This window comes from Microtus pennsylvanicus, chromosome 3 (genome assembly GCF_037038515.1).
Source record: "Microtus pennsylvanicus isolate mMicPen1 chromosome 3, mMicPen1.hap1, whole genome shotgun sequence".
Lineage (NCBI taxonomy): Eukaryota > Metazoa > Chordata > Mammalia > Rodentia > Cricetidae > Microtus > Microtus pennsylvanicus.
Genome location: NC_134581.1, coordinates 100,311,987 through 100,384,075, shown reverse-complemented (window position 1 = coordinate 100,384,075; position 72,089 = coordinate 100,311,987). Strand labels below are relative to the sequence as shown.

Genomic DNA, 72,089 nt, shown 5'->3' with positions numbered 1-72,089 from the left:
TAGAGAGAAAAAAATACATGGGAGTATGGAGGTGGTGGTCCAAACTCACAACCATGATGATGAGTAGGTTTCCAAGGACAGTGACCAGATAGATGCAGAGAAAGAAGCTGAATGTGAGTGGTAGCACAGCTGGATCATCTGTTAGTCCCGCAAGAAAGAACTGTAGGGCAACTGTTTGATTTCTACCCTCCATGTTGTTGATGAATCTGTTGAAAATACTGAGTTAATTAAAATACAATATCCACCACCAGACACTTTAGCAGTACTCAGAAACATCTCCAAAGTAAATGTAAGAAATATAACATTCTTAACCATTTTCCACTCTTATTTATTACTATTTTTTGATGTTGGTTGGGGAAAGTCCGTGTTTAAACAACTCATCCAAATGTTGTAGTTAAGTATCAGATCTACAGAAAACAAAAATTTAACATAAAAACATTTATATAATATTGTTAACCCAGGTATTTACTTAAATATTTTCTTCTTCTAGTTTCTCTTTCTACTCCATTTGATAAAACAAATTATTTTACTAAAATTAGTTTTTGAAAAGTTCCTGTTGGGGAACAATGTACAACTACCAATTTCAGTCCCATTACTTTCACCACCACTTAATAACCCTCTTACTGCCTACATATTCTCCCTTTTACTTCCATGTCTTTTTTTTTTGTATGTGTGCAAGTCAACTTCAGCAGCCATGGCTTCAACCATGAGCACAGAAGCGCAAGAATAACCACAAAAACAGACTTTTAAAATTAACATAAACTTTACTCTACACATTGTGCCAAACCTGAGGGTAAAGATCAACCTATTAGTAATAGATTATCAATCTGAATGGATTCCATGCATTATAAAAATGTTGACAATAAAATTATATATCCTTTTTAAATAATGTTTTCCAAAATTTTGTTTAACTTGGTGATACAAGCATGTCCTAGAAAATGTAAAATATTTTACATTGCCTTATAATTTATTTTATCTGACTGAACACTCAGAAAAGGAGAGGTTGAAGAGGTTCATGGGAGCTTGACTTATCCGGAAAGTCAGAACTAGCCCCTTTAAGAAGGGAGGCTTCCTGTTCTAGAGGTCACACCTGCTCCCAAAATATTTTAAATACTGCAAAACCATGCCCACAGACTAGTAATGGAGGAAGGTGTCCAAAAGATGGGCACCTAGATGCCTACATAAAGTGTGACCCAGAGTTTCTAGGTGGACTCCAACCTGCAGAGGTCCTCCATCTTCCAGCTGTTTGCTCTAATAAAATATATCATTCTTTTTTTCTTTTACACCCTTTGGCTAATACTTCTTTCTTCCAAACTAATCAGTTTCTTTGTGTGCAGAATCCTCCCATGTGTACTCAATAATCAAGCAAGTAACAGATACTTTGTTTTTTCTGCCTCTGATCTCTAACCATTATTTGTGTCTGGATCTGATCTCTAACCATTATTTGTGTCTGGATCCTAAATAGTTCCACTTTAAACCTAGCATGGCTGCTTTAGCATTCTGCCTCAAGATCTGTAGCCACTACTCTGTATTTAAGACCTGAAGGATCTATCTCTGTTTTGATTCTCTGGGCAGTGTTGGTCATTGTTTTTTTTTTAATTTTTTTATTGATAAAAGGAGGATAAAGAAAAGAAAAAAAACAAATTTCCACCTCCTCCCACCAGCCTCCCATTTCCCTCCCCCTCCTCCCACTCTTCTCCCCCTCCTCCCACTCTTCTCCCCCTCCTCCCACCCCTCTCCCCTTCCCCCCACTCCTCTCCCCCTCCCTTTCCAGTCCAAAGAGCAGTCAGGGTTCCCTGCCCTGTGGTCATTGTTTTGATCCCTATCTGAGACCTGTATTTTTCACTCTCTGTCAAGACAGTCTGCTGGTGGCTGACTCTTTCATATCCCTGATCCTGATATCTAGCTATCAATCTAGCACCTCACACCTCAATTCTCATCTAATTTTGTCTTTGTTAAAGTACATACAAGTCTTTGTTTGCCACAGAGAATAAACTATGTTACTTCTACATTGCCACCAAATACCTCCATAAAGAGGTTGCATCTTGAAATAGAATGGATAGTTGATGCTCATTTAATACCTTTATCCATGTACTTTAAAAATATCAAACATACCGAAATAATCAAAAGCTTTTAAAATTTATTTTTATTTCTGTAATATTTTCTTTCTAAATAAAAACTCTGAAATTTTACTCATATATTCTGAGTAACTGAAAGCTACAGAAGAAATTTGTTTCAGCAGGCGGGTATCATACACCAAAACAGATTTTAGCAAGCATTATAAAATGCTGCACATATATATATGACTCACATGAAAATAAATTTAATTGTTGGAAAGCTTGTACAATGTTTTAATTCATATTCTCTCTTTCTCTCTCTAAGAATATTATTTTAATAAGACTAGAAAAGACCTATTATTTTTATTGAAAAGGAGATTTAATGGGAAAATAATTAAATGAACACACTTCTAAAGAGACATATAAAAACAAAAAACATATTGTTACTTGGAAAACCTAAATATTTCATCCTACACTTTGATGTAATTGCTAGTTTTGATATGCTTTTAGGAATGTCACTGTAGAACAGTGAGGATGTAACAGAAAACTTACTGAGACAGATATATGGCTCACTATGTACAACTGGTTGTAATGTAAGCTTGACCCTTTAGGTTTGTTCACTTGAAGCTGAAATGGAAGGAAGGAAATAAGTCACTAAAATTGTCATCCAGCCTCCATGTGAGCAATATAGCATGCACACTTTAATTTACTAAATGGTAAATAAAATTATTTAAAATCAATTTTAGCATTATCTTCTGAATATATATATATATGTTATAGAATAAGAAATGTGATGATCTAATCACATTTAAATGTGATATAAACACATTAAAATGTGTTCAACTAATAAGTTTATGTAATCGTGTTAAACTATGTAGACTTACAATTATAAAAGCTTACAAATTGAATCTTTATAATATTTTACTTCAGGGCTATAATTAAATAACATTTTATGTCATAGTAGGACACATATTAGAACAAAAGCATCCTGAACAGTGCTGAACCATGACCTGTCATGGTGCCATCATTTACTATTTGCTTTACCATTGTCTTATTCTGTTCATATGATATTAACCATTACTAAGAAAGAAAATATCAAGAAAAATCAATGCTGAAAAAGTGGAGAAAAAAAGAAAGACAATATTTTCTTCATTATAAATATAATATCAGAAAAACATTTAAGTACTAAAAACTGTTTTTGGAATAGCACTCATTTGGAATATAACAAAAGAAGCACCATTAAAGCTAGACACACAAATATCAATCTTACATGACTACCACTTTTAAATACTTACCCATATTGCTGATTCTAGTAACACTTTCAAACATGAACAAATTAACTTAGAACAAATAATCCAATAGGTTTCATGGGGAGAAGCATTAACTTAAACACTTACCTGTATATTTATTAAGGAAATATGATATGTCCTTGGTAAATAAATGTGTGAGTATATGATTCATGGGTAAGAAAAGATCTCTAGATGAAGGCATTTTCGTTATAGCCTGACAAAAAGAGTGTTTATGAGTAAACTTTGTCTCCTAGAGTGTCTCCATCCCCAGAGACACAATTTCCAACAATCATCATTACCGTGCTATATTATCATGCTATTACTGAAAGTGCATATTCTTAAAGACCAAAAGTAAAGAGTTGAATGCAGTACAAATGTTATTTTGTCTCTTGAGACATGTTTACATCATAAAATTCCCACTACTTTGCCTATTCATATTCATTTCAGTGATCTTGCTTAACATGGTACATATACTAAGTTAAATGGATTCTTTATATTTATAAATAAAATAATTCATCCATTGAATAATGAGCCCAGACAATCAGTTTTTACTATAGCATTGAAAATATGTCTCATCTTAGAAATTCTGAATAATAGAAATATAATAATCAGGTTTTATGTTATAAATTTGCAAATTTTCTTTCTTCTAAAATAGTACCAAGTGTTGTTGCTGAACTCTAATTTTTAGTATATTTTGTAGGAAACAATATAATTTTCTAAGGTCTGACTACTGCATGCAAACTTTAGCCTTACTGACTGGTGTTCATGGTACTAAAAGTACTCTGAATGCTATAGAAGGGAAAAGAAACCAAGAGCTTGTATTCAAACCATACTATTTATTTTAGTGAGCTTTATTACATTGAGGCAAATGTGTCACAAATATTATGAGAGTAACAAACCACTCTATGCTTAGATTCAAGACTCACTTCATCAAATAAGTCTTGTATTGGAAATGGCTTGGCTAGATCATAAGTGGATGCTAACTATGACTATCTAATCTTTAACCCTATCGAAGGCCTGAGCAGGCAGGAAGTATAATCAAGTAGCTTCCAAAGTAAGCAAAATATGACAGAGACAACTAGCTACCTGGGCAGTCACCCAAAGTCTCATTTGCAATGTTGAAGCAGCCAACTTGGGCTAAGGCCTAGAGTAATTGAAAGACCATTTTTAAAGGAGATAAATTTTTTAAAACCATCTTACCCTGTCTTGGCAATAGTTGACAGTCCTGTTTATTCATTTTTGGATACTGTATATCTTGTCAGTGGTTGAGGCATGGGTATTTCTTTGCCCAAATGCCAGTTTTTGTCAAGAAGAAAAGAGGCTCCAATTGGAGTGTCTTTGGTGCTCAACATTCTCTCAGGAATAGATCGGTGCTGCCAGGAGCAATCATGTCTCATGTCAACAAAATCCTAAGTTATTTAAATGCCATGTTCTACAGATCCTTAAAATGGTTGAAGATTTGCTATCTAGATAGAATACAGTCTCTATATATTTAAAGAACATAATTGATCTGACTGTATGTACAACAAACATGAACAACTATTGACCTATAACAATTAATACCTGTATAACTTAAAAACTAACATTTCATGTTAGAATATCATTGAAGGAAGTCAAAATAGTAACTCAAACAGAATAGAAACTTGGATGCAGAAGCTCATACAGAGGTCATAGAGGGCTGCTGCTGCCTGTCTTGCTCCCCATGGTTTCCTCATCCTGATTTCATATGAACCCAGGACAATAGTCTCAGGTATAGCACCAACCACAACGGTCTGGGCTTTTTACAATTAACAGCAATTATGAAAATGCAATGCAACTTTATGGATACATTTTCTTAATTGAGGTCATCCTTCTCAGATGACTTTAGCTTGTAATAAGTTGACATAAAACTATTCTGCACAGCGATATAGCTGGATCCTAAGGTATTTGTATCCCAGTTTCTTGAAGAATTGTTATACTTATTTACAAAATGGTCTACCACTGTATAACCATCTTTTCTCATTTCACTTATCAGAAAATTTGTACCTCATTGTTCCCTCACTGTAGCTCCCCATCCATAACCATGGCAATTTTCTATGTTTACTTTCCTGGTTGTTTCATTAATCACATATACATTCTCACATGTGAAAGTTTATACCTAGGAGTCCATGACAAGATAGAACATTTTTCAATGTTTTTCTTTTCATCTGAGTTGCCCCAATCAATATGATCTTTTATCAATGCATATGTTTACTTACAATATTCTTAATATACTTATTGTTTACAGCTAAATGGTATTCTTTAGTGCATGCATATTATATTTTCATTAGTTATTCATTAGTTAAATTACTTTAAGTTGTTTCAAAATATGGACTGTTAATAATAAGTGTGGCTAAAAACGTAGCTATGGAGTAAGATATCAAGTGTTGGGGCACATCCTAAGGATAGTTATAGATGGATCATATGCAGATATATTTTTAGACTGGTCTTAAATGATTTCTATAATTGCTGCACTGTTTTGCAATTCCAACAACAGTAAATGAGGATTTCATTTTCCTTGAAACTTTTCCAGAACTTTTGTCTTTGACATTCTCACCAGGGTAAAATGAAGTCCAAAAGTTGAACTGATTTGTGTTTCTAAAATTGTTAGATGATAAAATATTTTAAGATATTTATTAATCATTCTTTTTCTTCTTTTGACAACTCTTTGTCTTTTTCTTGGACAATTTTTAAATAGGTTTTGTGTCTGTTTCTTTGTTTGAGGTTTTTTAGTTCTTTATACATTCTAAATATCAGCATTCCATCAGATATATAGTGGACAAAGAATCTTTCCTTGTGCTTCCTCTCTAATCAGGTGACTATTTGTTGTGCAGGAGATTTCTAGATTTATGAAATTTCATGCTTCAAATGTTGGGCTTTATTCTTGCAGATAGAAAATCCTATTAATTAGTAAGTCCTTTATTACACCTCTATCATATGAGGTATAAGACACAGCCTATATTACCTTTTAGAATTTTCTCTCTTTTTTTGGCTTTTTGAGACAGGGTTTCTTTGTTTAGCTTTGGTGCCTGTCCTAGAACTAACTTTCATAGACCTAGCTGGCCTTGAACTCATAGAGATTCACCTGGCTCTGCCTCCTGAGTTCTGGGATTAAAGGCATCTGCCATCACAGTCTGGGTTATTTTAGTATTTCAGGCTTCACATTTAGGTCTTTGTGCAAGGTGATAGGGATAAATTTCACTTGTCTCAATGTGGATATCCAGTTTATACAACACAATTTGTTAAAGATTCTTTCTTTTCTTCAGTTTAAGTTTTTGGCATCTATGTGAAATAGCAAAGAGCTGAGGTTATGTTTACTCACACTTTATTATTCAGTTCCATCTTTCTGCATGTTTGTTTTTCTGTCAATATCCAGTTTTTATTACTGTAACCCTATTATATATCTTAAGATCTTAAATAATAATCTTTCTAGTATTATTTTATAGGTAAAGATTATTTTGACTATCTTGGGTCCTTTGTTGTTCCATATGAATTTTAGAATATTCTTTTCTATTTATTTCATGAATAAAATGGGATTTTCATTGAATCTATAAAAACTTTTTTTTATTTTTTATTGATAAAAGGAGAATAAAAAAAAACAAGTTTCCACCTCCTCCCAGCCTCCCATTTCCCTCCCCCTCCTCCCACTCTTCTCCCCCTCCTTCCACCCTTCTCCCCCTCCCCCCACTCCTCTCCCCCTCCCTCTCCAGTCCAAAGAGCAGTCAGGGTTCCCTGCCCTGTGGTAAGTCCTAGGTCCTCCCCACTCCGTCCATATCTAGGAAGGTGAACATCCAAACTGGCTAGGCTCCCAACAAGCCAGCACATTAAGTAGGATCAAAACCCCGTGCCATTGTCCTTGGCGTCTCATCAGCCCTCATTGTTCGCCATGTTCCGAGAGTCCAGTTTTATCCCATGCTTTTTCGGTAACAGTCCAGCTGGCCTTGGTGAGCTCCCAGTAGATCAGCTCCACTGTCTCAGTGGGTGGGTGCACCCCTCGTGGTCCCGACTTCTTTGCTCATGTTCTCCCTCCTTCTGCTCCTCATTGGGACCTTGGGAGCTCAGTCCAGTGCTCCAGTGTGGGTCTCTGTCTCTATCTCCATCCATCACCAGATGAAGGTTCTATGATGATATGCAAGATATTCGTCAGTATTGCTTTAGGATAGGGTCATTTCAGGTTCCCTATCCTCAGCTGCCCAAGGAACTAACTGGGGACCTCGGCTTGGGCTCCTGGGAGCCACTCTAGGTTCAAGTCTCTTGCCAACCCTAAGGTGGCTCCCTTAACTAAGAATTATGCTTCCGTGCTCCCCTATCCAACCTTCCTTTATCCCAATCCTCCTGTTTCCCCAACTCCCCCCCTTCCCTTCTACCTTTTCTCTCCCCATCTGTCCTTATTCCCATCCCACCCCACCCCCAAGATCCCAATTTTCTCCCTGGCAATTTTGTCTACTTCCCTTAGCCAAGAGGATAACTATATGTTTTTCCTTGGGTTCACCTTCTTACTTAGCTTCTTTAGGTTCACCTATTGTAGACTCCGTGAGCCCTATTTATGGCTAGAAACCAATTATGAGTGAGTACATCCCATGTTCATCTTTTTGGGTCTGGGATACCTCACTCAGGATAGTGTTTTCTATTTCCATCCATTTTCATGCAAAATTCGAGAAGTCATTGTTTTTTACCGCAACATAGTACACTAGCGTGTATATATTCCATACTTTCTTCATCCATTCTTCCATTGAAGGGCATCTAGGTTGTTTCCAGGTTCTGGCTATGACAAATAATACTGCTATGAACATAGTTGAACAAATGCTTTTGTCATATGATAGAGCATCTCTTGGGTATATTCCCAAGAGTGGTATTACTGGGTCCAGGGGTAGGTTGATCCCGAATTTCCTGAGAAACCGAAACACTGACTTCCACAGTGGTTGCATAAGATTGCATTCCCACCAGCAATGGATGAGGGTATCCCTTCCTCCACAGCCTCTCCAGCAAAGGCTATCCTTGGTGTTTTTGACTTTAGCCATTCTGACAGGTCTAAGATGATATCTCAAAGTTCTTTTGATTTGCATTTCCCTGATTGCTAAGGAAGTTGAGCACGACCTTAAGTGTCTTTTGGCCATTTGAACTTCCTCTGCTGAGAATTCTCTGTTCAGTTCAGTGCCCCAATTTTTAATTGGGTTAATTAGCATTTTAAAGTCTAGTTTCTTGAGTTTTCTACATATTTTGGAGATCAGACCTTTGTCTGTTGTGGGGTTGGTGAAGATCTTCTCCCAGTCAGTAGGTTGCCTTTTTGTCTTAGTGACAGTGTCCTTTGCTTTACAGAAGCTTCTCAGTTTAAGTAGGTCCCATTTATTCAATGTTGCCCTTAATGTCTGTGCTTCTGGGGTTATACCTAAGAAGCGATCTCCTGTGCCCATCTATTGTAGGGTACTTCCCACTTTCTCTTCTATTAGGTTCAGTGTGTTCGGGCTGATATTGAGGTCTTTAATCCATTTGGACTTGAGTTTTGTGCACAGTGATAGATATGGGTCTATTTTCATTCTTCTACTGGTTGACATCCAGTTGTGCCAGCACCATTTGTTGAAGATGCTTTCTTTCTTCCATTGTATACTTTTAACTCCTTTATCGAAAATGAGGTGTTCATAGGTTTGTGGGATAAAATCCGGGTCTTCTATATGATTCCATTGGTCGACTTCTCTGTTTTTATGCCAGTACCACCCTGTTTTCATTACTGTAGCTCTGTAATAGAGTTTGAAGTCAGGGATGGTAATGCCTCCAGAAGATCCTTTATTGTATAGGATTGTTTTGGCTATCCTATAAATAAATTTTGTCCTAGCTAGTTTTATATCAACCTGAAAGAATCTACACACATCTGTATGAAGGGTCATCATTTGAGGAATTTCCTCCATAATACCTAGCTCTAAAGCATTTTACTAAATTAATGATCAGTGTGGTAGAGCCTAGACTACTGTGGATAGTCTTACCACTTGCATGCTTGTCTTTGATTCTATTAAAAATCAGGCTAAGCAAACACTGAAGAGCAGATCGGTAAACAATGTTGTAATAGGAGCGGCGGGCTACATTCCTGGCACCCGGCCCTCCGCACAGCTAACTTTATCCTAAATAAATATACGGAAACTGTATTCTTTTAAACACTGCCTGGCCCATTAGTTCCAGCCTCTTATTGGCTAGCTCTTACATATTGATCTAACCCATTTCTAATAATCTGTGTAGCCCACGAGGTGGCTTACCAGAGAGGATCTTAACCTGCATCTGTGTCCGGCAGGAGAATCATGGAGACTCTTTGACTCAGCTTCCTCCTCCCAGAATTCTGTTCTGTCTAATCCGCCTACCTAAATTCTGCCCTATCAGGCCAAGCAGTTTTCTTTATTAGTTAACCAATGAAAGCAACAGATAAGATACAAGACCCACCTCCATCAAAACAGTACACCTCCATAGTCTCTGTATCAGTTCCTGCCTCCAGGTTCCTGTTCTGTTTGTGTTCTTCTCCTGGATTTCTTCAACTATGGATATAATATAGAATTGTAAGCAATATAAACCCTTTCCTACTAAGCTAGATTTTTGTGATGGTATTTTATCATGGCAACAAATAACACTAAAACAATAATACTAAACAATTAACATTTTCACATAGTTAATTATGCCAATCCATGAACATTATGTCTTTCTTTGTCCTAGTTTCTTTCCCTGCCTCTTGCTTTACAGATTTAAAGTTTTCGTTTTAGAGGTCCTTCACTTCCTTATTTAGGTCCATTTCTTCTTATTTTATTTTCTTTGTGATTTGGAGTATGTTCCTGATCTCGTTTGATGCATATTTGTAGTAGGATATATAAAAGCTCTTGATTTGTATGAGTTGTTTCTGTATTTTGCCCCATTGCTGAATTTATTATTTCTAGAAATTTTTCTGGTAGAAGTTTGGGGATCTCTAATACCTTGTCACCTGCAAATAAGGGTAGTTTGATTACTTCTCTATTTTGTATCCTTTAAATTTTATTTGTCCACTTTATTACTCCAGATAATACTTCAAGCACAATATTTAATGGGATTAGTGTATAACTCTGAATTCAGATGGATTTCTTTAAGCCTTTTGCCACTTAGGTTAATGTTGACTCTGTGTTTCTTATATAAAGCTTATATTTTTTTCCAAAGGTAACTATGTACATTTTATTTTAATGTATTTAAAAAGAGAACATATATATTTGAGTAAAAGAAAGCATGTTGACTCAGACTGAGTTTTAAAGAATCATTTACTGTGTTGGCACACGCACAGAATAAATAATAGTGCTTTGGGAAGAGTAGTGATCCTCTGGGTGCTTAAAGAGCCTGGTGGGTGTGATTGCACGGACACTGCCTTTTAGATGTGCAAAGTTGCTAATGTCCATGACCAAAATGGCCCAACCCACCCCAAAAGTCTCTCCATTTTGTTGTCAACTACAAGAATAACTGTGCATAGGGAGCACAGGGCTGGAAGACAGGTGAGACAATACACACTTCATAAAGAGATTGCACTATATAAATGCTGTTACTGCTACTCTTTGGCAGCAGGTCAAGCCATCTCAAATGCCAGAACACAAGAAATCCTCATTGGGATAGTGCGGGGTGAGGGACACAGGTCTCTGGGTTAAAATCAAAGCTACCATAGCTACAGCATTAATTTAAAAAATTGGTAACGATGTTAACTGCTAATTTCAGGTCTACAGGCCAGAATTGTTTCATATCTCTTACTCCAAGGTTGGGCACAATCATTTTCTCATTTTTCAATATTCAATACAGTAGTGAAATAACAAACCCTTGACCATTCTTTAAATAGCATTATTTAAAATTATTTAAAGCTTATATCATGTTGATATTTCTTCCCTATATGCACTTACTGGCTAGCATTTTTTTTTATAAAGGCAAGGGGGATTTTGCCAAGGTTAATTCATTTACTGAGATGCTTGGTGTAATTTTTATCTTCAAGCTTGTTTGTGTTGTTTGTTTTGTTTATTGACTTTTGTATCTTGAATTACATTTACGTTTAAGGGATAATCTAAATTAGCCATGGTGGATGTATTAATTAAAGTTTTTATTTCTTGGAAGAAACACCATAACCACAGCGACTCTTATAAGGAAAACATTGCTTACACTTTCAGAAAATCAGTTCATTATCATGGTGAGGAGCATAGAAGCTTTCAGGCAGATGTTGTACTGGCAGAATGCCAGAGAGTCCTACATCTTTCAGGTAAGAGGGAGTCTACTGACTGACTCAGTGTGGGAGGCTTGAGCATAAGAAACCTCAAAGCCTACACTCACGAAGATATACTTCCTCCAACAAGGCCACATCTCCTAATCTTGCCATTCTCTTTAGAGGTAATTTTCTTTGAAAACACCACATTCCACTCTCTAACCCACAAACCATTATAGCTATATCATAATGCAAAAATGCATTCAGTCCAACTTAAAAGTCCCCATAGTCCATAACAGTCTCAAACTTGTTACAATGTCTCTTCTGAAATGCATAACAATCTCTTAATTGTAATCCCCTGTAAAGCTATTTTTTTAAAAAGATAATCATATACATCCAAATTTTAATTACACGGGATACACACTACCATTCCAAAATATAGGTAAGGAAGCATAGTGAGGAAACTATGAACTAAAGCAGGACTGCAAACCAGTTGGGGAAACGTCAGACTCTGAATCTTCCTGTCTGGTGTTGAAGTGCTCCTCTTTTCCACTCTGCGCAGCTTTGTCAACTGCAAGACGTTTCTTTCTCTTTAGCCGATTTAGATCCCTGCTAGGAACTCACCTTAACAGGTAACTTTTTCATCTCTAACATCTTGTGTTCTCCAAGCAATACAGGCTTCTACTTTACAGTTTCACACAATAGCTTTTCTACCTATGAAGCCTCCATTCAGGAACTTTCTTGAAATATGGCCAGTCTCTGTTGCTTTATTCACAAGTTTCTCTTACATAACTCTAAACCCAGAACCACGTTGCTGAAGTTGTCAAGTTCTGTTCCTTACTGGGATTTGGAACAGAGCTCCCCAATTCTTCATCTCTAGTTTTCTGTCCTTCACTGTCTAAGCTTGACTTTCCTAAAATTTGCTCTGCAAACCAGGCTGCCCTCAAAATCAGAAATCTGCCAGTCTCTGCTTTCCTAGTGCTGGGATTAAAGGTGTGGCCCACCTTACCAAGCTCTAAGCTTTTCTTTAGTTCATTTTCACCAGTTGGGAAGTTAGCTCAATAGGATCTAGATGTGAGGCCACCACTCCCTTTATTCCATATCTTAATCCTTTCATCTCTTGTACACAGAATTTAGAATCTGTACATCTCTTGAACACAGAATCTATTTCACTTACTGGTACATTTTCTCCTTAAAATTTTCATTTTGTAATTCACCTTCCCTAGATTGCCCCATTTCTTATAAATCTTCATTCGAGTTACCATTAATATCCACATGACAGATTCTATACCAGGCTATTTTGAGATTTCTTCTGTTAGTGTAACTACTCTAAAATGCTTTATTTTAGCCTCAGACAGTCTCTTCTGAAAAGGGCAAAAGGCAGTCACTTTTTTCAATAAAATATCACAAGAATGATCTGAAAACATACTAAAATTCTTCTCTTCTAAAAGCGTTGCACTGAGCCACTGACAGTTCGAAGGACTGTTAGCACTTCAGTCTTTCATGCTCCTACTACTATGGCCAAAATAACCAATGATTAAAGCATTCCACTCCCTTCATAAACCAAAGTACTGAGGTCCAAATTCCTCCAAAAACCACAGACCTATCACAGCAATACCTCAGTCCCTGGTAGTAACTTCTGTTTTAGTTAAAGGTTTTATTGGTGTGAAGACACCAAGACACTGTGACCATGCGAACTCTTATATGGAAAATATTTGAGAGGATTCACTTATAGTTTCAGAAGTTCAATTCATTATCATCATGGTAAGATGCTTAATGGCATACTGGCAGAGGCTGTGATCAAGAATATCCAGGAGTATATAGCTTATAGGGTGGTGTAGGAGGGTCATCTGTCTATGTGTTACTTTTATTGGTTAATAAAGAAACTGTTTTAGTTTTTTGATAGGGCAGAATTTAGATAGGTGGAGTAGACTGAACAGAATTTTGGGAGAAATAAAGCAGAGTCATGCAGATGCCATGGCTCTCCTCTTCCAGATGGACGTAAATTACACTCATCCCGATAAGCCACAGTCACGTGGTGATACACAGATTTATTAAAAATAGGTTAATTAAGATGTGAGAGTTAGCCAAGAAGAGGCTAGATATAATGGACCAGGTAGTGTTTAAATAAATACAGTTTCTGTGTAATTATTTCAGGGGTAAGCTAGCCGGGATCTGGGTGGGAAAGCAGCCCACCGTTCATTCTTACTATAGTAGGAAACAGGAATTGGACCAACTCAGTGAGGGAAGCTTGAGCAAAAGAGATCCCAAAGTCTGCCCCCAAAGAGACCCACTTTCTCTAAAAAGGTCCCAACTCCTAATAGTGTCACTACTTTGGGGGGGGGACATTTTCTTTTGAACCATGACAGTGGATAAATCTTATGAATGATGTCTGTATTCTATGTGCAAGCATTTTACTAAATTTCTGAGTATGTTCACCATGGATATTGACTTGTAGTTTTCTTTATTTGTGTGTCTTTTCCTGATTTTGCTACTAAAAGGATACCTTGTTAGTAGATGGAATTTATGATTGTTTTTTCTATTTCTATTTTATTTCATATGTTAAAAACTATTGTCTGTAGATATTTGATGATCTAGCATAATTCTGCTGTTAACCTATCTGACCTTGACTTCTTTATTTTTGGATGACTTTTATTACTGTTTTATATGTCTTCACTTGTTTGGAGGGTCTGTATAGGTTGACTTCTTCACGGTTTAATGTTAGAGTCAATCCCAATGATCTCTTCTAAATTCCAGGGCAACCTTTCAAGAGATGGCATAACCTTTAACCACCCCACATCAATCATTAATCAAGAAAATATTCACAGACATGCCCACAGTCAATCATTGAGAAAATTTTTGATTGAGTCTCAGTTTTTCCAACTGATGCTAATTTATCTCCACTTCATAGAAACAGTGCATGCCTCTCCATTTAAAGTATATACATATACCTAAAATAGGAGTCCATTTCTGTACCTGGTTCAATCATCTTCAGAGAGGCTTCTTCTGGTAGTTGATAGGAGCAGATGTAGAAACTCTCATAGACAAAAAGTAGAAAATAATAGAGCCCAAATTGGAAATATGTTCACTGTGTCCTTTCCCTGGAAGCTCAATAAACTCTGTGGAAGAAGGGTAGGAGACAGAAGGGTTGAAGACAACAGAAGAACACAGGCAACAGAATCAAGTAAGCAGGACATTTAAGAGCTCATAGAGGAGACTGAAGTGGCAATCAAGGAGGCTACATGGATCTGTACTAGGTCCTCTGCATATATGTTATGGTTTGTTAACTTGGTGATTTTGTGGGAGTCCTTACAGTGGGTGTGGGTATATCTCCGACTCGTTTGCCTTCTATTGCCAGTCTTTTCTTCCTATTATATTGCCTCTCTCAATCCTGTTATGAAGGTTTATGCCTGGTATTATTGTGTCATGTTCAGTTGTGTTCCATTGATACTCCTTGGTAACTTTTCTGAAGGTAAATTGAAGAGTGAAGCTTAGAGAAAGTGAGGTGAAGGAAACTGGGAGAAATGGAGGTAGAGAAAGTTGTAGATAGGATGTATTGTAGAAGAAAAGAATAAATAAATATATAACAATAAAAATAGAAATCATACAGGTGGTGGTGGTGCATGCCTTTAATCCCAGAGCTAGGGAGGCAAAGGCAGGCAGATCTCTGTGAGTTTGAAGCCAGCAGGTCTACAGGAGCTAGTTTCAGGACAGGCTCCAAAGCTACAGAGATACACTGTCCTAAAAAAAATTACACACACACACACACACACACACACACACACACACACACACACACACATATATATATACATACATACATACATACATATATACATATATACATATACATATGCATATATTCTTCCAAATCCAATTCTTTTTAAAGTTTTGAATATTTATACTTTATTTTTGTTTATTAATTTTACAAATCAATCTCACTTCTTTTTCTCTCTCCTTATTTCACTACCCCTACCATCCTATCGCACCACTACCCACCCACTCCTTGGAGATATTTTGGCCTTTCTCCCATAGGGAGTCAACAAACTCTTTCATCATTGCATTGAGGCCTGACCAAGTCCTTCCCCTGTTGTGTTTAGTTATCGCTCTATAGGAAATGAGCTCCAAAAAGCTAGTTCTTTCATGTATTAAGTATGGATTCTGGACCTACTTCCAGTATCCTGATCCACCCACCGTCACCTGCATTCAGGGATTCTAGTTCAGTCCTATGCAGATTGCACGGCTGTCAATCTGGAGTCAGTGAGCTGTCACTAGCTTGGGTCAGTTGTTTCTGTGGGTTTCCCCATCATGATCTTGACACCTTTACTAATATTATCACTCCTCTCTCTCTTTGATGGTACTCCAGCAAAAGTAGTAAGATTCATTACAGAAATATTATTCATAATTTTGAATGAAAAGTCAATATTTTGCATAATCAGAAGAAATGATAAGAACAAAATGAAAACACTGCCTTGGGAATTGTTTAAGAAACTGAGAAAGCTGAATTCTTCCCTTCAGCATTTACAGGCATTAAGGATTTGAACACCTGGGATTACAGTGGCATTTCCATAATGAGTACTATTAAAAGCCTTGAATATTGGGCCACAGGGACACAAAGACTGTAGATGTATGTCTGTGATCTCTTTAGTTTTATTATACCAGTCATGAATGAATACCTAAGCTGTTTCCTAAAAATCATCCTTTTAAATGAAGAATCAGCTGACCCTTTGATTTTTTATGACCTTCACAAGTATACATCTATAATCAACATTCAGGTGAGATGTTTATCATATTTCTTCTTTAATCTAATGAGACAGCTGAAGTCCGTATGAGTATGTATGGGATATTAGCTGAACTTTTCATGTGGAAAGACTATAGTAAATTTTCTTACCAATATCTGTTATCCACCTGACACATGCTTATTCAGATATCCACTAATGCAAATCAGCCTCCATTCCAGTGGTCTCATGTTCTATACAAAAGCAGCACCAATTTCCTGTTTAACAAACCCATGTTTCTATTAGCAAACATGATGTCTGTTACTTAATATTGCAAATTTTGCTTTAATTATTGTTTCTACATTAGGGAGGATTTCATTCAAGGATTATTTGCTAGAGATTTTGTAATAAAGTTTCAGAGAATACATGGATTAATGAAAGAAATTTAATTATTAACAGATTTGCAGCCTAGAATTCAAAGAACAAGCTTATGAAGTTGATGGTACCTTTACAACTTCCTTTTCTTCTAGATTACTCAAAAACATGGGATCTGTCAACCAAACAGCTATCTCAGAATTCATTCTTCTGGGACTTAGTGAAGACCCAGCTCTGGAGCCTTTTATCTTCAGCCTCTTCCTGTTCATATATCTAATTACCACCTTAGGAAATCTGCTCATCATCCTGGCTGTTAAGTCTGACTCTCAACTACATACTCCCATGTATTTCTTTCTTTCCAACTTGTCTTTTAATGACATCTGTTTAATCACAACCACAATCCCAAATATGTTGGTCAATATCCAATCTCAGGATAAGACCATCACATACACAGGATGCCTCTCTCAGGTCTGTCTCATCTTGAATTTTGCTGGCATAGAAAACTGTCTTCTTGCAGTGATGGCCTATGACCGCTATGTTGCTATCTGTCACCCTCTGAAGTACACAGTTATCATGGATTCACATTTCTGTGTGATGTCGCTTCTCTGTTCTCTGTTCTTTAGTGTTACACATGCTTTATTCCACACTCTGATGATGCTGATGCTGTCTTTCTGCACAGAAACAGAAATCCCCCACTTCTTCTGTGAGCTGGCTCAGATCATCAAACTTGCCTGTTCTGATAATTTCATCAATTATCTGCTTGTATACACGGTGTCTGTTGTGTTTTTTGGTATTCCTGTTTTGGGGATCCTTTTGTCTTATATTCACATTGTATCCTCTGTTTTAAAAATGTCATCCTTAGGAGGAAAGTATAAAGCCTTTTCAACATGTGGGTCTCATTTGTCAGTTGTGTCCCTGTTCTATGGCACAGGCTTTGGAGTACACATTAGCTCTGCATTTACTGACTCTCCAAGGAAGACTGTAGTGGCTTCAGTTATGTACACTGTGGTCACTCAGATGCTAAATCCCTTTATCTATAGCTTGAGGAACAAAGACATGAAAAAAGCCTTCAGGAAAGTAATTAGTAGGATAACATCTCTCTTATAATATTTCATCATTATATCAAATACTTTAGAGTAAGAAAAACTTACCAAGCACTCTACATCAAGATGCTTGATATCTATCATTTGAAAGTTATATAACAAATGTCACACATAATAATAATGTACATTTTACCTTATTTTGAAACCAGGCATCCCTATATGTCTAACTCAGTGATTTAATATATGCTTTTCTAAAGAAAATATATCTCTTGAGATCTTAACGTACTCACTCATAAGTGGTTTTTAAACATAAAACAAACAAAACCAGCCCACAAATCATAATCCCAGAGAACTTAGACAACAATGAGTACATAAGAGAGACATGCATAGATATAATCTACATGGGAAGAAGAAAAAGACAAGATCTCCTGAGTAAATTGGGAGTATGGGGACTTTGGGGGAGGGTTGGAAGGGATGGGAGAGACAGGGAGGGGAGCAGAGAAAAATATAGAACTCAATAAAGTCAATAAAATGATATGTTTACACTTCTGTTTTAATTTTATCAAAACCATTTTGTGCGATGCCTTAGAAGTAGATATAGGATAGGCATTATCTTCCATCAAAATTTTAGTAATACTTGAGAATAATTTCATCTGATTTCACAGTTAAATCCTTATGTAGTGAACTATGGATTTATCTATATAGCATCAAAGAATTGAATTTCATGCACCAAGAAGCAAAGCTGTTAATTTTTAAATAATTTTTATTAATTTTTAAAATTAAAATATTATTAAATTAGTTTATACGCATTTATATATGAGTATATCAGTAGATAGATAGATGATTAATAGATAGATATACAGATAACCTGTTCAGTCTCTGTAATAGTCCTTGTATTACATAATTTCATGACTGAATCCAAGGCATTAGACAATGAATGGAGTGGTCTCTTCTTTGGAAAAGAAATGATTTCTCTTCCACTCAGTATACTTTAGCTGCCTCTAGTCATTTTTCTATGGTTGAGAACTTCTGAGATTTTACCAATTCCATGTTAACACGTCTGTTGATATCATCCTTCTTCAGGTCATTATTAAGCAAGCAATATTAATGTCATGTTTAAGCAAGTCATCCTGTTTATCATCACATTTCTCATATTTCTAGGGAATACAGTCTCATAGCAATTTCTGTGTTCCACTGTTTCTAAGACTTTTTGTGCCATATCTTCCACAGTGATTCCCTAGCCTTAGGTGTAGGATTTCATCTGTAGATATATGAAGTGGAGGCTGACATTCTCTGCATTTTGATGAATTTTGCTTTTTTATGCCTACATTGTTGCAAAAGCATTTTCTATGATGAAGGGCTGAGGGTTATTTGAACTATTATGTGAATATAAGGATAAATATTGATGACTCAGTAAATATTTGTCTTAAGTGGTGGGTTTAGGCTATCCTTTAAGGTCCTGACCTCAGTAGCTTTGGGTAGTAGGCTAGGTTTTCAGTAAGAAGAATTACTTCCCTCTCATTGGGTAGAAAAATAAGTAACATTTTTGTTCTGAAGCAACCATATATGTCATATTGTGATTTGTTAATGCTAAGATTATTCTAATTAGCAAGAAAAGGCTCACGACAATTTTGAGGCACATTAATTTGTGCCCTGAAACATGCTTTAATTTGTAAAGATAATAAATCTCAAATTAATAAAATCAAATAGGAAAGTTACCTTCTATTTTACATCAAGGAAAAGATTGTTTTGAAGAAATCATTGAGTTTTATTCAATCCTTTATTGAACACACTCAATTCAATTCAACAATTAGCTATTTTCCAGACCATTAAGTAATTGTAGTAAAAAGAGTCACAATGGAACTCGGTGCCATAGATGGATCATTGAGCAGGTTTTCCTGTACCCTTGATAGTTAATGTCTCATTCCATAATACATAAAGACACAGAGAATGAGTACCTGTAGATTCATTCCAGGTTAATATGGTTTGATGGATCGAGATCCCCTGAAAAGTCATTGTGAACATGCCACAATAGATTTTACCCAATAAGTGGCAGAAAGTAGTTGGGAGAGAACAACACCCAAATTTCCAAATATTGTTTATAAAGGGGGATATGCTGTACATTTACATTTAAAGGGGGATATGCTATAGAGATTTGCATTGGTATGGATCTTGATTTATTGATACAAATTTGAAGTCATTTTGTTATATGTATATTTCTGCTCTCAAGGAACTGTGTTTGTACAACTCATTTAAAAAATGTAATGTAGAATTAGGAAATATAGGTTAATAGATATCATCTGTAACAGTCAAGCTTGTAGTCATGCTAGTTTTTCTAGACATGTAGAGATATATTTTAGTTAGATATGTATTCTTCAAATATTTCAGAGAGCTTCAGTATATGACAGTTAAAATGTTTAATGACTTAGGACTTTTTCATGATAATGAGAAACATCTGCTTCAGGCAGCACCAGTCCACTTCAAGAGGAAGCTGGGCATTGAAGAGGTGCCTTATGGATTTTGCTAGTCATTGGTCAAGAAGTACTCTTTCCTGGACTGCTTGATGGTATGCTATGTAAACAGGACATGCAGGACCCACAGAGAAATGACTGCTAAACTTGCCTAAAGGTAAGATGGTCCTTCAGGCTTCCTGTTTCATGAAAGAGTCTGCTAGACATTCTGCAGTACACTGAAGAAATTGACTGAAAAACTGCTAATATAGGCAAGACTCTCTTTGAAATTTCTTGCTTCATAAAACTCTACTAGATACTATAGGCCTATAGGCTGAGGATGGATGGTTCAATGGTACAGAAGAACTTTGGGCAACAGTCCAGACAATAAGATGTCTCTGACGATTCTAGAGATTTGGAAGTTGCTTACAATGCACTTCCTATTTATTTAGGTAATACTATATCCTTCTGGAGTATTTGACGGAGTTGAAGAATATATAGATATAGTTTTTCTTACTTATGATATAATATAAAGTAGATATAAATATTGTAGCTGTAATTCTTGCTTGATGTGTTTTGTTATATGTAATTTTTCTGTGTTAAAGTTAAAACCGTCCTTTTTATTTAAAGAGAAAGGGAGAGGTGATATGTGATTCCACTCGGTATGGTATGAATACCATTGATTAATAAAGAAACTAGGCCTATGATAAGGTAGAATAGAGCTAGGTGGGGAAAACTAAACTGAATGCTGGAAGAAAGGAGGCAGAATCAAGGAGAAATCATGGAGCCACCGCCAGAGATAGACATGCTAAAACCTTACTGGTAGGCCACAAGCATCGTGGTAAAGTATAAAATACTGGAGATTGGTTAATTATCTAGTTAGCAATATGTTTAAGTAATTGCCCAAATAATAATTTCATTAATACAGTTCTGTAAGGTTATTTTGGGAGTCTGGGCAGCTGGGAAAAGAACAAGCAGCCTTCTTGCAACACACATACATGGATGTCGTGAGATATTTGTACACTGTATGAAGTTGTATTGTTATGACTATGTAATAAAAAGCTGAAAGGCAATAGTTATGCAGGAGGTATATTTAGAACTTTTGGGCATAGAGAGGAAGTAGGAAGTAGGCATGGATATGATCATATTTTGTAAGAGGTGTGGAGGTATGTGTACTCATAGATTAAAGGAACTTGGAACACTAAACACACATGTTTCTTCCTTCAAGAAAAGAAAAGCATGACCTGATATAATGCAGAAGGCAAGGAACAGATCTGTTTAATAGCCTGGCAATCTTTGGAGTATTGTTTGCCCCAGCACAATGAACCCTTCTCAAAATCTGTATTATAAGCTTGTTTATCTCATTTAATCTATAGAACTTTATGGAGGAGTCATGTGTAATTTACAAAGAGTTTCAATGTTTCACTTCAGAACCTTATTTAGTTTACTTTTTTCTAGAAAATTTATGTATGCTTTATTGTACACCTGACATTGAGTTACTTACCAATAGGAAAGTTTTTACCAAATTGTGCTGTGTTAAAATATGCGTGAAATAAATTAGTTTGTTTTATTTTAACAAAACTTTGAACCAAGACTGACTACTGAGTTGTATTGAACTTAGATGCCTACTTGCATCCCATGGATTATCACTCTGCTGACCGTAGATGTTGGAGAGACTTCCCATACAATATTTCATTTTTATGCACGTATAAAATTCTCAAAAGTAAAAAAAGAAAAAAGCAAGTATAGTTTGCCATTTGTTTCCACAAACAAAATTGAATATACTTGGCATTAACAATGGCACCATAAAGAAATTGAGATTATAATGTGAATACAATAATCTTGATTTTTTCCTTTTTCTTGTTTATGTACTAAAGTGTTTTATCTTTGAATACAGATTAACAACTATTAAATATGAATCCACAACAAAGGATAAGATTCATGTAGCTAAAGCAACAAAGAAGTATTAGTATTGAATTTATGTAGGAAATATCATAGATTTGAGGAAAACAGATCCTAGAATGAAGTTCAGATTGAAGTGTGTTTATACGTTGTCTTACTTAGGACTTATAGAAGACATTGTTAATAGGAACTTTTAATTCATTTTATAAAGTCTGGCTTCAAACCTACTTTATAATTACAGGAAAGGAATATCCATAATTAGACCGTCAACATTCTTAATATCCTCATTATTCAAGATGTAGATAACTAGATATAGTATTTGAGGAGTCCTGATATACATTGTTTCTTTTTTATTATTTTTTCTTTTTTTTTCATTTTTTTTAATTAAAAATTTCCGCCTCCTCCTCACCTCCCATTTCCCTTCCCCTCCCCCATTCCCCTTCCCCTACCTCTCAAGTCCAAAGAGTAATCAGGGTTTCCTGCCCTGTGGGAAGTCCAAGGTCCTACCCCCTCCATCCAGGTCTAGGAGGGTGAGCATCCAAACAGACTAGGTTCCCACAAAGCCAGTACATGCAGTAGGATCAAAACCCAGTGACATTGTCCTTGGCTTCTCAGCAGCCCTCATTGTCCGCCACGTTCAGAAGGTCCGGTTTTATCTGATGGTTTTTCAGTCCCAGTCAGGCTGGCCTTGGTGAGCTCCCATTAGATCAGCCCCACTGTCTCAGTAGGTGGGTGCACCCCTCACGGTCCTGACTTCCTTTGCTCATGTTCTCCCTCCTTCTGCTCCTCATTTGGACCTTGGGAGTTCAGTCCAGTGCTCCAATGTGGGTCTCTGTCTCTATCTCCATCCATCACCAGATGAAGGTTCTATGGTGATATGCAAGATATTCATCAGCTATAGGATCAGGCCATTTCATCTCCTCAGCTGCCCAAGTACTAGCTGGGGACATCTCATTGGAACCTGGGAACCCCTCTAGGTTCAAGTCTCTTGCCAACCCTAAAATGGCTCCCTTAATTAAGATATATACTTCCCAGCTCCCATATCCACCCTCCCTTCATCCCAACCATCCCATTCCCCCAAGATCTCCCCATCCTCCCCTTCTCACTTTTCTCTCCTCATCTCCCCTTACCCCCATCCCACCCCACCCCCAAGTTCCCAATTTTTGCCCGGCAATCTTGCCTACTTCCAATATCCAGGAGGATAACTATATGTTTTTCTTTGGGTTCACCTTCTTATTTAGCTTCTCTAAAATCACAAATTATAGGCTCAATGTCCTTTATTTATGGCTAGAAACCAATTATGAGTGAGTACATCCCATGTTCATCTTTTGGGGTGTGGGTTACCTCACTCAGGATAGTGTTTTCTATTTCCATCAATTTGCATGCAAAATTCAAGATGTCATTGTTTTTTACCGCTGAGTAGTATGAAGGGCATTTAGGTTGTTTCCAGGTTCTGGCTATGACAAATAATGCTGCTGTGAACATAGTTGAACAAATGCTTTTGTAATATGATAGGGCATCTCTTGGGTATATTCCCAAGAGTAGTATTGCTGGGTCCTGGTGTAGGTTGATCCTGAATTTCCTGAGAAACAGCCACACTGCTTTCCAAAGTGGTTGCACAAGTTTGCATTCCCACCAGCAATGGATGAGGATACCCCTTACTCCACATCCTCTTCAGCAAAAGCTATCATTGGTGTTTTTGATTTTAGCCATTCTGACAGGTGTAAGATGATATCTCAAAGTTGTTTTGATTTGCATTTCCCTGATCCCTAAGGAGGTTGAGCATGACCTTAAGTGTCTTTTTGCCATATACATTGTTTCTAACAGCACATTTTTCAAAAGAAGAGTTAGTAACTGGATAGATAATGTATACAATACAACCTATTTCATTAAACAAGGTTATCACTAAGGGATAAAAACCATAGGTAGAAAGTGCCTTATACATTCCCAGTGATGATGGCATTTTCAAAGCAGAGAAGACAATTTTAATATAAGCTAGAATAATACCTGTCTTAGGTATTAAGATAAAATAAGATACCCACTATACACCAAAATGTTATTGATCCTACATTGGTCCCACAGCAGCCTAGATCCAGGTCCTGAGACAAAGAAGGAGCATTGATGTGAAGAAATGAATTGTTAAACCACCAGATAAGTTTCACACAAGTGAACAGCCCCTAATTGTTCCAGTCATCTTTATTTATACATAAACAAGCAAAGCATGTCTTTCCATTCTAACATATGTTTTATGCATCCTCCAATGTCAACCTAAAGCAAAAACAAATATTTGAAATATGTATTATTTTTCCTCCAAACATCTACACTAAAAACACTTTTATATCAAAAACAACACTTATCCTTTTTTTAGTCTGGCAAATATTTAGGCAGGTACATTCTTTCATTACAAAACTAAAAGATGATTGAGGTAGGCATACCTTTTGAAGAACAACAATCTTATTAACAACTTAATGTAGTAATAAGGAGTGGCGGCAGGGCTGCGTCCCCAACACCCCAGCCACCTGCTCGGCTAGCTTATGCCCTGAAATAATTACACAGACTCTGTATTCATTTAAACACTGCTTTGGCCCATTTCTATCTAGCCTCTTCTAGGCTAATTCTCACATATTAATTTAGCCCATTTCTAATCATCTGTGTAGCGCCCCTAGGTGCACTTACCAGGAAGATTCTAGCCTATGTCCATCCTGGGTCGGAGCTTCATTGCTTGCGTCTGCCTGGGAGCTGGGAGCATGGTGTCTCTCTGAAGCGTCTGCTCCTGAGAGGAGAGCTGTCGAGTCTGAGCTCACTTCCTCTTCCTCCCAGCATTCTGTTCTGTTTACTCCTCCCACCTATCTCCTAACCAATGAGAGCCAAGCAGTTTCTTTTTATTTAACCAATGACCTTCCTCCATCATTTCCCCTTTTTCAGTTTAAACAAAAAAAAAATGGCTTTAACTTTAACATAGCAAAATTACATATAACGAAACAGTTATCAAGTAAAAGTTACAATAATCTTTATCATAATTAAGGAAAGCTATAACTAACTATTCTTAACTCCATCAAAGACTCCAGAAAGATACAATACTACCTAAGCAAACAAGAAAAAAGTAACTTTTAAAACTCTAGAAATGACAGAGACATCAAGCCGCCTGGACAGTCACCCAAAGTTCCTCTGTACTGTTGGGGCATCCATCTTCAGCCTTCAGACCCATAGTATCCAGCACACATTTCCATAAAGCAGGAAAATTCAAAGTCAGTTCAGTCACTATCTGTTGTGTCCTGCAGAATGTCTCGCAGAATCCTTCATGAATCAGGAACCCCAAAAGATCATCTCACCTTAGGCAAGTTCAGCAGTCCTCTCTCTGAGGGTTCTCTTTGTCCAGTTTATGCAATAGTCCAGGCAAGAGCAGTTTCTTGCCCAAATGGCTATCAATCTCCATAAGGATCCTCTTCGATGCCCATCTTCCTCTTGAAGTAGATTGGTGCTGCCAGGAGTAGAGTGTCTCATTGTCATGAAAAGTCCTCAGTTATTAAAACATTAAATGTCCTATTCTGTAATCTTTGAAAGACATGAAGAATGTCTATCTAAAATATATCTCTATATACCTAGAAAATCTAACTAACATGACTACAAGCTTTACTGTTATTAATGATTATCCATTAACAACCTATATTTCTTAATTATACAGTACATATTTAAATGAACTACACAATCACAATACCTTAATCAAAATCAGAAACACTTATACATATAACAAAATTGACCTTAAATCTCTATAAATAAAGCAAAATCTATACTAATGCAAATTATTCATACCTATATCATATCCCCCTTTAAATGTAAAAGAACTTATAAACCATATTTGGGAACATGGGCGCAGTTTTTTCTCTCCAAACTGCTTCCTGCTGAATGGGGGTGTCGTTAATTAGGTCTTTCATGGTATAACCTGTGTGCTAGTTTCATGTCAGTTGGCAGTTGAGCAAAGCAATTTTCTGAAGATGTTCACAGCAAACCTTCAGGAGGACGTGGTCCATCATACCAAATCGGAATAGAAGAAATGAACAGGGTCTCATCCTCTGTGAAAACAAAAGAAGACTCTCTCCAAAGCATCATATCCTTAGACCCAAATTTTGAAATCGTAATACCCTTATCATATCCGTTCTGGTTCCATTTGGCAGTCCATATAATGAAATGTCTGTCTGTACTTAGCTCCTTTACAGTCAAAAATTTTAAAGAAAACACAATGTACATAAGCCAGACTCTCTGTAAATTTTCCATTTTTATGTGGCTTATTTTTCTTTATTTCTTTTAATCTCTTAACTATCTGTACTCTGTCTCTTTAAAGACTTTACCTTTTTTTTTTAACATTAACTTTATTTTTTATATTCTTTTTCTTCTCTCTCCCAAGCCTACATACATTCATCCAACAGTGTGACTCATTTAGTGGTCTGAATCTGTCCTATTGTGAATCTGCAATTTTTTACTATCCAGGAGCATTTTGAATTGCACCTTTAAATCACTAGGCGCTTAAGAATCTAAGCTGTGACATTCCTAGGTTAACTTTTTGCTTTTTGAGCGTATATCTTTGACCTGTAGACCAGGCTGTCTTTGAACTCTCAGAGATCCGCCTGTCTCTGCCTCCCAGGCATTGGGATTAAAGGTGTTTGCTACTACACCTTGAACTCACAGAGATCTGTTTGTCTCTGCCTTCTAGGCACTGGGATTAAAGGCGTGTGCTACCACACCTTGAAGTCACAGAGGTTTACTTTAAGAATTTTAACTTTTAGTCTGCATATATTTTTAACACACTTTAAACCATTCAGAAATTTTCTCTGTCTTTGAATCTCTCTTTACTCTATATCACTCTTTTTCTGACCACATGAGTCTTTAATTTACCAAGCAATCTCAGTAGGACTAAAGGTGTGGCTTTGCGGGCTAGATGTAGCCCATTCCTTAGCTTTTCAGCCTCATGGCTGAGGTACTGGCTGTAGCCATGTTTACTGCCACAACTGTATGGCATTTCAAGGTTCCTGCCAGCAAGCGAGCTTCAGCAGCCTGTGTTTGCAAACCGCCTGAACCGCCTGCGTAAAAGAGTCAGAGTTTGCCCTGGCAGGACAGCCCAGAAAGCTGGCATTTTTAAACGGCACAGCTTTTTTCCTGCTACAGCTGAAAACCGAAAAGCATGTGTTCAGCTTTTCGTCAACACCCTTTAAGTGTTTCGTGGCAGGACTTCTTAATGAGCTGCAGGCTTTGCAGCTAAAGCTGAGTCAGGAAGCCTCTCTTAGATGAGGCGCTTGCTTACCTCTGGCAAGCAGAGTAGACCTGAGAGAGTGCTGCTACCAAGAATCCATGCACAAAGCTGTCATTCTGTTCTAGAATTACTTCCCAAGCTGTCTCAGGCTTTATGTGGAAGCAGTTGTCCACATGGGCACCATTTGTAGTAATAAGGAGCGGCGGCAGGGCTGCGTCCCCAACACCCCAGCCACCTGCTCGGCTAGCTTATGCCCCGAAATAATTACACAGACGCTGTATTCATTTAAACACTGCTTTGGCCCATTTCTATCTAGCCTCTTCTAGGCTAATTCTCACATATTAATTTAGCCCATTTCTAATCATCTGTGTAGCGCCCCTAGGTGCACTTACCAGGAAGATTCTAGCCTATGTCCATCCTGGGTCGGAGCTTCATTGCTTGCGTCTGCCTGGGAGCTGGGAGCATGGTGTCTCTCTGAAGCGTCTGCTCCTGAGAAGAGAGCTGTCGAGTCTGAGCTCACTTCCTCTTCCTCCCAGTATTCTGTTCTGTTTACTCCTCCCACCTATCTCCTAACCAATGAGAGCCAAGCAGTTTCTTTTTATTTAACCAATGACCTTCCTCCATCAACTTAACATAGCATATTTCCAGAAATAGGGGCAATCTCCCTCCAAATCTCTCAGCACTGAGTCAGGACAGTTCCTGAGGTCTGGAGTGGCATCTGGTATCCCCAGACAAGAAAGCTGAGGACCAAAGAATTTTAAAAGAAAATATTAGAAAAAATGGAATTTTTTGAGAATCATCAATTCTGTTCCATGCTCCATGCATGGTTGACAAACTAACACTAAAACTGCCAAGACAATCATAAATATTATTAGAGAAAAGACTTGTGCAAGCAACATGTTCCTTTTTCTGAGACAGGGTTTTTCTGTAGTGTTGGATCCTGTCCTGCAAGCAACATGTTCTTAGCAGTATTCTGTGCTATCCCTTCAAGAATATTGGCATTAACATTTTTTGTAAGTCTGGTACAATTCTGTAAAAGAGCTCTGTGTGAAAACCATCCGTCTTTTCACCTTTTGAATCATGGGAGATGTATTGGTGACTGCTTCTTTCATTAGGAAATATATGATTGTTTAAATTCCTTATGTGATCTTGATCTAACTTTGAAGGTGGTATATATTGAGGAAATTATCCATTACATTTAGATTTTCCAATTTGGTGAAGCACTGATTTTAAAATACAGCCTTTGTATTCTTTGGAATTATTTTTCTCTCTATTGTCTTGCCTACCTTTTTATTTCTAATGTTATTAATATGGATAGTCTACCTCCATGTGTTAGTTAATTTGGATGAGTGATTTTATTGATCAACTCAAAAAAATCGTTATGTGTTCATTAATTCTTTGCATTTTTGTTTCTATTTTATTGATTTTAGATGTGACTTGATTATTTATTACAATCTTTCCATTAATATATGTTTTTCTTTTGTTCTGGTGTTTTCAAGTGTGATTTAAGTTGTTAGTATGACATTTCTTTGATTTACTTTTATGTAGATACAGTGCTATAAACTTGCCTCTAAGAACATCATTCATTTTGTGTCCTGTAAGTGTTGTATATTGATTTTCTATAGTGATATTTTGTTTATGATCTTACAATTTAAGCTTGCCTGTAGATTATAGTCAAGAAGCAAGTCACACTATTCAGTCATAAAGGCCAGGGAGTGATTGCACAGACCTTAACTCTCAGCAGCCACACTGGTTAGTTATAGAGACCAGACAGTGGTGATGCATGACTTTAATACCAGCATTATAAAGGAATATAAGATGAGATGAAACAAGAACTTGCTCTCATTTCAGTCTGAAGATTTCAAAGAGATGAAATCTCTCTATTGGCTTGGCTTCTTTGCTTTTCTAGTCTTTAGGTTGGACCCCAATATCTAGCAGGGTTCAAAAATCATGTTATATCTCCCCTTCTCCTTCTGTTCAGAAAGGGGCAGGCATACCATGAATATTAACACAGCATTTTATATCAAGTTACTGTGGTAAGACTAAACACCTCCCTTTGTATCTGTGCCCTTCATTTGGACATCTTGGAAAACCAGATCCCAGTTACTGGGCTGGTACCTGATTGAGCCTGGAAAGGTGGTACCAGCAATGAAGTTCCGGGAGCTTGGGAGATGGCTTACTAGATCATAAAATGATGTGTTCTTCAGGAATACCAGAGCTATCATATCTGCCGTTTTCCGGAGGTGGTAAATGTCTCTGTCTATCCAGTCAAAGTGTCAAGAAGAATTCGGAAATAGCAGAGCTTTATATGAATGAGTATGTGGGTAAAGTCAACCTGCCAGTTCTTGCCTTGTTTGTGTCCTTGAATCTGGTTCAGAGACTGGTGTCTTTGGAGGGCCCCCTGTGTGTTAGGCTTGACACTCTTACTGGGAACATACCTGTAAAACAGCTACAGTAATTTTTTTCCTTGGTTTTATAGCAAAATGCTTTGACTTTGGGTTAAAAGATATGAGCATTTTTCCTTGGGCCTGTTTTCAGCCATATGAAACACCCTTTTAAATCTAAATTCACTGAACAAAAAAGATTGAGAAAGTGGAGGAGGAGAAGGAGGGAGTTGAACATGCCTGCATGGCTCCATAACTTCTCTAATCCTAACCTGTCTCTAAAAGCTGGAACCAGTAAAAGCAACAAAAATTTAAGGACTCCTGAAAACTGTTTGTAGACAGTGCTCTCTGACAGTTCGTTAAAACTGTGTCTATCAGTGTTAAAACTCTAAACTGTAGCAAGGGGCTGCTTGTTCTTCCCGGTTGCCTAGCTAGCTTACACCTGAAATAATCACACAGAAACTGTATTAATTAAATCACTGCTTGGCCCATTATCTCTAGCATCTTATTGGCTAACTCTTACATCTTAATACAACCCATTTCTTGTAATAAGCATATTGCCACGTGGCAGTGGCTTATCGGGTAACATTCCAAGTGTCTTTCGCTGGTAGCTCCATGGCATTCCTCTGTCTCTGCCTCCTTTCTCCCAGCATGCCATTTAGTTTTCCCCACCTATCTAAATTCTATTCTACCCTATCAGAACAAATCAGTTTCTTTATTCATTAGCCAATGAAAGAAACACATAGACAGAAGGACCTCCTACACCACTAAAAATCTAAAGTTACATCTGAAACCTCTTTACCTGTATTACAAAGCCTGTAAATGAGACACATCTCTCTGCACTTTTAACAGGAAACTTAACTAATAAACCAATGGCCTACTAAGCTGGTGGCAGTCTTCAGGTGTGGGGATCAGAGAAGAGCTATTAAGCTATTTAAGTTCCCTGGTCATCAAACATGATCAGATCTCAAAAGGATAAGCAGAAGTAAGACAGTTTTCTAGCTATCTAGTCAGTCCTAGGTTTCTTTGTCACTAATGCAGGACAGAAATTCCAAAGGCATTGCCAGTCTTCTGTTGTCAAACCCAGAAAAACTGAGAGACTTACCTGTAAGGTAGGAATTTGGGAGAAGTGACCAACCTTGTCTTGGAAAAGTGGGACAATTGATTCCTCACTGTCCTGTTGGTACAGTCTGGGCAGGATCTGGCAATGGTGTATAGTGTGAAACAGTTGTTTGCTACTTGGCTGGCTTTGCCACATTCAAAACAAGCCTCTGGCTAGAAGTTCCTCTGAGACCTTCATTGAAGGAGATAAAGGATGCAGCTCAGAACTGGAATATCTCTATAAGCATTTTTTTTATTAAAAATTTCCGCCTCCTCCCCGCCTCCCTTTTCCATCCCCCTCCCCTCCATTACCAACCCCCCACTCTCCTCCCCCTCCCTCTCCAGTCCAAAGAGCAGTCAGGGTTCCCTGCCCTGTGGGAAGTCCAAGGTCCTACCCCCTCCATCCAGGTCTAGAAAGGTGAGCATCCAAACAAACTAGGCTCCCACAAAGCCAGTACATGCAGTAGGATCAAAACCCAGTGCCATTGTCCTTGGCTTCTCATCAGCCCTCATTTTCTGCCATGTTCAGAGAGTCCGGTTTTATCCCATGCTTTTTCAGTACTAGTCCAGCTGGCCATGGTGAGCTCCCGTTAGATCAGCCCCACCGTCTCGGTGGGTGGGTGCCCCCCTCGCGGTCCTGACTTCCTTGCTCATGTTCTCCCTCCTTCTGATCCTCATTTGGCATCTTGAATTTTGCATGCAAATGAATAGAAATAGAAAACACTATCCTGAGTGAGGTAACCCAGACCCAAAAAGATGAACATGGGATGTACTCACTCATAACTGGTTTTTGACCATAAATAAAGGATATTGAGCCTATAATCTATCAGCCAAAAGTGAGGAAGGGAGCACATGCTTTACAATGGCATTTATACTGTAAGAGGCCATGCCCAAGTGGTTACTTAAGGGCTACTAGCTGAAGGATTTTCCTACAGCATAAGTTAAATCTGGACATACAGTTTGACAAAAGCAAGAAGATTAGACATAAATTTTAAGTTGGTCTTTTTTTTAGATTGGAATAGACCTTAACAAAGGAGACCTTAACAAAGACCTTTGTCAGATTGTTTAGAAATCATAAAATAGCAATAGCAAGTCTCTGATGTTCAATGTGATCTTTAGACATAGAACATAATCATCATGTGTAGAAGCAAAACCAAGTTTTAACATTGTTATAAAATCTGGTGTATGGAGGTGCAGCTCCAATACTTCAGTAAACCAGCATTGTTTTGAACCTTTTCTTTCATCAACCTTGCCTTTAGGACAGGGAAGATATTATCATATAGAAATCTATCCTAATTCAAAATAACTTGGAGATCTAATGGCTCCTGGTCTACCCATTTCCATGTGGTAAAATGGCAGTGAAGGTATATGAACTTCTCTATCCTTACTTATCAGGACGACAAATCATGTAATTATAATTAATGGTGGCTGCTCAAGTATTGTTTCCACACCAATATGTGATGTATTGGATTCCCAGTTATTGGGCTCATCTGATCATGCAATAAGCTGAATCAGACCAAATTAATAAACACAGACTTAATAAATAGAACAGAGTGAAGCAACTCCCAGGTGACTTTCTGGAAGGCAGGAGAGAAAGTATGTGGCAGGTCTGGCGACAAGGTCTTAAACAGACTGTAGGCAGTCAGGAGCAATTTCAGGGACAGAGCTGCCAATAGTGGGCTTTTTGGAGTATGGGGTCTTGAATGGGAGAAGTGGAACTGAAACAGAGCTTCCCAACATAAGGAGCTATAGTTAAGGGATTATATAAATCTGGGAAGAGACTTTGAACTTTGGAGTTTAAAACATTGTTAAGATAGTAATAGACTTTGGGGAATTCGACGGTGTACTAAATGAAGTTTGCATTATGATATTGTTATAAACTTAAGGTAGTAAGGGGGTGAAATGTGGTAGTTTCAAAATAATTGGTCCCCTTAAGTTTATAGGGAGTGGCAATATGAGGAGGTGTGACTTTGTTGGAGTTGTTGCCTTGTTAAAGGAAGAGTGTCATTGTATGGGTGGCCTTTGATGTACCATTTATGCTCAAATCACACCCAGTATTTCAGTAGACTTCCGGTCATCTTTGGATTTAAATGTTGATCCTTGGACATTCTCAGTTCCTTCTCCAGCACTAAGTATATCTGCATGTTGCCATATCTTTACATGATGATAATAGACTAAACATCTGAAACTGTAAGCCATGCAATTAGATGTTTTCCTTTGTAAGATTGCTGTGGTCATAGAACAGTGTAAACCCTAAATAAGACAGAAACATATTGCCCTGACTGTCACTACTTGTTTTTATGCAGGTATCTAGGGGCATGAGACTTGGAAAAATGTAAGTCTAGGTGCTGATATCTGGTCTTGTCTTCACAGGGCTAATGTTTTGTACCTTGTTTTTGTGTCCATATCTAGTTTTTAGGAGATTTGTGGTGGATATGTGTTACCTTTAGGAAAATCTCCTCTTTATAGGTATGGAAACTAAGAGTTCCCAAGAAAAAATATGTTTCTGGTTATTTTGTCCTGAGACTTAGAAATTAGTGTGTGCTGGGGGTATTTGAATGACATCATAAGTATTCTGTTCTAGCAGGATTACTTACTTAGTCCCCTCAAAAATAGGGCAGAGTGAGGAGATATCACATAACAATGAATATCATTGTTACAGCCCTGATCATGATATTTTATGGGTGGGATATGAAATACTTTGGAACTTTGGACTAAGAAGTTGATTGAACACTCTATGCAGTGTTTAAGGTGCCATTCTAGGAAAACACGGAAGAGATAGTGCAGGCAGCTAGGGGGACTATCAGGCCTAATTCAAGATGTTTCAGAGAGAACACTATTAGTATTTCAACTACAGACCTTTCCTAATTTTGAGGCAAGGAATGTAACTGATTTCCGCCTATAGCCTGAGATTCTTCCTGAGGGTAAATCAATGTGTAGTGGATGAATTTTCTTGAAAAAGGACATTTCAAGTCATTGTAATACTACCTTTGCTTTGTGACTATTAACAAATTACTTTTTTCAGGTTTACAATGAAACAGCATGTGGGAAAAAATAAGAAATACAAAATATATAGTTAGGGAAGAAAAAGAGTACCAAGTAATTTAATGTTGGAACTTTTGCTTGTGCTGAGAGAGATAATAAAATTAAGGAAAACCCAAGTAAAAATGGAATAAGTGGAAAGAACCCAATGGAGCAATAACCCTCACATCCAAGGTATCAACTTAAAAATAAAAGGCCTGAGCAATTTTTTTTGTTCTGCAAGAGCAAAAGCAAAAGAAAGCTTCTGCAAACGAGACTCAATAGGTTTGTGCTCCATTTCAATCAGTCACTTAAACTTGGCAGTGTTTATCATGTGGGTCTGGCTTTAGAATCATGAAAGATAAATAAAAAACAGTTTGTGGAATCTCCCTCTCCAGTTAAAGAGAGCTCTGAGGCCAGTCATGTGGCAAGAGTCCCCATCTAAAAATCCTAAGAGACCATTATATACATTGTATAAAGCTCTAAAAATGAAGGATACATTTCATTGTTGACCGAAAGATTTTGAAGTTTGCAATGTCATGAGGCATCTGCCAAGTTTAACAAAGGGAGAAAGAAGAATTATCCAAGAGAAAGAAATTTGGCACAGTCAGAAAAGCCAGGTGGTCAGAGCTATCTAATCACTTTGACTTTAGAGATGGAACAATATAATTTTTTTTTGCCTTGCTGAATTTCATCCATTCATCACTTTAGCATTTCTTAACTATGTTCCTATCCCCCATTTGGAATGGTAACATATAATCTGTGTCATTTTATGCTGGAAATATTTATTTTTTGATTTTACAGAGAGCTAAAATTGAGAGACATTCATGATTGTCAGAAGATACTTTGCAATTTTAAACTGTATTGAGATTGAAAAAATAATTTTGGAGATTGACTCCTTATATATTACCAAATAGCAATAATACTTTGGAGGCCAGGGAATGGAAGGTGATGGTTTGAAAAAGAATGGTACCATAGGGTCATATATTTGGTGGAACTGTTTAGGAAGGATAAGAAATCTTGGACTTGTTTCAGGAAGCAGCAGTTTTATAGATTTCAAAAGACTTGAAATGTGCTCACTGTTCTCTCTCTGTCTCCAATTTGTGGATAAGGATTCAAGCACTGAGCTGTCATTCCAAGGGGAAGGAGGAGAAGAACTTGGAAAAAACAGTATAGTCGAGATGGGGAAAGGACAGAGACAGAGAGCAAAGAAAGGGATGCCTTTTTGAGGGAGTCATTATGGGGCTAACAAAACACCTGGCACTAGAGAAATTCCCAGGAATGTGCAAAGATGACTCCAGCTAAGACACTAAGCAATAGTGGAGAGAGTGCCCAAACAAGCCTTGCCTTGTAGTCAGATTGAGGACTGTTTTTAATTTCACCATAAGACCCCTCATCCAACAACTGATGGAAGCAGAGGCATAGATCCACTGCAGATCCCTGAGCTGAGCTCCCAAATTCCAGCCAAAGAGTGGAAGTAATGAGAATATGAGCTAAGAGGTCAAACCATGATGAAGATACCCACTGAAATAGCTTACTTGAGCTAATGGGAGCCCACCAACTCTGGCCTGATAGGGAAGAAACCAGCATAAGACCAAACTAGGCCCTCTAAATATGGGTGACAGTTGTATGGGAGACAGACTGTGGGGCAACTGGCAGTGAAACCAAGATTTATCCCTACTGCTTGCACTGACCTTTGGAACCCATTCTGTTTGAAGGGATACCTTGATCAGCATAGATATAGTAGGTAGGTCCTTGGTCTTTCCTCAAAGCAGTGTGCTAGAATTTGTTGACTCACCATGGGGAGCCTTACTGCCTTTAGGAGTGGAAGAGGGTGAAAGATGGAGGGAATGGGAGGAGGGGAAGGAATAGAAACTGGGACTGGTAAGTAAAACGAGAAAATATAGTTCTTTTAAAAAATACAATAAAAAGATTAATATTATGTTTAATTATTGTATATGTTTTTGTCTCTATAGAAATATCTATTCACGAGTTCACATGATCATAGAAGTGAAAGGCCTTGGATTCACTAAATTTGTCTTATAGGTAATTGTGAGCTACGTGATATGTATTCTTTAAACTGAATTCAGTTTCTCTGTAAAATCAACACACTCACTTTTAACTGCTTACCCGCTACTCTTAACCAGAAGTATTTTCATTATGTCTGTTTAACTGAATCCAGTGGCTATATAATTTTTCTCCCTGCAATGTTGGTCTAACTCCTACAGGTCAAAAGCAATTCCACTAGTTGTACATGCATACACTAACTTCTTAAACCACAAGCAAATCCTCTTTTCTTCTTTGATGCTATAATCAGTATATAATTTCTGACACATACCTTTGAAATTTCTAAATAGTTTATTGAAAATCAAGAGTCATTTCAAGGCATCATTACCAGTTAGGAAGAAAAAATTATTAGTGAATTTTTACTATAAAAAAGTGACTGAACATCCCGAGTGTGATTACTGAGACCCAGAAACCCAAGCATGTTATATACTCAGGCATAAGTAGATATTAACTGTAGAGGATAACCATTGTACAATGCACAGATCCAGAGATGATAGGTAACAATGAGGATCAAAGTGAGGACAGAGGATCTCCCAGGGTAGGAGAAATAGAGATCTTCTAGTTGGACTGGCGACATATGGGCACGGGAACTTGAAGGGTTGATTTCAGTGGTGGGTGAAGGGGGAGGTTACTGAGAAAGATGACTGAAAAGGGGGAATTTATGGAATTGAGTGGAAGCCTGATGTAAGGAAACTTCAAGTCTGCAAGAATAGCCCCAGCTAAGACTCTGTTATGTATTCCCTGAATCTGCCATGCCCTATACCAGGTGATATCAGATAGTCTTCATATAGTGATGGAGGCATGTTATGAATATCATAGCCAAATATTTGGCCTAGTTGTGGGAGTCCTGCTGAGGGATGAGGGATTGTAGAAAACAGAGGTTTAGAGATATTTGAGGAAAACCCACAGAAATGGCTAGGCTAGCTCTTGGGAACTCAGAATCTAAACCAATAACCAGGGAGCCTGCAAGGGACTCAAGTAGGTTTTCTGTACATATGTGACAACTTGGTCTACTTCTGACAATGGGAGGGAGGATGAACCTGTTGTGTTCAATGGTTCTTGGGAACCTATTCCTCATACTGGATTGTTTTGCCCAAACTGAATACGGGGGCGGGGGTGCTTGGTAATAATGCATTTTGATATGCTATGCTTTGCTGAGGCCTGTCCTTTTTCGGTCAATAAAGGAGGTGTGGGATGGGGGAGAGATGGGAGAGGGAAAGAGAGAGGACTAGAGGCTGTGATCAGGCTGTAAAATAAATTATTGAATTAAGAAAAATACAAATAAGAGCTGTTGGAAAAAGTGATTATGAAGCTCTAAGTTGTCTTGAATCTCTCTCTACATATACACATATATATGTTATATATTTTTATAAACTAGTAGATTTACATAATTTTTTATTTTTATTTTTGTCATATGGATCAGTTATATTCTAAATTTACTATACATAACTGGTAAAAAAATAGTGAATTAAGTGTAGACTGAAGATGGGGCTCAGAAAATATCCAGTTTTCCTCTGTGATATATTTTTATGATTATTTACATAAAAGAGTTTTCCAAATACATTAAAATGCATCTTATTTGTATTTTAAATATAATTTATGTATCACAAATTCAAAAAATGGAGGAAGCCATATATTTAGGGGCAGTTGTTGCACACATTAGAATTTTGAGGGGTAGAAATGATTTAGTTAAATTTCTTATCTATGAAATTCTCAAAATTAAAATACAAAGTTAAATAAAGACAAAGTGAAAATATTCTTATATCTCTAAATCCAAAACTAGGCAAAGGTGATGAAGATAACATTGTTCAAAACCAAGATAAAGGGGGAATTCTGGTTAGTAAAACATAGCACATATATGTGTGACCTGTAAGTAAGGAAAACAGGGTGCTACAAGTGGGTGATTAACCTGCCTTCATCGACAAAGAAAAGTCAGCCGAGGCTGCCATACCTTCTAGATTATTGGCCTTCATGGATTTACACATCTCTATGGTTCTCAACACAATACCAATGTTTGTCTAATGAGATGCTTTGAATATTGGGTCCCTAAAGGCATAGTAGCTGTACATCTTCCAATTTTACAATATGACTCATGAGGCTTGCTCCCGCCATAAAAGTATTTTGTTTACTCTAAGAGATTTTGGTTTGACAAAGAAGTTGGAGTCTCCCAAAGAGATGCTACCATTCCAGACAATAGATATTCTGTGAGCACCCAATACCAGATTATTTGACTATCCTTCATTCTACAATGATGATAGCAAGGTAATGCAGTGCTCTGGTATTTTTTTTATCTCTAGTATGTGAACCTGTGAGAAAAATGCATGCAGCAGAAAGTGAGTACTATGAAGTTCCCCCTGAGAGACCTTACTGTTATCATTATATCATGTTCTTTGGTACTGTTGTAAAATTAGACAATATTGTACTTTTCCAAAACCACAGGAGCATAAAAAGTTCTATTTTTAATTTTTGAGGGTCAAAACTTTTTGTACTTATATGCATACATTGTAAGGTAAGGAGAAGGACGATTTTCAGCTTTGCATTCTATTGTCCTCAAATCAAAATAAATCACCATTCAGAAGAAATTGTTGACAGTTCAACCTGCAAGCTATAAGAGCACTGCAGAAAGTAGGATGTAAGTATACACCAAGAAATCTATGGGCCTGTTCTTACTTCTTCAAGACAAAATAACAAAATACTTTAAATTATTCTATGTTTATGAAATAATTAATATTTATCATCAATCTCAATTTTCCAGAATTAATATTCTGGTGATCAAAAAATCATATACATGCTTTTTTAGAAAAATATGTATATGTCAAAATTCCGATTAAACATTTTGCCCTGATGTTGTTGTTTTCCCAAGTGGGAACATAGTATAATTTTGTTCTTTGTTTTACAATTATATTTTTTCTTTTATATGGTTTCTTGGTCTGTATGTTCTTACATAATGAAGAATGTCCATAGAAGATGAAAAACAGAAACAAAATTGGATAATTTGTAAAATAAATATTTATTTGTAGACTTAATTGTGGTTAAAATTAATAAACAGAACTGAAAGTGTTAGTTTTAATTAATATATACAGTAAATAAGACAGCTAATCCAGGTATGGTGGCTCAGTTGGGAAACAAAGACAGGCAGATCTCTGAGAGTCCAAGGCCAGTCTGGTTTACAGAGCAAGTTCTATGAGAGTCAAGGCTGTTATACAGAGACACACTGTCTTGAGATATGCCCCACTAAAAATAAAATTAAAGAAAGCTAATAACTGTCAGACCTACTAGTCGAAAATAAACATAAAATACTCCTGTGGGCTTGGTATTTAATACCTTTACAGAAAATACCAGAATTTTGGCTTCTTTAGCTATCTTTTTAGTGTTAGCATTCACTCATAAATCTAATTTATTTTATTATTGATTTATTTTACTTCTAGCATACAACACTGATATTGGAACCTCTTTCCTCATGACCAGTGTTCACATGCTGAAAAACAAACCCATGTTGTTCACTACCATAAAATGCACAGCTATTGAAATCTCATATATCTTTATATCTTTCATTGTAGGATAGAAAGATACAAATGATATTATGATTGCAGGAAAACTTCAGTCAAAATGTGAATGAGAACTTTTTATGTTGAATAATGTGCTGGCTATTATTCTTGAACTAGTTTAATTTTTTCTTGATTTAATTCCAGCAACCTTTGATATTTCACTGCACTAAGAATTTTCAAAGCAAGCATGCACAGTGGTTTTGACTCAGAAATCTTAAATCTTAACTGACTTTGGCTGAGTTCTCTCTTTACTCTCCATATAAAGAGATCAAAGTTAGAAGGCTTAATGGTTCTCTTTTATTATGCATTCATCTATGCTGTGTACCAACAAAGCCAAGATACTCTTCTGTACATTTTTCCCTTATTATGTTGAAATTTTCTTCACATTTGAATTTCTTCTATGGCTCAGTAAACAAATCTACTGATTGCAGGAAAAATATTACCAAGGGTGATTTTTATTTGATGATTTTTAAATATATTTCTGTTTTTTGTGTGTTTGGTTATTTTGTCTTTGATAGATTTGGTTTGGTTTAATTTGGATTTCTCTAGGATATTTTTGAGACAGGGTTCCTCTGTATATAGCCTTGGTTGTCCTGGAACTCTGTAGTTAAGGCTGGTTTAGAACTTAGAGATCTATCTGACTCTGCCACTGAGTACTGGGATTGAAGGCATGCATCATCATGCCCAACATGTTTTTGTTTTTATGTTGGTTAAACTTGTTCTTTGACAATGACACATATTACATAACAGTTTACTCTGACCCAGACATTTTCTAATCACACTCCTGTTCCTGTCAATTGCCAAGCACCCTACAATACACTTTCCCACATTAAGGCCCAGTATAATTCCTAATTATTCAAAATTTCTTTGAAATTTCATTATCATAATTTTGTAAATTTAATCAGAGAGTTGATAATAAAACAACCCTTGGCTGAAATCTGATTTCAAGGAAAGAAGTTGGGAAAGAGCGGAAAAGATAGAAGTGAAGGAGTAGAAGAATATGTCACTTTCTCTGGAAAAGTACAAAGTGTAGGCTTCATTATTACCTTGGGATTACAAAAAAACTAAAATAAAGTTTTCTATATCAGTAACTCTACGCATAATATATGAAAAAGCTTGTTGAAATGTAGATTCTTTATCCCCCAAACCTGGAGATTATTGCCTGTAATTCTTTCATTCGTATTTGCTAGTGTATATAAAGTAATATTAGGTGATGAGAACATTGCTGCTACTCTGGATCCATAGATTTAATTGCAATATCATCACATTTCTTTATATTTAACAGTAGTACAGAATACAGAAATCAAACATCTGCTTCAGAATTCTTTCTTCTGGGATTGACAGATGATCCAGAACTGCAGGTCATCCTCTTTGGACTTTTCTTATCCATGTACCTAATCACAGTGCTTGGAAACCTGCTGATTATATTGGCTGTCAGTTTTGACTCCCACCTTCATACCCCCATGTATTTCTTCCTCTCTAACCTATCCTTCACTGATATCTGCCTCATCACCAGTACAGTCCCCAGGATGCTGCTGAACATCCAGAGACAGAACAAAGCCATCAGTTACACAGATTGCCTTACACAGCTGTACTTTGTTATATTTCTTGGAGGAATGGAAAACTTCCTTCTCGCAGCAATGGCTTATGATCGCTATGCAGCCATCTGCCATCCCCTTAGGTACACAGTTATTATGAATCCAAGCATCTGCAGTTTGCTGACTTTGTTCTCCTTGTTTATTAGCATTATAGATGCCCTTATCCACAGTCTGTTGGTATTGAAACTATCCTTCTGCAAAGCCATGGACATTCCCCACTTCTTCTGTGAACTTGATCATGTCATCAAGCTGTCCTGTTCTGACACACTCATCAACAATACAGTGATATACTTGGCAGTTTGCATATTTGGTGGTCTTTCATTTGGGGGCATTATTTTGTCTTATGTTCAAATTGTCTCTTCAATTTTGAGAAAACCTTCAAGGAGAGGTAGTTATAAAGTCTTTTCCACATGTGGGTCTCATTTGTCAGTTGTTTCTCTGTTCTATGGCACATTGTTTGGTGTCTATATCAGCTCTGCAATGACTGACTCTCCCAGGAAGACTGCAGTGGCTTCATTACTGTACACCGTCATCCCTCAGATGCTCAACCCCTTTATCTACAGTCTGAGGAACAAAGACATGAAAGAAGCCTTGAGGAAAATAAGTTGTGGAATTATGTGACTGAATGAAAAAAATCTTAGAAAACTTTATTTTTTATTTTATATACAAAGTTGAGTTCCTCCTCTCTCTCCTTATCCTGCCTTCACCCCCTCTTTCCAAATCCCCATCCACTCCTCAAAAGATGTAAGGCCTTCCTTGCAAAGTCAACCAAGTCTGGAATATCGACTTAAGGTAGGACAAGGCCCCTTCTACTATATCAAGGCTGAGCAAGCTATCTCACCATAGGGAATGGGCTCCAAGAAGCCAGTTCATATACCTGGAAGAAGTCGTGTTACACGACCAGGCCCCCACCAAGAGATCTATCCACCCAGCATTCAGAGGGTCTAGTTCAGTCCCATGCAAGGTTCTCCAGCTCTCAGTCCATAGTCTTTGAGTTCCCACTTGTCTCTGTGGTTTTCCCCCACCATAGTCTTGACACCCCTTGGTCATATGATCCCTCTTCCCTGTCTTCAACTGAACACCAGGATTTAAACCCAGTGTTTGGTTATGGGTTACTGCATCTGCTTCTATCTGTTACTGGATGTAGGATGATCTGTGATGAAAAAAAAAATTGCGTGGTCACTAATCTGAATGAGGGGGAAGGCATTTTCAGACACACTCTCCACTATTGTTAAGGAGTCTCGATTTGGGTCATCTTTGTGGATTCCTGAGAATTTCTCTAATACCAGGTTTCTCCCTAGCCCCATAATGGCTCTCTCTATCAAGATAACTATTTCTTTGCTCTTCCACTCCATGCCTTCTCATACTTGGTCTTCTTTATCCCTCGGGTTCCCATCCAGCAATTCTTCCCGAGTTCTTAGATAGGTAGAATTAACATAGTAAAAATGATTACCAAATGCTTACCAACAGTAATCTACAGATTGAATGCAATCCCCATCAAAATCACAACACAATTCTTCATAGATGTCAAAAAGTACTCAAATTCATACAGAAAAAAACAAAAACCAAGATAGCAAAAATGATCCTGTACAATAAAGGAACTTCCAGAGGCATCACCATCCCTGACTTCAAGATCTACTATAGAGGTACAGTAATAAAAGCAGCTTGGTTATTGGCATGAAAACAGACATGTGGATCAATGGAATTTAATTGAAGTCCCTGGTATTAATCCATACACCTACAAACTCCTTATTTTTGACAAAAAAAGCCAAAATGGTACAAGAAGGAAAAAGAAAGCATGTTCAACAAATAGTGCTAACATAACTGGATGTTGACATGGAGAAGAATGCAAATAGATCCATATCCATCCCCATGAACAAAACTAAAGCCCAAGTGTATCAAAGACCTGAACCTGGATCCAGATACACTGAAGCTGATAGAAGAGAAAGTATGAGGTATTCTTGAATGCATTAGGACAGACACCACTTCCTAAATAAAACACCAGTGGCACAGATTCTGAGAGTAACAATCAATATAAGGGAGCTCCTGAAACTTCAAAGCTTCTATGAGGTAAAGGAAATAGTTTATAAAACAAAACATCAGCCTAAAAACGATCTTTACCAAGCCCACATCTGGAAGAGGACTGGCCTCTGAAATATATAAATAACTCAAAAATACTCTATACAAAAATACTAAATAATCCAATTAAAATGGGACACAGATCTAAATGAAAATTCTCAACAGAAGAAACTAAAATGGCTGAAAGACATTTAAGAAATTTCTCAACATCCTTAGCTATCAGGGACATGCAAATCAAAACATCTCTGAGATACCATCTTGCAGCTATCAGAATGGCTAAGACCAAAAACAGTGATGACAGCTTAAACTGATGAAGATGTGGAATAAGGGGACCACTCATTCATTGTTGGTGAGAGTGCATACTTGTTCAGGCAATTTTGGAGTCAGAAAATTGGGAATCAATCTACCTCAAGACCAAGCAATATCCCTCTTGGGAATATACCCAAAGGATTCACAATCATACCACAAGGACATTTGTTCAACTATGTTCATAGCAGCATTATTTGTAATATCCAGAACCTAGAAATAACCTCAATGTCCATCTACTAAAGAATGAATAAAGAAAATGTGTTACATTTACACAATGGAGTATTATTCACTTGTTAAAAAACAACAACAAAATCTTCTAATTTACAGACAAATGAATGGAACTAGAAAAAAAATAACATCCTGAGTGAGGTAACAAAGACCCAGAAAGACATACATGGTAAGTATTCACTCAAAAGTAGATATTAGATATAAAGCAAAGGAAAACAAGGTTAAATTCACAATGTCATAGAATCTAGGTAAAAAGAGCGACCTTAAGAGGGATTTACATGGAGGGCCCCAGGAAGGAAAATACTTACTGATTAAATTTTATCAGATAATTTTTAAGATATTATCATTAGGGAAGAATGTACCTTTTGGTGAACTAAATGATGTTCCTTAAAATATGGTCAGATATAGCCACAATAACATGAGGTTTTAGTGTATAGTAAATGAAGAACTGTGCATGTGAAATATGGGGATAAGAACAGTAAAACCTTGCTGTGGGTGGCAGGCCTGTCACTGGATATGATGACACTTTTTGATAAGGGAGGCTTGAGTGTAAAATCTTTGAGAAATTCAGACACATACACACAAATATCAAATCTGGATTGCTGAAATTAATGGTTGATTCCCAAACTTTTCTCATGTTGTCTTACAAATCTCATATTTTAAAATTAATACATTATTTTAGTCATAGAATTTTACTGTATAAATATGGTTTTGATGATAAAATTCAAATTCAGTACAGTAGAACAATTCCATACTCTATAGAATTATCCTTGCTCAGAATTCTATTGCATTTTATTGGTTAAGGGTATATACTTACATTTAATGATCTGTAATTTTTTTAGGTTTGTGAAAAAGGTTGTCCTTGTGTATCCTTAGCTTTCCTGAAAATAAATCTATAGTTCAGAAGGCCTTGAACAAATGATTTTATTTAATGGTATGTGTTAATATCAAATATAATTACTATTTATCATCGAAATAAAATTAGATAGCATTTTGTCTGATTTGTAACTGTGCTAGTTAGTCTTATGTCAACTTGATACAAGACTAGATTATCTGAAAAGAGGGGAAATCAGTTAAGAAAATGACTCCATAGGATCCAGCTATAAGGTACTTTCTTATGTAGCAATTGTTAGAGGAGGACCTAGCTCATTGTGTGTGGTGTCATCTCTGGGCAGGTGACCTTGGGTTCTAGAAGAAGCAGAATGAGAAAGTGATGAATAGCCAACCAGTAATGAGGGTCCCTAGATAATTAAATGCATCAATTCCTGCCTTATGCTCCTGCCCTGTTTGAGTTTCTGTCCTGAATTCCCTCAGTGATGAACAGTGCTATGGAAATGCAATGATGAATAAACTCTTTCCAAGTTTCTTTGGTTGTGGTGTCTTATTGCAACAAAAGCAACCCTAATTAAGATGGTGACCACAGGTGTTTCAATAGTTTGTAACTTCTGAATCAAACGAAATATTTTCTGTTTTTGTAGTGGCACCATTGGATTTATCAGATACTCTTATTACAATGTTTTATTTCCAGAGATATTTTCTAAGAGGTAAGATTAACCAGCTTGTCTTTTCCTTGGGTATACATAATGTTACACCATACATTATCCTTTATTCTAATAATAAAATTGTTGCAACTTATCTTCTGACAACACATTTCTATTATGAAATTGAGAGTCATTGTTAAATAACAGAGAACAGTTAATATCTTTTCTTGTGGTATGTGTGTGTGTCAATGCAATAAAATTCAGTACACTGTTTTATCTTACTTGTGTGTGGGTGTTTGTGTGTATCAATGTCTTTGCATTATATATGTACATATATAATATATAAATATATGTATATATTATTATTTACTTTAAACAGGACTTGAAAAAAATCCATAATTGTCTCAGCAAACATTTTTCATCTTTCCTTTTGCACTTAGAACTGAAACTTTCAATTTTATTATTGTCTTTGTTGTGGACTAGAAATCATTTTTTATTCATTACTTATTATTAAGTATTAGTTAATCCATCCAACTAGTGTGATCCCAATTCATATTAAACAATATTTTTCATTATATTCCAGGATTTTTCTGTACTGCTTTTCTGAACAATGGAATTTTTCTGTATTTGCCTGAACTAATCCTTATGTCTTAATTATTTAGTCTAAGACAAAGGCCCATGATTTTGTTTAAATTTCAATTCACACATTTATTTTACCATATTTTATCATCAATTGTAAAAATTTGTGGTTAAATAAGAAATGTGATTTGATTACACATCAAGGGACTGTCTCATCTTCAGAGAAGACTGGTATTTCTCAACTCCCAATATCAAATGATTGACCTATTTTTTCATCGAATATTTAAATGTTGTAAGAATTCCCTCATCTATGCTGTTATGTCAGCTAGTATTTTCGCTGTACAGATCTTGTCTTGGTGGTATGTTCTGTTCTAAACTCATATACAATGATAATCTCTAAATGGATTCAAAAGATTGATGCATACACAGACATACAGATACGTACACTCAGAAAAATTAATTATACGTGATTTGATTTTCTTTTATTGTATATAATGTCAGTCAACAAAATGACTTATACAGTGTCTCACCTACCATTACTGTATCACCTACCATTATATATACATACATATATACACACACACATATGTGTGTATGTGCATACATAAATATGTAAAAGTGAATATATATACATACGTGACAAAAGTCATTAAAATTAGTTTGCGAATTTGAGACAATTTATAACATAGGAATAATTGGAGGAGAAAATAGTAGGGATAAAAATATAGATAGACATAATACAAATATAATTCTTTAAAAATATTTAAAATTTAAGAAATGAGTCGAGGTAATTAGGTTTATAAGAGATTATGTATTAGTATTCTTATAGGGAGAATTAGAAATTTACATATTAGCCAAGGAATCTAAACAAAGTCTGAGTTTTGGCAATTCATGAAAGGGTCCATCATTAGTAGGTTACTTTATAGTACATTGATCTGAACTTAGAACTACATTTTTAAGATTGTGAAAAATAATATCTATCATTTAATCAACACAGTCTATGATTTTGGATTACTTATATAATAGAATTGTATGTATATGGTTGCTTTGCCTCCATATAGTCATTGGTTGTCAGAAGACAGTGGTGGATCCCCTGGTGTCTGTGATCCCTGAATGTGTGGTCAGAGCTGAAACTGTTCTCTGCAATAGTCACATAAATACCCAAATACTGAATCATCTTTTGAATCCCTACCGTACTAAATATTAGAATGTACATCAAGAATAGAAGTAAGGAATCAAGACAGCAAATCTGAAGAGCAATGTAAAGTATGATTGTAGAATTAAAAGTAGGTGAAGCTTCTTTGAAATTATAACACTAAAACCTGGACTTAAAAAACATCCAACAGTAAGTGATATGGCATATAAACATGAAGACCTTTAAATACCTCAAGTAAATGAAACATTATCAACTCCTGAACATGTGGCCTTTTCTGTAGTGTTTTATATACACAGTGTGTCAATCTAGTAAAGAAAATTGATTTTTCCTCTCTCAGCAGGCATATAGGACAGTTTACTTGTTGACTGTTACTCTGGTGACTAAATTTTCATTCATTTTTATTTATTTATTTATTTTTTGAAAAAATTTCTGCCTCCTCCCCGTCTCCTATTTCCCTCCCCCTTCTCCTATTCCTCTCCCCCTCCCCCCACTCCATTCCCCCTCCCTCTCCAGTCTGAAGAGCAGTCTGGGTTCCCTGCCCTGTGGGAAGTCCAAGGTCCTCCCCCCTCCATCCAGGTCCAGGAAGGTAAGCATCCAAACAAGCTAGGCTCCCACAAAGCCAGTTCATGCAGTAAGATCAAAACCCAGTGCCATTGTCCTTGGCATCAGCCCTCATTGTCCGCCATGTTCAGAGAGTCCGGTTTTATCCCATGCTTATTCAGTCCCAGTCCCACTGGCCTTGGTGAGCTCCCAATAGATCAGCCCCGCCATCTCAGTGGGTGGGTGTAGTAATATGGAGCTGCAGCGGGGCTGCGTCCCCAACACCCCAGCCGCCTGCTCGGCTAGCTTATGCCCCAAAATAATTACACAGACACTGTATTCTTTTAATCACTGCTTGGCCCTTAGCTCTAGCCCTTACTGGCTAATTCTGATATCCCAATCAACCCATCTCTAACAATCTGTGAGCACCGGTCTTACCGGGAAGATTCTAGTTCAGAGCTTCATCACGTGTGTCTGCCCAGGAGCCTGGAGCATGGCGTCTCTCTGAGGCGTCTGCTCCGGAGAGGAGAGCTGCGGAGTCTGACCTCACTTCCTCTTCCTCCCAGCGTTTTGTTCTGTTTACTCCACCTACCTATGTCCTAACCAATAAAAAAGGGCCAAGGCAGTTCCTTTATTAGCCAATGACCTTCCCCCATCATTTCCCCTTTTTCGGTTTAAACAAAAAAAAAAAAAGGCTTTAACTTTAACATAGCAAAATTACATATAACAAAACAGTTATCAAGTAAAAGTTACAATAATCTTTATCACAACTAAGGAAAACTATAACTATAACTAACTATTCTTAACTCCATCAAAGACTCCAGAAAGATACAATACTACATAAGCAAACAAGAAAAAAGCAACTTTTAAAACTCTAGAAATGACAGAGACATCTCGCTGCCTGAACAGTCACCCAAAGTTCCTCTGTACCGTTGGGGCATCCATCTTCAGCCTTCAGGCCCATGGTATCCAGCAGACATTTCCATAAAGCAGGAAAATTCAAAGTCAGTCACTATCTGCTTGTCCTGAAGAATGTCTTGCAGACTCTTTCATGAATCAGGAACCCTGAAAGATCATCTCACCTTAGGCAAGTTCAGTAGTCCTCTCTCTGTGGGTTCTCTGTGTCCAGTTTATGCAATAGTCCAGGCAAGAGCAGTTTCTTGCCCAAATAGCTGTCAAACTCCATAACGAGCCTCTTCGATGCCCATCTTCCTCTTGAAGTAGATTGGTGCTGCCAGGAGCAGAGTGTCTCATTGTCATGAAAAGTCCTCAGTTATTAAAACATTAAATGTCCTATTCTGTAATCTTTGAAAGACATGAAGAATGTCTATCTAAAATATATCTCTATATATCTAGAAAATCTAACTAACATGACTACAAGCTTTACTATTATTGATGATTATCCATTAACAACCTATATTTCTTAATTATACAGTACATATTTAAATGAACTACACAATCACAATACCTTAATCAAAATCAGAAACACTTATACATATAACAAAACTGACCTTAAAATCATACCAATGCAAATTATTTATACCTATATCATATCCCCCTTTAAATGTAAAAGAACGTTTATAAACCATATTTGGGAACATGGGCGCAGTTTTTTCTCTCCAAACTGCTTCCTGCTGAATGGGGGCGTCGTTAATTAAGTCTTTCATGGTATAACCTGTGTGCTAGTTTCATCTCAGTTGGCAGTTGAGCAAAGCAATTTTCTGAAGATGTTCACAGCAAACCTTCAGGAGGACGTGGTCCATCATACCAAATCGGAATAGAAGAAATGAACAGGGTCTCATCCTCTGTGAAAACAAAAGAAGACTCTCTCCAAAGCATCATATCCTTAGACCCAAATTTTGAAATCGTAATACCCTTATCATATCCGTTCTGGTTCCATTTGGCAGTCCATATAATGAAATGTCTGTCTGTACTTAGCTCCTTTACAGTCAAAAATTTTAAAGAAAACACAATGTACATAATCCAGACTCTGTGAATTTTCCATTTTTACGTGACTTATTTTTCTTTATTTCTTTTAATCTCTTAACTATCTGTACTCTTTCTCTTTAAAGACTTTACCTCTTTTTTTAAACCATTAACTTTATTCTCCATATTCTTTTTCTTCTTTCTCCCAAGCCTATGTACATTCATCCAACAGTGTGACTCATTTAGTGGTCTGAATCTGTCCTATTGTGAATCTGCAATTTTTTACTACCCAGGAGCACTTTTGATTTGCACCTTTAAATCACTAGGCGCTTAAGAATCTAAGCTGTGACATTCCTAAGTTAACTTTTTGCTTTTTGAGACCAGGCTGTCTTTGAACTCTCAGAGATCCGCCTGTCTCTTCCTCCCAGGCATTGGGATTAAAGGTGTTTGTTACTACTTGAACTCACAGAGATCTGTTTGTCTCTGCCTTTTAGGCACTGGGATTAAAGGCATGTGCTACCACACCTTGAAGTCACAGAGGTTTACTTTAAGAATTTTAACTTTTAGTCTGCATATATTTTTAACACACTTTAAACCATTCAGAAATTTTCTCTGTCTTTGAATCTCTCTTTACTGTATATCTCTCTTTTTCAGACCACATGAGTCTTTAATTTACCAAGCAATCTCAGTAGGACTAAAGGCGTGGCTTTGCCGGCTGGATCCAGCCCATTCCTTAACTTTCCAGCCTCATGGCTGAGGTACTGGCTGTAGCCGTGTTTATAGCCACAACTGGCGTTTCAAGGTCCCTGCCAGCCAGCGAGCTACAACAGACAACACTCAAGTCCTCTCTCGGTAGCCGGCCCTCCTGCCTCAAACAGTCAGAGTTTGCCCTGGCAGGATGGCCCAGAAAGTTGGCATTTTTAAACGGCACAGCTTTTTTCCTGCTACGGCTTATAACCGAAAAGCATGTGTTCAGATTTTCGTCAACACCGTTTAAGTGTTTCGCGGCAGGACCTCTTAATGAGCTGCTGGGTTTTGCAGCTAAAGCTGAGTCAGGAAGCCTCTCTTAGATAAGGCGCTTGCTTGCCTCTAGCAAGCAAAGTAGACCAGAGAAATTGTCACAATCAAGAAAACATGCTTTACTCTTTCCCAAGCTTTCTCAGGCTTTCAGTGGGTTCAGTTAGCCCCACGTTGTGCGCCATTTGTAGTAATATGGAGCGGTGGCGGGGCTGCGTCCCCAACACCCCAGCCGCCTGCTCGGCTAGCTTATGCCCCAAAATAATTACACAGACACTGTATTCTTTTAATCACTGCTTGGCCCTTAGCTCTAGCCCTTACTGGCTAATTCTGATATCCCAATCAACCCATCTCTAACAATCTGTGAGCACCGGTCTTACCGGGAAGATTCTAGTTCAGAGCTTCATCACGTGTGTCTGCCCAGGAGCCTGGAGCATGGCGTCTCTCTGAGGCGTCTGCTCCGGAGAAGAGAGCTGCGGAGTCTGACCTCACTTCCTCTTCCTCCCAGCGTTTTGTTCTGTTTACTCCACCTACCTATGTCCTAACCAATAAAAAAGGGTCAAGGCAGTTCCTTTATTAGCCAATGACCTTCCCCCATCAAGTGGGTGCACCCCTTGCGGTCCTGACTTCCTTGCTCATGTTCTGCCTCCTTGGACCTTGGGAGCTCAGTCTGGTGCTCCAATGTAGGTCTCTGTCTCTATTTCCATCCATCACCAGATGAAGGTTCTATGGGAGAAAGTAAGAAGGGGAGGATGGGGGGGTAGCTTGGGGGAATGGGATGGTTGGGATAAAGGAAGGGTGGATATGGGAGCAGGGAAGTATATATCTTAATTAAGGGAGCCATCTTAGGGTTGGCAAGAGACTTGACTCTAGAGGGGCTCACAGGTGTCCAGGGAGATGTCGCCAGCTAATTCCTTGGGCAACTGAGGAGAGGGAACCTGAAATGACCCTATCCTATAGCCATACTGATGAATATCATTCATTCCTTTTTAAAAAACAAGAAAAGAATGTTATCAGATAAAACAAAAGCTATCACATCAAAGTTAGACAAGACAATCCAATGGAAGGAAAAGAGCCCAAAAGAAGGCACATTCAGAGACACAACATAAGCACACTCAGGACTCCCATTAAAATACTAAACTGAAAGTCTTAATATATATGAGTAGGACTTGATTTACAGCACTGCAGGCACGGTGCACATTCACTGTGTCTCTGTGAGTTTATATCATCTTTAGTAATGCGTATTTACAGGGCCTACTTTGCTTGACACCCTCCATCCCATTGGACTATTACACTCATTCTACCTCCTGTTCCTCAGGGGAGGTTTCAGAAGAAAGGGATTTGATGAAGATATCTCATAAATGCCTGAATGTTTCTATTTTGTCGCATAATTTCAAAAGTATTGGCAACAGCAATTTTTTGTAAATCTAGTACAATTTTAGTTGGAGATGTTATTGTTAAAATTAATTAAATAGAACTGAGGATATCAGTTTTAAATAAAATATACAGTAAATAAAACAGCTAATCCAGGTTTTGTACATAGAGGAAGGCAAATCTCCGAGATTTCAATGCTAGCCTGGTCTACTGAGTAAATTCTAAGACCATCAAGGCTGTTATATAGAGACACCATATATTCAAACACTATCTCTCTAAAAAGAGAAGTAAAAAGAAATCTAATAATTGTTATACATTATATCTTATAATAAATATAACATACTTCTTTAGGCTTGATTTCTATTTACAATTTCAGAAATTAATGGAATTTTAACTTCATTAGGTTTTCAGTGTTGGGACTCACTCATAAATCTAACTCATTTTATTACTAACTTATTTTACTTCTATTGTACAACACTGATATTTGCATCTACTTCCTTGTGACTAGTTTTCCCATGCTAAAAAATGAACCCATGATATTCACTGCACATATAACTCACAGCCAATGAAATCTTACAGCTCTTTACATGTTTCAACCTAGCAGAGAAAGATATCATATGGTATGACAGCAGAAAAATTCCAATAGAAAAGTGTGAGAACTGTTTAATTTGAACAATGTTCTGGGTGTTTTTATTTTTTTAATCACCCAGAAACTTGTAAGATTTCACAGTATTACCAGTTTTCAAAGCAAGCATGCAGAGTGGTTTTGAATCAGACGGAGTGAATAATTTCTCAATCATAAATGTTATTTGATAAGTGATCACATTATTCTCTCAATAATTAAAGGTTCCAAGTGAGAATGTCTAATGCTTCTCTTTTATTATGTGTTCATAGGCTCCGTACCCTAAAATTCTCAATATACTTCTGTGCATTTTCCCTTTTGATATTCAAAATTTCATCCCACTTGAATTTTTTCTGTTGATCAATAAGCAAATCTACTGGTGTTCAAAAGAAAAACCTTACTGAAATATCCTCTTTTAATGATTTCTAATTATACATCTGTCTTTCGTTTTGCTTTTGGTGTTTTTGGTTGGTTGGTTGGTTGGTTGGTTGGTTAGTTCATTATTTTTTGTTTGTTTCTTTTATTTCTTTTTTTTCTAAATAAACTTTTATTAGACATCCATTATAGCCAGTCTTTGTACTTGTTTTTTTATTATTATTATTTTTATTTTTTTTATTTTAAATTTATTTATTTATTAAGGATTTCTGTCTCCTCCCCGCCACCGCCTCCCATTTCCCTTCTCCTCCCCCAATCAACTCCCCCTCCCTCATCAGCTCGAAGAGCAATCAGGGTTCCCTGACCTGTGGGAAGTCCAAGGACCGCCCACCTCCATCCAGGTTTAGTAAGGTGAGCACCCAAACTGCCTGGGCTCCCCCAAAGCCAGTATGTGCAGTAGGATCAAAAACCCATTGCCATTGTTCTTGAGTTCTCAGTAGTCCTCATTTTCCGCTATGTTCAGCAAGTCCGGTTTTATCCCATGCTTTTTCAGACCCAGTCCAAAAGGCCTTGGTGAATTCCCGATAGAACATCCCCATTGTCTCAGTGTGTGGGTGTACCCCCCCGCGGTCCTGAGTTCCTTGCTCGTGCTCCCTCTCCTTCAATTTCTGCCTCCTCCCAGCCTCCCATTTCCCTTCCCCTCCTCCCATTCCTCTCCCTCTCCCCCCCCTCCTCTCCCCCTCCCTCTCCAGTCTGAAGAGCAGTCAGGGTTCCCTGCCCTGTGGAAAGTCCAAAGTCCTCCCCACTCCATCCTGGTCTAGGAAGGTGAACATCCAAACTGGCTAGGCTCCCACAAAGCTAGAACATGAAGTAGGATCAAAACCCAGTGCCATTGTTCTTGGCTTCTCAGCAGCCCTCATCATCCGCCATGTTCAGAGAGTCTGGTTTTATCCCATGCTTATTCAGTCCCAGTCCCGCTGGCTTTGGTGAGCTCCCAATAGATCAGCTCCACTGTCTCCATGGGTGGGTGCACCCCTTGTGGTCCTGACTTCTTTGCTCATGTTCTCCCACCTTCTGCTCCTCATTGGGACATTGGGAGCTCAGTCCGGTGCTCCAGTGTGGGTCTCTGTCTCTATCTCCATCCATCGCCAGATGATCTTGGGGGTGGAGTGGGAGGGGGGTAAGGGGAGATGGGGAAAGTGAGAAGGGGAGGATGGGGGGAACTTGGGGAAACGGGATGATTGGGATACAGGAAGGTTGGATAGGGGAGCAGGGAAGCACATATCTTAATTAAGGGAGCCATCTTAGGGTTGGCAAGAGACTTGGACCTAGAGGGCCTCCCAGGTGTCCAGGGCGATGTCCCCAGTTAGTTCCTGGAGCAGCTGAGGATAGGGAACTGAAATGACCCTATCCTATAGCCATACTGTTGAATATCTTGAATATCACCATAGAACCTTCATCTGTTTCTTTTGTTTCTTGATACAGGGTTACTACGGCTGACATAGAGCTCCATAGATCAGACTGGCCTTAAGCACATAGATTCACCTTCCTATGTCTCCCAAGTACTGGCACAACGACACCCAGCATATTTCTGAATGTCATATATTTACATAGCATAGCAGATTAATCTAACCCCCACACTTTCTTATCCATCTCCTATCCCTACAATTCACTATCTTCCCTACAATACACTTTCCCACTTTAAGGCACAGTATAATTCCTAAATATACAGTGTTTTATTGAAATGATATATTCATAAGATTTCAAAATTAATAGGAGAGGTGATACTAAACAATGTGTTGTTGAAAATCTATGCTAAGGAAAGAAAGTGGTACAGAGTGGAAAATGTATATATGAGTGAGTAGAAGAAAGCATTTCTTCCTCAGACAAAGTAGAAAGAGTAGCCATGGATAAACAGGCATACAGGCTTCACTATTGCCTTAGGTTTACAGTACACTAAGATGAGGTTTACTATACCAGTAACAGTTTGGGAGACTTACTGCTCCCTAACTGTGGGAGACTTACTTCTTCCTGTATCAGTTTCTCCTACCCTGTTGCATTTGGATTCTCCTGCTGTTCTGATCTGTCAAATACTAACTCTGCAAGGAGTTATTGCTCCATTTTTCCTGTGTTCTGAACATTCTGACTTTTCTGCATGATGCAGTTAGGGACATTTTGCCTGACCATTATTAGATCATGGTTAGGTTACCTAGTAAGTTGCCTAGTTACCCCTTTTCATAAGAATTTCCTCCTTTCCCTTATCCTATATTTACTTTGATTTTCCCTTGAACAAATGAGATTTGATCAGAATCCTGTCTTGTCTCCATCTCTTATGTCTCTTGTCCCATCCCATTCTCATTTCCCATCTAGGGTCTCGATTGACTTACCTGCTGGCTGGGGCAAAGTAGCTTCCAACATGGGTCTTGAGCATGGGGGATTCAGTGAAGAATGCTGTTCAGAGAGGCCGGCATGAAGTGAAGTATAATCAAGAGGAAGAGAAACATAGGAGCCTGCTGTGTCGTCTGAATCTCAGTAAGTAGAACAGTGATCATGGGACACGCAATTTACCAGTGTGAAATGTTTATTAGTAGATTAAGGCATGCTTTAAAGGCACAAGAGGTAAAAATTAAAATTAAACAGTTATGTGAATTCTTTGACTATATTAAAGATGTTTGTCCCTGGTTTCTGAGTGATAGGACTTATAGATGAGAAAAAATGGAAGAAAGTTGAAGAGGATCTCAAAGAACATTATCAAGCATTTGGACCAGAAAAGATTTCTGTAACTGCTTTTTCCTTTTGGAATTTAATTAATAAACTTTTGTCTCAGAGGCATCAAGATCCTGTAGTTGCAAAGGCTATTGAGACAGGAGAAAAAAATATCATTAAAAGATAAGTTAAACAAAATAGACAAGAAACTTAATCAAGAGAATGACACACGAGGTGTCAAAAAAGAATAAGGAAAAAGAAGGTGAGGACCTTATGTACTCTGATAGTGATGTTGAAACATCTGACAAAAAAAAGTACAAACTTACAGACTCCCAAAGTTAAGCCTTCCCTGCAGAAAACTAGGGAGTCAAACAAGGACCCTCTCCCCACATCTAAGTCAGAAGCACAAAAATATCCAGGAGTTAGCTCTAAGATTAAGAAATTATATCCAGCTTTAAAAGAATTCCTTCTCAAACAGGATGATCTGAGTGAGGAGGACTGGGATGATTTAGAGGAGAAAGCAGCCAGACATCATAATTCAGACTGGCCATCACTTGCCTGTCTCCCTCTGGCATATAGCTCAGTCCCAACGGCACCTCCCTTGGTTTGACCAGTAGTGGACCCCCAAAAAGAACTTCGTGATAAAAATAAAAATTTTAAAAGAACAGATAAAATTGGAACAGGAACATTAGGATTTAATTTTATATTGGAAGGATTAAAAACAGGAAAAACCAACAATGAAGTCCCAGGGGACAGTCAGCCACCCATGCAAGGGGCTACACCTAGGCTCTCTGAAGGCGTAAGTCACAAACAATACCACACCAATTTGGGATTATGATTAATAGGGTGATATTTATTTAAAGGGGAAAAAACTTACAGATCACTGTCCCAGGCAACAGCCCTCTACGCAACACAACCAGGAGTCTAGTCGCCGGCGGAGCAGGAAGTGAAGAGAGAGAGGAGAGGGAAGTGGCCGCTTTTTTAAAGGGAGAGAGACCACGCCCCAATGGGCTGGTATCTCAGCAGCTATAGGTTGGAGAGGCAGGAGGACCTCCCACAACACCTCCCCCTTTTGTTTAAATAAGAGTTCTAAACCTATCATGAAATCATATATAATAAGTACAAATATCCTATTCTAACTAGCTTAGGTCTTGTATAATAAATAACTTGGCCAAGTCATGAGAGAAAAGTAACTACATCTATATAGTCTTCAACCCCATCGAAGATCTGAGAAGGGAAATAATGTTACCTGGGTAATTAGGAAGTTCAGGAAAACAACTTCCAAAACATGCAACAGATCACAGAGACAACTAGCTACCTGGGCAATCACCCAAAGTCACGTTAGCAGCGTTGAAGCAACCAACTTTGGCTAAGGCCTAACATAACTGACATACCATTTTCAAAGGCAAGCAACTTTTCAAAACTATCTTACCCTGTCTTGGCAGGATATGACAGTCCTGTTTTATCCATTGATGCATGCTCTGTATCTCTGTCAGTGGTTGAGGTATGGGCATTTCTTTGCCCAAAGGCCAGTTCTGCCAAAAAGAAAGGCTCTAGGTGGAGTGTCTTTGGTCCTCAACATTCTCTCGGGAATAGAGCGGTGTTTCCAGGAGCAATTGTGTCTCACTACCACAAAACTCTGAGTTAGATTAAAGGCCATTTTCTACAGCTCTTTGAAGAAGTTGAAGATTATCTATCTATAATGAGTATAATCTCTATATATCTAGAGAACCTGATTAGTCTAATTATAAATGACAAGCTTAGATGACTATTAATCTATATAATTCTCAATATCTATCTGACTTAAAGACTAAGAAAATAAACTACTGTGAAACAAATGAGGACAATGACCTCCAAATATAAACAATGTACAATATACATTGCAGTGGGTAAATATATATCAATACACGAACATTATATAAGTATCTTAATCAGAGGTAGAAATTTACACTGCAATATGGTAAATATATACAATATATATATATATATCAATACAATATATGTCAATACATAAAAAATGTTTTAAATAGAGGTAGAAACATGAATGCATACAATAGTCAATATAATTTAACTTTGTATCAATATACAAGAATCTATATCAATATATTTGTCTAAAAACAGTAACTCACAATTACAAATCTATTATCCCATCATCCCTCTTTTTTTTTTCAAAAAGATCCCTGAGCTTATAAAATTCCTCCCCCAACCCTCAATCGTATACTAATTATAATCAACCCCTAAATGATGTCCCTAAACCCAAGGGCAAACTTTACTGGGAGAGGGGACGTCGTCCTCTAGAATTACTTCCAGCTGTCATAGGGGCGACGTTCTTTCTGGGGGATCCTGTGAAAGTAAAATGATGGTTAAATTTCAAGATCAATGTCTTTTAAAATTGCCAATAGTCTCTGAATATTTTGTGCAGGTCTGGCCAAAATGTTGTATAAGATGTGCACCATTTCAGCTAACCAAGATGGAACTGTCTTGTGCAGCTGGTACCCAAAGCAGGTCTTGTAGTAGCGCTATCAGTATCATGACGTCATATCAACCAGGTGGAGTTGTTGTTATGGGGCCCCATCTTCTTCCTGGAAACTTCAAATGTCACTTCAGGAAAAACTCATTGTTCATTGTGAAAAACTTAAACATTAATCATATAGACATATATAGACATATTCACTGAAAGGCATGATAGATATGTTCAATGAAAAGTATGATAGATATGAAGAAAAGCAAAGATGTTTTCTAAACTCATATTTCTTTCTGTCCCATATCATGGCTCTTGACATGAGACAGAAAACTCCAGAAACTCTGGGTTTTTCTCTTACTAACAGGCTTGGAATTGGAGAGGGACTGAGCCAGAGTCCAACTTCAAAACCAGCTTTATAAATTTAGAAATATGGTTTAATATTACTTACACAACCCTTTCAGTTTTCTTGATATTTCCTATTGGGCAGGTATTTTTCCATCTGTCAGTATCCAAATATCCAGGGTCCCTTGAATTTTTCAAAGATGAGTGTTTTCCTGTGGAGATAAGAACAGAACCCTGCCCCCATTCTATATGTTTTTCTTACCACCTGTATGAATATAGTCATTGTAGATAAGTTGTCATTTCTCCTTTCCAAGAGGTTTCTCCTCTTCAAATCGAAACTTTATTAATTTTGATGGTATCCACAATTTTTCTTCTCCTGTGGAAACAAGAGCAAAACCCCTTCCCCAACGTAGCACATCTCCTGGCTTCCATTGAGAGGTCAGCACATCTTTGAAATAAATCAGTTGATTTAGTTCAGCAGACTTTTCCATTATCCAATGTCTCTCTGCTGCTGTCGTTCCTTTCTCATTAGCGTTAAGAAAATTCAAGGTTAATAAAGCATTATGTAGTCTATTTCTGGGGGTATTTTCAGTCCCTTTCTGTTTGTTCAGCGTATCCTTTATAGTACGATTTGATCTTTCTATAACTGCCTGACTTGTACGATTATTTGGTATACCTGTAATGTGTTTTATATTATAATAATCAAAAAAGCATTTCATTTTCTTAGATACATATGCTGGACCATTATCTGTCTTTATTTGTGCAGGTATACCCATGATGGCCATAACTTCCAATAAATGTGTGATTACTGAATCAGCCTTTTCTGAGCTCAGGGCAGTAGCCCATTGAAAACCTGAATACGTGTCTATGGTGTGGTGTACATATTTTAATTTACCAAATTCCATAAAGTGGAACACATCCATCTGCCAGATTTCATTTCTCTTAGTACCCTTTGGGTTACTCCCTGCAGGCAATGGTGTTTGATTATAGAAAGAACAAGTAGGACATCTCTTTATAATGTCCTTAGCTTGTTGCCAAGTAATGGAAAATTCTTTCTTTAGGCCTTTACTATTGACATGATGCTTCTTATGAAATTCTGAGGCCTGCAACACACTTCCAATCAATAATTGATCAATCTCAGCATTGCCTTGGGCTAGAGGACCAGGCAGACCTATATGGGACCAGATGTGTGTTATGTACATCGGACAAAGCCTGTTCCTGATTATGTCTTGTACCTGGATAAACAATGAAGTCAACTCTGTGTCATCTGGTATAAATTCAGCTGTCTCAATATGCAAGATAACTCTTTCTGCATATTGTGAATCTGTAACTATATTAAGAGGTTCTTTAAAATCCCTTAGCACCATAAGAATGGCATATAATTCTGCCTTCTGGACAGAATTATAAGGGCTTTGTTCCACCTTACTCAATTCATCTGACTTGTAACCTGCTTTCCCTGATTTATTTGCATCAGCATAGAAAGTACGGGCTCCAGTTATTGGAGCATCACGTACAATTCTAGGAAGAATCCAATAAGTTCTTTTTATGAGGTTAAGTCTACCACTTTTGGGATAGTTGCTATTAATTTCTCCCAAAAAATTAGCACAAGCTCTTTGCCACGGTTCATTGTCTTCCCATAACTTACTTTTTTATTTCTTCTGTAGTAAAAGGCACTATAATTTCTGCTGGGTCTATACCTGCTAGTTGACGAAGTCTCAGCTTACCTTTTATAATTAATTCGGAGACTTTTTCCACATAAGTTTTTAATTTTTTACTTGGTTTATTAGGTATAAATATCCACTCTAAAATAATATCTTCCCTCTGCATTAGAATCCCTGTAGGAGAAATTCTGGAAGGCAATATGACTAGGATGCAGCTAAGATTTGGGTTCACCCTATCCACATGTGCCTCCTGTAATTTTTCCTCAATCATTGTCAGTTCCTTTTCTGCTTCAACTGTCAGTTTTCTTGGACTATTCAAGTCTTTATCACCATCTAAGGTTTTGTTTAAATGAACTATTAGATCAGGTGTTATCCCAACAGCTGGTCGTAGACTGGAAATGTCTCCTAACAATCTTTGGAAGTCATTAAGAGTCTTTAAGCGGTCTCTCCTAATTTGTGCCCTTTGCATTTTAATTTTCTCTAACCCTATTCTGTAACCTAGGTAATTAATAGAGTTTCCTCTTTGAATCTTTTCAGGGGCAATTTGTAATCCCCACCTAGGCAAGACTTTCTTTACTTCTTCAAACATCCTTTCTAAAGTATCTTTATTTGAATCAGATAACAAGATGTCATCCATGTAATGATAAATGATGGACTTGGGGAATTGTTTACGAATTATTTCCAATGGCTTACTTACAAAATATTGGCACAGTGTAGGACTATTGAGCATACCCAGTGGAAGGACAGTCCACTGATATCTCCTATTAGGCTGAGAATTATTATCAGTAGGCACTGTGAAGGCAAATTTTTCTCTATCCTTTTCTTGTAACGGTATAGTGAAAAAACAATCTTTCAAATCAATAACTATAAGAGGCCATCCTTTTGGTAACAGAGAAGGCAAAGGAATTCCAGATTGTATTGGGCCCATAGGTTGAATTACTTTGTTGACAGCTCTTAGATCTGTCACCATTCTCCATTTACCAGATTTCTTTTTTACAACAAACACAGGAGAATTCCAAGGGCTGGTTGATTCTTCAATATGGTGAGCATCTAGTTGCTCTTGCACCAGCTGTTCCAATGCCTGTAGTTTATCTTCAGCTAGAGGCCACTGTTTGATCCATATTGGCTTCTCAGTTAGCCATTTTAAAGGTAGGGCTGTTGGTACCTCTAAAGGTTTGGTATTTGCTGTATGTTCTTGTACAGCCTGAATGGCTGGTGACCTTTTTCCATAATACCTCATCATATCCTTCCCAGAATTATGAATTCCTGGAAATACAGGAATGTTAATCTGGGTATTCCATTGCTGTAGCAGGTCACGGCCCCATAAATTTATGGCAATATTGGCTATATATGGCCTTAGTCTTCCTATTTGCCCTTCGGGCCCTATGCATTCAACCCATCTTGTGCTTTGTTTTACACGAGATAGGGTTCCAATTCCTAGGAACTGAACATCTACCTCTTGAAGAGGCCAATTCGGATGCCAAGATTCTGGGGTAATGATACTTACATCCGCACCTGTGTCTAATAAGCCTTCAATAAAAGTGCCATTTATACAGACTCTTAGCTTTGGCCTTTGATCATTAATAGAAGTCTGCCAAAATATATGTTTACTCTGTCCTACTGGGTTTTTTGACTCATCCTCCACACGTAATTCATCATTTAGACCAGTATTACTTTTTACAGCAGAAATTGAAGCTTTTAATTTTCTTGGTGAGGCACGTTCTCCACTGTGACTGGGAATGACTGGGCCACTGTTGGCTTGGGGGCCTGCGAGAGGCCCCCCAAGGAGTTTCCCGATGATATCGGATTGCCCCGTCTGTCTGTTGTTGACCTACATTCGTTGGACCAATGCCTGCCTTTACCGCATCTCCTACATATACCTGAAGGCCGAGGTCTCCTATTTTTGTCATTCCCAGAAGATATATTATTCCTAGAAATTCTTTGCCTGCAATCCCTTTGTAAATGTCCTAATTTACCACAATTAAAACACCTGGCAGTTTGATGTCTCCTCATTGCTTTGGAAATCACTTCTCCTACCCAAGATTCATCATTATAGCTAAACGTCTCAACATTCATCGTATGCTGAATCCATTCATCCATAGGTGCTGATCTAGACTTTAAAGGCCCAATTATCTTTTTGCATTCTATGTTTGCATTCTCAAAAGCTAGAGATTCAAGAAGTATTCGTCTAGATTCTGGGTCTGTTACCCCTATGTCCAGAGCCTTAATTAATCTTTGCAAAAAGTCAATAAAGGGTTCTCTCTGTCCCTGCCTAATTCTGGTATATGATTCAACCCTTTTTGCTGGATCTTGTATCCTATTCCAAGCATTTAAAGCTGCTTGGTGACATAGACACAGTACTTCATCGTCATAAAGAGCTTGGACCTGTGGATCAGCATATTCTCCTGCACCAAGAATTTGATCTTGGGAAACCTCAATACCTTTTGCTCTTCCTTGCTGTTCCATATGTTTGGATTCTTCTCTGAAATAAATTCCAAACATCAAGGAAGGTCCATTATCTAAAACTGCAAACACTAACTGATGGAAATCATGGGGGGTAGCTCTAGCATTAGAAGCCCAAGTCTTTATCATTTCCTTTACATATGCATTGTGCAAGCCAAAATTAACAACAGCTTGCTTAATTTCTTTCAGATCATTCATTGCTATTGGTGTCCATCTAGCTTCTCTGACTCCCTTTGAGCCTTTAGAAGTTGACGCTTTGTCAGAATTAAGTACAGGGTATGTCGCTAGAACCCTGGGTAAGCCAGTTCTAATAGCTGGTGGAGGCATTGTATCCTGTCCTTGTGCCTCCTTACTCTGTTCACCAGCTGCAATAATTTCTCCAATCTTTTCAAACCTTTTTATCATTGTCTCTCTTAAATCCTGAATCTCCTGACCTGTATATATTTGCAGTGATTTCACTGAGGTATCAATTTTTTGGTCCCCATTCTGCACCTGTGATTCCAAAGCTTTAATTTTTTCCTTCAAAGATAACATGTCCTACTTAAACTTTTCTTGTATATCATGTAGATTCCCATCTTGGAGGTACATTCTGTCTGTTACCTTATCAAAACTTTGTGATAAAGTCTGAAGGTCAAATTCAACAGCCTGAACCCTTTCAGGTAACTTTCTAATACCCTTGGATATGGAATCAATTTTGTCTGTCATAGTATCCACTTGTTCAGATAACCTCTGATTTTCAATAATTTTAATCCTGTCAATTAGTTGTTCATTATTAGTTTGTAAAGATTCTATCATTCTTAGGAGTGCCATATTCTTCTGTTCATTATTAGTTTGTAAAGATTCTATCGTTCTTAGGAGTGCCATATTTTTCTGTTCATTATTAGTACGTAAAGATTCACTCGTTCTTAGGAGTGCCGTATTCTTCCTTAATGATAGAATATGGAAAAGAAAACTGAAGCCTAGTAACAAGCAAATTAAGGTATCCCCATAGTCATATAAACCTTGTATAATGTAATTCATTGTATTAGTAAATATAAAATTACTAATCCATTGTATTAGTGAAAACAAAGCAGTAAAATTTGCGTTAGAAATGAAAATTGCCATATTACCTATTATCCAGCAGGTGGCGCTGTTGCAGAGTCGCGATGAAAACATGGTCCTGTTTCAGTGCCTTAGTAGATGTTAAAAACTGGAAAACGCAAGTTTCTCAACAAAGTAAATGTAATTAAATCAATTCCAGAGACGGAACCAGAAACCCAGAATCCAGGGGTAGAGAAGAGCACAGGCAGCGGCTGAGGAAGCAAGGGCTCCCGCCAAGCCAAACTAGCGCCCGCCAAGCCGAACTTGTGGCCGCCAAGCCGAACTTCCGGCTGCCAAGCCGAACTCGCGGCTGCGAGCCGGGAGAGGTTCTAAAACCAAACGTTGGGTGCCAAAATGAAGGCGTAAGTCACAAACAATGCCACACCAATTTGGGATTATGATTAATAGGGTGATATTTATTTAAAGGGGAAAAAACTTACAGATCACTGTCCCAGGCAACAGCCCTCTACGCAACGCAACCAGGAGTCTAGTCACCGGCGGAGCAGGAAGTGAAGAGAGAGAGGAGAGGGAAGTGGCCGCTTTTTTAAAGGGAGAGAGACCACGCCCTGATGGGCTGGTATCTCAGCAGCTATAGGTTGGAGAGGCAGGAGGACCTCCTGCAACAGCTCTCTCCTAAAATAAACAAATCACTAGAAACAGATGATCTAGAAGCCTTCCCCTTAACAGAAACTGTGGATGCTCAGGGAACAGTGTGGAGGACTCATGTAAATTTTGATTTTAAACTGATTAAGGAATTAAAATTAGATGTTGCACAATATGGAACTACAGCTCCTTATACCACAGCAATTGTAGAGTCCGTGGCTGAAAATTGGCTTATGCCTGGAGACTGGCAGACTCTATCTAGAGCTACCCTCGCTGAAGGTGACTATCTCCTTTGAAAGTCTGAGTTTGTTGAGGCAAGCAAAGAAATTGCTAGACATAATGCACAGGCTGGAGGTGGGTGGACCTTGGGTATGTTAATTGGGGAAGGTAATTACACTACTGCTGATGCTCAAAGTCATTATGCTGTGGGACTTTTCCCAGATACAAACCACAGTTGCATGAGCCTGGAAAAAGCTGCCAGGTAAGGGAGACATGAGTTGTCCTGGCCAACATTAAGCAAGGTCCAGATGAGACTTTTGCTGACTTTGTCCATAGGCTAATCCCTGCAACAGGGAGAATATCCGGCAATGCTGATGCAGGTACAGATTTTGTTAAACAATTTGTCTTTGAAAATGCTAATATTGCATGTCAGGCAGCTATCCGTCCATATAAAAAGAAAACTGACCTGACAGGATATATATGCCTTTGCTCAGACATAGAAGCTGTCTATTAGCAAGGTCATGCAATGGCTGCTGCATTTCAGGGATTTAGTGTGAGGCAATTCTTGTCACAACAAAGTAAAAGTAAATGTTTTAATTGTGGAGAATTTTGACATCTTCCCAAGGATTGCAAAATTAATAGGGATGCTGCCACAAGAACATCTATTCCAGGTCTCTGTTTTAGATGTAAAAGAGGAAATCGTTGGGCTAATGAATGTAGGTCCATAAAGATGCCCAGGGTCAAACTCTAAACCAGGGAAACTGAAACAGGGGCCAGCCCCAGGCCCCCAAACCCAAACAAATCTTTGGGGCAGTCAGCTTTGTTACAATAAACAATAATCCATTTCAGATCTCTTCAGAGCCACAACAGGCTCAGTTCCAGCACCCACACAGTACTAACGCCTGAGATGGGAGTTCAAGTTCTCTCCACATGCATTTTTGGCCCTTTACCAAAAGATACTTTTGGCCTTATAGTAGGTCATAGCAGCTCTACCATCAATGGCCTTCATGTATTCCCAGGAGTTATTGATAATGATTATCTGGGAGAAATTATAGTTACGGTGTCATCCACCAAAAATATTGTTTTAATTACTTTTGGACAAAGATTTCCTCAATTACTACTTCTTCCCTTAATACCTACTTCAAATAAAGTTGTGAGTAGTTCTAGAAACAATAAAGGTTTCAGGTCTTCAGATGTCTATTGGTCAGAAGTAATATCTGCAGAAAAACCCCTTATGACCTTATGGTTAAATGAAATTTTCAGGATTGGTAGACACAGGCACAGATGTCACAATTATCAAAAAGGATAATGGCCTCTAGATGCTACCATAATTCATTTAAAGGGTATAGGCCAGAATCAAAATCTTCAAAAGTGTTAAAAAAAAAGTCCTAGAATGGAGAAACCAAGAAGGCAATCAAGCACAATTCAGCCTTATATAATTGCAGAACTGCCTATCAACCTTTGGGGTCGTGACTTACTTTTTCAATTAGGGATCATTGGCCGGGCAATGGTGGCGCTCGCCTTTAATCCCAGCACTCGGGAGGCAGAGGCAGGCGGATCTCTGGGAGTTCGAGACCATCCTGGTCTACAGAGCTAGTTCCAGGATAGTCTCCAAAGCCACAGAGAAACCCTGTCTCGAAAAGCCAAAAAAAAAAAAATAGGGATCATTATGTGCAGCCCTAATGAGGTTGTCACCATGAAAATGTTTCAAAATGGATATCTCCCAGACAAGGGACGTGAAAAAGATGGTTCTGGAATGCTGCAACCATGGGGAGGGGGTAAATTTAGAGGCATCTAATCAGTGAAATACTTTCTTTCACATTGTTTCCTTGAGTGCCATGAATTTCTCAATTATTTAAAATGCAATTTGAAAGCTTTACCTTATTTGATTTGCATACAGCTGCATGATGTTTAAATAATTGTTTATTATCTGTGTTATTCTCTAAATCAAAAATATTTGGCAGTCTGTCTCAGAAGAGAGGAATGTGTTACATTTAGATTTCAAGGGAAATTTTCCTACTTAATTAGTATCATATCATAAGCCATATTCAGTCTAATTACATGGTGTTGACTATATGGCTTGCCTCCCATAAGCAGTCTAACTTATAATACAACTAAATTACAATACAACTAAATTAAACATTTATAGTTAATATATAACAATCGAGTTCCTGCAAAAGTGTATCGTTTTGAGGCAAGTTAGCCTTCACTCTACCTAATATTTTTTTTCCTTCTAATTTTGAGAATTGGCTTGGTTTAGTAGTACGAACACTGCATTACTAAAAATAAAGTTAGTTCTCAAGTAAGAAGAAATTATCACTGTAATATATAAAGACAATTTTGTCTATTAAAAGTACATCAGGATTTATGAATTTATAACTTCTGATATGAGAAAATTGTCACATTCTATGTAAACTTGCTATATTAATTCCATGTATTAATCTGTTGCATGGAACCGCTTGTTCATTCCGGTCACACATAAACCATATTATTTAAATCACTGCTTGGTCCATTTACTCTAACTTCTTATTTTCTTATTGGCTACTCCTATATCTAAATTTAACCCAACTGTATATATTTATACATATGTATATCACCATGAGATCATGGCCTACCAGCAAAGTTTCAGTACGACTTCCTCTGGTCGCAGATCTATGGCATACCCTGATTCTGCCTTCTTCTTCCCAGCATTCAGTTCAGTTTTCCAGGCCTACCTAAGTTCTGCCCTATCAATGGGCCAAGGCAGTTTCTTTATTCATTAATGGTAATCACATCACACAGAGGGGACTCCCACATTATTAATCTGTCTCTGGGTGGTTTCAGAAGATGAACATCTCTCATCTTGACACATCCTTTAGTTAAACTATCTAGCTCCATGCTGTTTTGTAGCTATTACCTCTCAACAGAATCATTCTTAATGAGCATTGGTTCAAAGATAAAATTTAAATGGGTATTAAAGCTATAAAAGTTACAGGGCTTAAGAAGCTCATCCTCAAGATTATGTATACAGTTAACATTTACAGAATAGAGAAATTTTCCTTGGAGTAAACTGGAAAGCATTACAACTTAGGGGAAGAAAAAAATACAATAGCAAAGGCTGGGAATACTGGTGGTGGAAATTTTTACATGAAAAAGAGTTGAAAGAAAAGGGAAGCAAGGTTAAACAAACAAGGGCATTGTATAAAGTCATAGCTAAACCTAAAATTTTGAAACCAAACTTAAAGAAACTGGAAACATGCCTTGTATGGTTAGGAAAAATCCTTCTCAGAGTTATCTCTTATTTTAAAAAAATCCCAATGATAAAAATGTCATAAATCTCTATGAGTTTTTGGTCATGGAGACTCTTGAAGCCTAGAGAATAATTTATGTTGTTGTCATTCTTCTTGGTTTTTCAACCAGAATTATATAGTACGATCCTATTGCTAAAACAGTACACAGTGTTGTTAAATGATGTGGAGAAATCAGACAGAAAACAATATGTAAGTCTGTTTGTCATCTAAGATTCATAGACTGCTAGAAGATGACAAACAGGCTAGATTCCTGGGAAGAAAAGGCATCAGGAGTTTTACCCATTTGTGAACACTTTGAAGTACAATATCTACATATTATGCGATATATACTCACTCATGTGATAATGGAACAAATGTTATTGGGTATAGCAATTTAGCAATTGCTCATAATTAGATTTGAGAGAAATAGTATAGGAAGGTATTCATACCTTTTACTTCAATCCTGTTCAAAAGCCCATAGCATGTAAGGCCATGGTCCAAGGTCTAGAACAGTGTCTATTCAGTTATGACCAGAAATTGGCTATTCTTCAACTATAATGACTCTCTCAATCATTAAGATATTTTCTTAAGTTGTTGGGCTGGTAGAGGAGGATTTGAACAAAATTAGTTCTCTGAGTTTCTCTGAAATTTTAGCAAATATTTGGTGACTCAAAAATAATTGGAGGAGTTAATTTTACTACTTAATGAAAGTAACAAAGCATTAAATGGCATATTATTTGTATGTTTGTTTTTATGTATGTGTTTGTGTGTATGTATGTATGTGTGTAAGTCTGTGTGTATATCTGTGTGTGTGTTTACCACACATATAACTTTCAGCCCCAATGAAAGAAGCTTCTATTTCTAGTGAACTCAGAGACTTATGTCCAAATGAAATAAGTAATAGCCAAGTTTTCTGACCTAGATAAGACATTTATACCTTACCTTCTAAGGTTTAGAAAACATTGAGGAAGATGGGAGAAAGAAGATAGGTAATATAGGAACTGCAAAATATCATATTCTGGTTGATAAATGTTATTCTAATCATGAACTCTCACTAATTACATTTTATTACAGTGGAACTGAAGAGCAGACATTTCAACAGCCAGCAGTGAATTGAGTAAGGACTTGGAAAATCTTTTCCATGACTGGCAGACATTTTCTTATGGATAGATTCAAGAAAAGATGGAATTAATACCTTCAATTGTATGTCCACTTCTTATCGCAGCAGTATTCAAATGATAAATCCCATCTGATTGCCACTCTGATGTCTGTAATTAAATTAAATGTGTCATATAACAAAAGCAAAACCAATAAGTCCATCAAAGTGATTGAGGGAGCAGGGACTTCCAAACAATATAAGGAAGATAAGAAAGAATGATAGGATAGTAGCCAGAATGTATTTTGTGTGTGTGTGTGTGTGTGTGTGTGTGTGTGTGTGTGTGTGTGTGTGTAGAAGGCATTAGCTTAATAAAAAATAACTATCAATCAAAAAATTGATTTGAACTTACTACATAAAATATTTTAAAAAACCAAAATGATAGTTCTTGCAACACTAATGGTACAAAGCTTTGGAAATGTTAATAATAAAATTGAGCAGAAACAGTACAGAAGGCTGGGTTATAATTCTTAATCTCAGGGGTCATCAAATCATGCATGTTGAATTCCACACTTTATACACACTATCATTAAGGCTTGCTCTACTGGGATTAGAATGATAGTAAAATCGAGGCTCTAATGGTGAGTGCCTGAGAAACCTACACTACACTGTCAGAGCCAGCCTGTGACCACCTCTTTACGTACTTTGTATGTTAGAAAGAAGTACCAGAACTGTCAACCGAGGAAGATCAAGCTTTTCCAGGAGCCCACTGAGTACTGAGATACGGACTTAGTGCAATATCCAGGTGAATATCTGAGTATCAATGTCAGTAAGGAAGTAAGTACTTCATAATACCGTACTAATAACTTTGAACATGAGGGCATATGTTTAGAATTCAATCCTGAAAAGAGATGAAGGTATGCAAAATTATTATGAGAAATAAGAGTTTTAGTTCTATTGTCATTGTTGGATTTCTCCTTTAACATTTCTGCATTTGTTTATATCAACATTCACATATCTCTCATACTACTTATATAACACTATCTACAAGAACATTCTCTATTCAGTTCTGAGCAGACAACTCTAATGAGAGTCTCATAAAATTTAGATATTTTCTTAAGTTGTGGTGATAGATTACAGGGAGTTGGAGAAAGTTAGTTTATTAGGTTTCTCTCAAAAAGTAGCAAAAAATTCATGGCTTAAAATAATAAAGTTGTTTTATTGTGGATTTTGAGTTACTCATAAATTAAAATGTCTTAGATTCCTTTTCCCCCTGAAACTTGGAGATGCCTATCCTTCCTTGTTCTTTAACGTAACTATTATTCCATCTGTGTGTATGTGTAAATACACACATGTGTTTATACATCCCCCATCTTTTCTTTCAGCAAGAACACAAGTCATATTAGATGAAGATACCATAACTTGGCTAATTCTTATTTCTTTTTTCAAGAAACCATATTCAAAATTTAATATTAGAAATTAGGCAATAAATATGAATTTGGGATATGTTCAACCCTTGACTGAGAGTCCATATTTAATTTTCATATCTTATTCTTATATGCATCATAAGACAGAGAGGTAGTTCTGTCAATTAGCAGGTTTGTTAACTAGAGAGGAAGACAGATATATACAAAGCAGCATCTTAAATCTTCCAAGTCAGTATTAACTATTGTAAACAGAAAGATCCCAGAGAGTGTGATTAACAACAGCATTTTGGTAATATGTTCTGATACTAACAGGCTTAAAGGTCATGAACACTGGATCTATACCATTTTATAAGAACATTCAAATAACAGAAAATGTATTTTGTTTATTTATTTAAAAAATATGGGTTCTGGGCCAAATCTCTCCCCCTTGGGAAAGATGTAACATTTTAAACAGAAACATCATGTTTCTATCTATGAGGTCACCTTCTGGTCACCAACAAAGATAAGCATTGCTGCCTTCTTTCAAGATTAATCCAAAAGCATCTGTCAATTATCTGGGTATAGCAATACCTTGCAGAGATTTGTTTCATCAACACTAAGAAATAGTAAAAGGACTATCTAAATTTTTCATTGACATGATTTCTGTAAGCATGTTCCACTATCCCTTGAGAATGTCTCATATTCTGCCACAATACTCTGTCTTCTTCACTACATTCTGTGTGTCTTGCTCAAACTCATTAGATGGAGATCAGAAAGACCAGGGAGGAAAGCCTGGCCAGTACTTAATCCTGGTAACAGGAACACATGATACTAACCTGTGTGTAGAAACACACAGTAAAACAGTGAAGATATTGTGTTATATTTCTTATCTTTCTAAAATGATTAAATAAGCATAAAAATTTACTCCTTTACTATTTTCCTTCATTCATCTTAACATTGCAAATTAATTTTATCTTGAATTCAACAAGGTATTTTATACCTTTATCTACATTAAACACACATTTATAAATAAAAGAAAGAAAGGACATAACATGTCACTTAAGGAAAGCAATCTGTGTATTGTGATTACATATTGGAATAAGGTATTGATCAAAACTTATAAAGGGAGAGTGCACATATTATTACTAATTTTAAAAACATCAATGAAAAAGTCAATATAAATGAAATACATATGTTCTACTTCTATAAGCACACATGTTTTAATTTCAAGATAATTCATATAAACTATTTAAAATAATACTATTAAATAGAATACTATGATAGAAGGTACCCATTATGGCAGTGTGGTTATTTTCCCTAGAAAAGCAGGAATTTCTGTGTTATGTGAGTGGTGGAACTTGAATTATTATTTGTTGCATTTGAAAAGTAAATGAAGTAATAACTGGGAAAAGTGTGATTCATTGTTTATTCTCATGTAGCCAACCCTGCATCATTTATTTGTTTCCACATCAGAATAATCCACAGTAAAATACATTAATGTTTGCATATTCAAAGAATGCCTAAAATTTTTCAGTCCTTTTCACAAGATATGCTTCTTAGGTTAGCACATAAAATTTACTTATAGTACAAAACTAATTAAGTATTATTTAAATCAGATTATCAGTGTATAAGGTATCATACCTAGGATAAATAAATATGGTATCTATTGCTCATGCTTCTTTCATGACTTTTCTACATAACCAAGATTAGTACTGTTGAAATGATGCAAACACTTAAGATTAGCTTTCATCATGTTAGAAATCCTCTCTTTGTATAGTCTCATCTGCATTAATTTATCACTTCTTTGAGGGCAAAGTAACCTGTTATGTTCTCTTGCTCATAGCATATAGTAAATAATCATATAAACACATATGTACACACACACTGATATATGTAATATCAGTTAATTATCTTATATGCCCAGCAGGATGTTGAGAGCCTTTGGCTTTTTTATTTCTCATCATTGAAGATTTCCATTAATTCATTTCCAAAATTCCAGTATAAATGTATATATAAATGTTACATAAACTTAAGACATACAGTATGATGGTTGAAGAAGGAAAAATTATGAAATGAATATTATCTCAAGAGTA

At 37.2% G+C, this 72,089-nt stretch overlaps 3 protein-coding genes across 3 annotated transcripts in view; 2 read left to right on the top strand and 1 right to left on the bottom strand.

Moving 5' to 3' along the window:
* LOC142846836 (olfactory receptor 7G2-like) overlaps positions 1-211 on the bottom strand; it is a 939-nt gene extending 728 nt beyond the window's left edge. Inside the window, exon 1 of the mRNA XM_075967624.1 lies at positions 1-211. This exon is cut by the window's left edge and continues 728 nt beyond it. Coding sequence (XP_075823739.1) covers positions 1-193 — 193 coding nt within the window. The 5' untranslated portion in view covers positions 194-211.
* A 16,596-nt stretch (positions 212-16,807) lies between these two features.
* Positions 16,808-17,746, top strand: LOC142847261 (putative gustatory receptor clone PTE38). Its single transcript, XM_075967978.1, has one exon. The coding sequence runs from the start codon at positions 16,808-16,810 to the stop codon at positions 17,744-17,746; it is 939 nt and encodes a 312-aa protein (XP_075824093.1).
* Positions 17,747-38,106: 20,360 nt separating this feature from the next.
* Positions 38,107-41,622, top strand: LOC142846835 (olfactory receptor 7G2-like). Its single transcript, XM_075967623.1, has 2 exons — positions 38,107-38,117; positions 40,689-41,622. Exons 1-2 carry the CDS (start codon positions 38,107-38,109, stop codon positions 41,620-41,622), a joined length of 945 nt encoding a protein of 314 aa, XP_075823738.1.
* The last annotated feature ends 30,467 nt before the right edge of the window (positions 41,623-72,089 follow it).

Bases quoted from the DNA above. Each gene is read 5' to 3' on its own strand.
- LOC142847261 (XM_075967978.1), top strand. From the start codon at position 16,808: ATGGGATCTGTCAACCAAACAGCTATCTCAGAATTCATTCTTCTGGGA.